Consider the following 72089-nt stretch of genomic DNA (forward strand, 5'->3'; position numbering starts at 1 on the left):
CTCACTTGGCCCATCTTAAAAATATCAAAATCTACCCTATCAAAACACCCACCGCTTGATCTTCTTGCTCCCTTGGCTTCCTTAGCTCCTTGTGCTTCTCTTAGATGGAGGAAGATGAGAAATGGATGGTTGAGATGAGAGATCTAAGGATGGAAAGGTGGGCCACACATGTAGCTTGGGAGGAATGGGAGAGGCTCATACGTATGGCATTTTTGTTGCTTTGAAAAGTTGAAAATGAGAGAGAGACTTGTAAGGGAGAGAGAGAGAGGGAGTGATGGGTGATGGAGTGATGGATGGGAGAGAGGGATGGGGGTGTAAGAGACTTTATGATTTTTTTGGCAAAAGGTGTAAGAAAAGCATGGGTTGTGTAAGAGCTTTTTGACTTTGGGGGTTGCTTGAGAAATGGTGAAAGTTGATGTGTACTTGACATGATGGGATTGATGGGATTGATTGATTGATGTGACACCTTGTAGAGATTCCATCGGAATTCGCATGCGCGGCGTTTCCTCGCACCGAACGCTGGCCCACATCTCCCAACCAGAGCATCGCATCAGCGCGCGAGTCGCGGCATCGGAACCGCGGCGACGATGCGGTCGCTAAGGTACGAGTCCTGGGTTGAGTCGACTCGGGTTGATGGCACGAGAATCCAAGTCGCGCGCAATTACCGGTTAAAGGTCGAAGGTTGTCGGAATTTGACCGGGAAGATCGCGGAAGCCTATGGAACGGTACGGTCTAGGATACGGGGCTTACAGATGCGGTCAGAACATCATTAGTGTCCACATCCTTGCTTAACTCCACTGCATTGGACTCTTTTGTCGCTTCATCTTCCTTCTATCCATTTTGGGCTTTAAAATTCTAACAATCCTTCATATGCCACTGTCTTCTAAAATTCCAACACTTTATCTTCCCATTGTCCTTAGACTTGGACCATAAACGCAACGAATTACTATTCTCGCGCTTTGAATTTATTCCCCTAGCTGCCAATGCATACGTATAAGAACCTGAACTGCTAACCTCCTTTCTCAACACTTTCGACTGAAGAGCTGAAATGGAAGTCTCTACATCAATAGTCTCTCTACCATGGCATATAGTGTCTACGAAGTTATTGTAAGATTTTGGAAAAGAGTTCAACATAAATAAGGATTAATCTTCCTCATACATCTTCCCTTCAACGCTCGTCAATTTGCAAATAATCTGATTAAAAGTATCGATGCGTTGATTAATATTCGACTCCTTCGCCATTTTCAGATTATATAATTGCTTCTTCAGGTATAGACGATTCAATAATAATTGCATCACGTACAATTTATCTAACTTCTTCTAAAGTCATGTGGTAGTTTTTTTTATATAGGATATTATAAAGGACATCATCCGCCAAATATAGTTGGACTGAGGTTTCACTCTTTCATCCAACTCTTCTTACTCTTCATCGCACATAAACATTAGACGCTTCTCAACACCAATGAGTACATGTTGCAGCCTTTACCAAACTAGGAGGCCTCTCATTTTCACATTTCATAGTTTGAAGTTGCTTTTTCCCTGGTAAACTTATCTTCTTCATACTTCATGTTTAATCCCTTAATTGTCATAATGTAAATCCAAAATCGAATCCCAATGTTAGCTCTGATACCACTTGTTTGGAATCTGCGGAAACAAACCTCAAATTCAGATCACACGAGATTAAGTAAACATAAATAAAGTAGTCACAAGCACACACAATTTTTACATAGAAAACCCCTATGGAAAAAAACCACGGCACAGAGCAATAGTGAATTATTATATAAATAAAAAGTATAGTAGATAAAATCACTTACGATACTCGAAAAACTCTCGTTTTCACCTCCCCAAATCTTAGAATCGATTAGCCTACGATTGGAATTCCCCCTAAGCTCCCCAAATCTTGATTAATCGAACCCCTGTTCCATGCACAAATTTAAGACATCTCATGACATATCTTCCTCTACCCCATTTTCATGATTTGATTTTGATTTGGCTACTTCTGCAATGTGCATATAACCTAGTTGAATCTGTGATATCCTTGAGAATGCATACCAAAGTAATGTCACCTTAAATGACTTTATCATGTATAGTGTAGATCGTCTATGTTAAGTGCTTAGAAAATTCTTCTGCCATCACTTCTCATCAGTACATGTCATTGCCAGTGACAATGACTCACAAAACATGCCAATTTTTTTTTCTTTCAAATAGATTATGTACCACACAACACAACTTTTAAGGTGTGGAACTTCTCTAGGCCCCACCATAATTTGTGCTAGATCCACACCGTTCATCAATTTTTTTCAGATAATTCTAGAGCACCAATCAAAAAATAAGGCACATCCAAAGTTCAAGTGGACCACACTGCAAAAATTAGTGGGGATTGAACGAATTATCATTGAAACCTTCCTAGGGCCAACTGTGAGATTTATTTGCCATCTAACATGTTCCTAAGGCCACATAAACCTTAATGAAAGGAAAACATGAATATCATCTTGATTATAGCCTTCCGTGGCCCTAAGAAGTTTTTAACAATGGGTGTCAATTTCTAATCTTTCATATGGTGTGGGCCACTTGAGCTTTGAGTCTGCCTAGTTTTATGGATCATATTATAGAATGATATGAGAAAATTGATGGATAGTGTAGATCTAAGAAATACATCATCGTGGGGTCATGTAAAATTTATACCTTAAAAATTTTCATTGTTGGCTGTGTGGGTGCAACGTATTCTGAAAAGAGAAGAAAATCGAAAGGTGTTGACATGTGAAATTTATGTGGGCCCCATCATGATTTATATGTCAGATCCATACTATCCATCCACTTCTCCATACCAATGTAGTGCATAAGATAAAAAATATGCAATCAAAGGCATAAGTGGGCCATACTATAGCAAATAGTGGGAGTTAGACGACTACCGTTGAAAAAAATTTGAGGCCACAGAAGGCTTTGTTCATGTTGATATTTGTGTTTTCCCTTCACCGAGGTCTATGTGACCTTATTAAAAGCTTAAATACAAACAGACCTCATAGTGGACCTTACAAAGGTTTCAACAGTAATCATTCAATTCTTGCTCCTTTATGTGGTACGGTTCACTTGAGCTTTGGATGTGTCTCATTTTTTAGCTCATGCTTTAGAATGATCTAGAAAAATTAATGGACAATGTAGACCTAACACATAAATCATGGTGAGGCCAAGAGATTTTTCACAAGTTAAAATTGTGCATGTAGTATACAATTTATCATGAGAGAGAAAATCAATGTGTTATGTGAGCCAGTGTGATTGGCGATGATATGGACTAATGAGAAATGATGTGCCAAAATTTTCCTATACCTTTAACATTGACGATATGCACTTTAACACAGTGTAGAGTTACCGAATCCTTTCTCATGCATCGATGGTAGACTCACAAAAGTTTCAACAAGAAGTCATGGGTTCGAGTACCTATTATGGTGAAATCTCACTGTGACACAAGTGCATGAGTGTGTGAGTTGGGTGTAAGCCTTATGTAAAAAAAAGGGCATAAGAGTCACCTTTGGGACTAACATATTCACACAATAATTAAACTAGAATTGATCCATTGCTCATGAGTAATTGATCTTGCAACATGCGTGGCTCAATTCACATGTTGTGAATAACCATGTGTTTATTTTTTATGTGATCATCATGCAAAATCTATTCGATCAATTGAGAATCCACCTCCTCTATAATGTATAAGTTTACATGATCTTAACTAAATATGAAGATGATTATGCCAATTTGTATGAGATCGCATTGCAATCATCTCATAAATAAATGCGGACATACATCTTATATGTACATGCATCTTGATATGCATCACTCCGTTGTGCATATCTGTACACTGATATATATCGTGTGAGCAAACCAAGCATTTAATTAACAAATGTTGACCGCGTTTCATTATGATGATCAATTCGAATTTCTATGTGCATACATCATTATGAAATGATAAAATCCAATATATAAACTCAAGTATTGAAAATTTTCAATATAATCTAATAAATAAATATGTACAATGTCAATAATGATCTAACGGAATGCCCAAAGTTTAATAATTATGCAAGTACATGTGAATTGATGATGGGTCCTCTTTAGCTAAAACATACGAATCAGACAAAAATGGTACTTATAAACCACTTGTCGCCTTGTTGTTTGTAATCATGTAATTGTATGGTTGTTAAATCAATATTGTTTATTTAGCAAGCCTTATCCTGACTCAAGATAGTGAATAATACTTAGCTCCCATACATTACCACATATAAGGTGGAGATAAGAATAGATCCTATCATGTCTTGATGAATCTTAAGCTTGGCTAAATGTACAGTTTTCCATTTCATGACATTGATAATATGTAAGGATATGCAATGTTATCTATGCCATTAAAATGATGTACTATGTTTAACACAAACGGGTGCCTTAAAGATCCCCCTAGGATATATCGTGATTATTTTATCAGTGGCCCACGAATATATATTTAACAAAATAAATATTCTATAAGAGGTTTGTTAATTTCTAAATATGTTTGTACTACACATTTAGATTTTAGAACACTTGCATATATGAAACATATATGTGACTTTTAAACTTTTTTATAAGTTTAAAAAATTCTTACTTCATATAGCTTTATCGTACAAGTGGGCCACAATGTATAAAGTAAATTGATGGATATAATTTTTTATCTCATTTATTTTTTATTTTTTATTGTATACTAGTCACCCGAGGTGTGAAATGACATTATTTTTAGGTTAGAAAGTTTAAATTGTATATTTCACTTAAAGGAATAATTCAGATTTCACACACATATCGCATTTTAGTACATGTAACCATGTGTGAATATGAAATACTCCTACAAGCATGTGAAATTAGAAAACATATGTAAGTGCATTATGAAATAGTCGATGAGTATCGATGCTTTAATCATGACACTTTTAGTGACTGTATGATATGTGGAAAGTAAAGAAAAAGAAATGAAAGTTGTTTGTTTTTCTATGCAATGTTTTCTTCTATTTAATTTGTAAAAAGACAAATAATTGTAGATTTTAGATAATAATAATTAGCCACTTCCATCATTTAAATTTGATAGCACAAAATTCAAAGTAACCATTATTTAATGAATTGAGTTTTTCTAATATTATATTCTTAAAAATAAAATTTCATTTCTCCATGAAAACCGTTAAAGATAAGCGATTATTGTAATTTCCATTATATTACTTTCTTGTCATACTTGTTAAATAATTGGGGCCATTATATCAGTGCCCAAGATGCGAACAATGAATCTCGTTTTTACATCCATTAAGTGGACTACTATGCCGAAATGCTCCGTAGAAAAATACTTTATAATTACAAAAAGTTTCATGCATCCCTCGTGGTTTGGCGAGTAGGCTAACCATTCATAGGTTTTCTTTATATTCTCAATGAATGTTTATGTCATATTTGATTTTCTAAAGTAAATGTAAATGCATTACAAATAGGTAATAATTGTTTCATTTGGTAATTACCACATTGTTGAGGGTTGATTTGACTCCTATATTTTCGATGCTAAAATCAAGGATGCTACCAAATATATGTGCGACCACCGTGATGTATATAAATTGTTCACACCGTCCATCCGTTATGCCAATTGAACTTAGGGCATGAGCCAAAAAATGAGTTAGATTCAAAGTTCAAATGGACTACACCACAGTAAAAAGGGAATCGAACACCCACCGTTAAAAACTTATTGGGGCCACCGTTTACTTTGGTGTGAGCCACTTGAATGTTGAATCTGCCTCATTTTTCGGCTCATGCCTTAAAATATTCTGATAAAATGGATGAATGATGCGGATATATCATATAATGATGGTGGGGGCCCATTAATTTAAGCCAATTCTTTTGGATTGTTTTTCAAAGTAGAAATTCATGCATTTTTTCAAACATGTGAAATTATAATAATTGGTTATCCACAGGGCATTTATATTGAATTTATAAAATCAAATGGGCCCTTTAGCTATTGGTATACTTGATATGAACATAGGTCCTAGCCACTTGTAACAAAGCATAATACATGCACAAGATTAAGAGCATTCATTAGGTATTATCTAATATATACATGTTGCTCCTGAATTCTACACTACTTCAATTCTCAATTTGCTACATATAAAGGTTATATATATACCCTTGTAAATTTCATTAAACCACTATTTCTTTTGAAACCACTTGGTCCTTGTAAGCATTTGTCTTTTTTTTTTTCTTTCTCAAATCATTCATTTACTTTTATGGTCTCGGCTCTTTCACTTATTAAGTTACAATGAGTATGAAAAATCATTATGCCGGAGTTAGTCTAGCATTCCTCATTTACTACATGCTCACTTAATCCTCTAAGCCCCATATAAAATGCTCAAACTCGCGGGTGTAACATGTTGTTTATGTAAAATTTATTTGGACCATCAAATTCCATCCTCAATTCTAACACCTAATTATATAAAAAGTTCCTAGATATATAATTAAGGTGGGCCACACTGCGGGGAAAATGGAGATTGGATGCCAATCATAGGTTTGAATTTAGGGTCGGCATGGTGTTCATCCTTACTGTAAAACTTGTAAATTAGGTCTGACACACCTGATGAAGGAAAAAAAAAATAAAATTGACCTAAATGAAAAAGTTGACCCAAATGCTTAGGTGGCCGTACAGTGTGAGGTTAGATATGTTTGGGGCAATTTTACATTGTTCTCGTTAATGTGGTTTATCAAATTTTTAAAATTTTCTTTTTTTCTACCAGGCTGATATTTTGTATCTACGGTTAGAATAATGTCTATCACATGATAGACGGAGTGGATTTACATATAAAATACGGAGGGTCCCATATGTCTGTGTAAAACAGGTGCTGTAGACCGGGAGAGCATAGACCGGGAGAGCAGCCCACGGCATGGCAACAAATGGGTCGCGGATTGGTACGTACTATACCATCAAGAACGAGCTAGAGAGGGACGGTCATGTCAGGGGCTCTATGGGTCGACTATGATTTATATGTTTTTATTCAAACTGTCCATGTATTTTGAGGGATCATTTTAGGTAACAATTCTAAAAAGTAGGTAGATCAAAGGCTCAATTAGACCACACGACATGGAGCAATGGATACTTAAATCCCACCGTTGAAAGCTTTTAGAGGCCACGTAAGTTTTAGATCAAGCTGATATTTATGTTTTCCCTTCATACATTCCTATGTGACCTTATGAACAGGATGGATGGAAAATAAATATCACGGTGGGCCGTAGGGTGTTTTCAATGGTAAGAGTTCAATAACCACCGCTTCACGTGTTGCGATTCAATGATCCTTTGATCTACCTAAATTTTGGGACCACGAACTAAAATTATATTTCAAAATAGATGGACGGCTTGGATAAAATATATCGATAACGGTGGCGTCACATAGCCCCTGACCGCCTGTCTCTAGCTACGTGACTACGTCCTGATTGGGTGGTACCCAGTCCGCGCCCAAAAAATGGGGATCGCTTACTATGCGCCACTGTGCGCGATACGCACCCCAACTCCTCCATCTTCAACCATCCACACACCGTCGAGTTGCTGAATACACTGCGCACCCCGCGCAGTACAGACGCCCAAGTGAAAGGTAAAGAAGGCTACTCCCGCAGTGAGAAAAAGCTTCGATACTCTGAGAGAGGATGCTTCTTCCTACGCCTAAACTCACAAAGTGCAGATTTTTCATACAAGAAACTAAATTTAAACCGTAAAGAAAATATGGACCCCACTTTTGATGGTCCAATAAATCAAAACTAAGGGGGAAATAATGCTCCAACGGGTTGTTGCTACATATCAAATAAACGGATAAGATTGAAACAGTAAACGGCTAAAATGTAAAAGAAAAGTACATTAAACAGAATTAAGAATCACTAAGAAAATCTTAGTTGAATATATTAATCCATTTACATCGGTTTTAACAACGGTTTAGATTTAGCTAAGTATATGCCACGTAAACAAATTTCAGCTCATGCGTATGAACCATCACAGTCCCCCGGAGTATCAAATCAAATTGCTCCCCCAATCCGATTCCACTACAATACTCCTCCCAACAGAACTCGAACAGAAGAAAACAGCTCTCTCTCTCTCTCTCTCACATTGGAAGAAGAAAAGGCTATTCTCTCTTTGCTTCTTTCTCTCCGACTCGCTGTTTCAGAAGAGAGAAATCAGAAAAAGCTTCAAATCCCAAACCCTAGAAGAAGAAGAAAAAGCTTTTCTTCCCAACCCTAATGTCCCAAATCTGAGCTGCTTTTGATCTTCCGCTCTCATTCGGATGTGAGAGCGCCAGATCCGTGATGGCCGATCTACCCTTCGACGGTGGCGAGGGTCCGGCGACCGCGGCGGAGCTTGGCTGCAGCAGCGGCGGCAATGTCCGTAGCGATGCAGTGGTGTCGATGCTGACGCCACAGCAGCTGACGGTTTCAGGATCGTTTAAGGGAGATGGGAAGGGTTCGAGGCGGCGGGCGTCCATTCGGCCGAGCTTGGACGCTGATGATTTCATAAATCTGCTGCACGGGTCGGATCCGGTGAAGGTGGAGCTGAATCGGCTCGAGAATGAAGTCAGGGGTGGGGAAATGTGAATCTTCTGGTGGTGTATTTCTCGGTGGTTTTTTAGATGGGGATGTGATGCGTTTGTTTTTGGTGGTGTGCAGATAAGGATCGGGAATTGGGAGAAGCGCAGGCGGAGATTAAAGCATTGAAGTTGTCGGAGCGGCTGAGAGAAAAGGCTGTTGAAGAGGTGTTATATTTCTTCTTCTTCTTCTTCTTCTTCTTCTTCCTTTTTTTTTTTTTTTTGCGGCTGCACTTAGATTTTTCGTTTTTGTCAGAGTCATTGTCTTTTTGGAATCATCGTAATTGGGATTTTTGTTGCATTGATTGATTTGGGTTGCATTTGGATGGTCTTGGAAAAAATGGATTTGATGCTCTATGCCAAAATCACAATGATTTGGGCAGAAATGCAACTCCTTTGTCTTCAAAATTTAAAATGTGGGCTGCTAAAACATTCTTTTTCAAATTCTAATACGAGAAGGGTTGGATCAACAGAAATTGGGCTATGAGCAGACATTAAAGGATTCCAAAGATGCCCTTATATGACGATAATCAAGTTACATTTGATGAAGCGTTGGGATATTATTGTTATGAATTGGCAAATGGTTTTTGTCTTTTCCTTGTAATTGGTCCTTTTTTAGTAGTTCACTTAGAGCAGCTTAAGGGTGTATATCTTTTTCACTTGCTGGATTATCTGCTTTTTTGGGTAGTTATCTCTGTTGAAGCAGTCAAGCAATTACTTTTTGCTTATTGCAGTTTTCATGTGATTCGGCATCTCTTCCATCTAGTTTCACTGGTAGGATTTTGTTAATCTTGTATTGTTACCTCTTTTTTCAGTTTTTAAAAATGTTTTAATGCATCCAGTTTTTCTGTTTTGTGATTTTGGAATGCAATGGCCATTCAATCTCAATTAAAGAAGTTGAAACTTGAAAGTTTGACTTTTCTCATTTTCTAGTTGATCGGTATCTTTTGAAACTGGATTTGATTTATTGGGCTAATTTGATATTTTAGAATCATATATGCAGTAGTTCATTTTTCTGTGTTGTTTCTTGTAGCTCACTGAAGAATTGTCGAAGGTTGAAGAGAAACTCAAGTTGACTGAATCTCTTCTGGAAAACAAAGTATTGGACTAAACTCCCCCCCTTGCAAAATTTCTCTCTGTTTTCTTTCCCCTCTTTGCCATGAGCCTTCTTGATTTGGAAAAATCCTTGTGCAGAACCTTGAAATAAAGAAAATAAATGATGAGAAGAAAGCATCAATGGCTGCCCAATTCGCGGCAGAAGCAACTCTTCGAAGGGTTCATGCGGCTCAAAAGGACGATGACATGCCACCCATTGAAGCCATTCTTGCACCACTGGAGGCAGAGTTAAAGCTTGCTCGGCAGGAGGTAATTTGTTCTTTATCTAACATGTACTCTATACAATCACGAGTGCTTGACATTCATCACACCATGAAAAGAAAGAAACAATAAAGTTCTCCTCATCGTTAACACCAGTGGTAAGTTGTTCTGGTCTTTTGCAGATTGCAAAGCTGCAGGATGACAACAAGGCATTAGATCGCCTTACCAAATCAAAAGAAGCAGCTTTACTGGAAGCAGAAAGGACTGTTCAGATTGCCTTGGCAAAGGCCTCATTAGTAGATGATCTACAAAACAAGAACCAAGAGTTAATGAAACAGATCGAGATCTGCCAGGTATTCTGAGATCATTCAACATCATGAAAGTGTGGAATTGAGTTTTTCTATTATATAAGAGGTGATTAATATCGATTTTTATATGTTATTGCTTATATACACTAGGAAGAAAACAAGATTTTGGACAAAATGCATCGCCAAAAGGTTGCAGAGGTTGAAAAGCTCAGCCAAACTGTGAGAGAGCTAGAAGAAGCTGTTCTTGCAGGTGGTGCAGCTGCAAACGCTGTGAGGGATTACCAACGGAAAGTCCAGGAGATGAATGTAAGTTACCTGTTCTCTATAAATGTTCTGGCCATAGAGTATCTATAAACTTTTCATTTTGTGTTGAGTATTCTGAATTCAACTTAACGCAAGAAGTTTATTTTCTATTCCTTAGGAGGAGAGGAAGACCCTTGACAGAGAACTGGCTCGTGCAAAGGTTACGGCAAATAGGGTTGCTGTAGTGGTAGCAAATGAATGGAAAGATGCTAATGATAAAGTAATGCCTGTAAGACAATGGCTTGAAGATCGCAGATTCTTGCAGGTATCAGTTGATGGGTGTTTTTTTTTTTTTCTCTCTGGTCTCTTTTCAGTATTTCCATCTTTTGTCAAACTGTGTGTATGGCTCTATTTAGTTTTCCTTTTCCCATAGGTGGTAATTATTACCCATCTCCCTTTTTACAGGGAGAAATGCAGCAGCTTCGAGATAAACTTGCTGTTGCAGAGCGTACTGCAAAATATGAAGCACAGTTGAAAGTAAGCAACTTATTTTTACAGTGATGTATCCTCACTGGAGCTTGTCAGTCCATTATAAGCCAGTTTATAGAAAAACTAGAATTGGTGTTTTTCTGTTCAATTGTGCAGGAAAAATATCAATTGCGGCTCAAAGTGCTAGAAGAGGGGTTGAAAGCATCTGTGAACGGTAATAATCGCACTACTCCTGAGGGGAGAAGTGTGAGCAATGGCTCTTCACGTCGTCAATCCCTGGGTGGTGCTGAGAATGTCTCTAAATTGACTTCAAATGGCTTTTTATCTAAGAGAACACCATCCTCTCAATTGAGATCTTCACTGACTAGTGGATCGAGTACAATATTGAAACATGCAAAAGGGGCATCAAAGTCATTCGATGGTGGCACTAGGTCATTAGACAGGGGTAAAATCCTCTCAAACGGGACAGGACCAAACCATTCGCTCAACAAATCTTCTGAGGGAACAAGAGACAGAGAGACACATAATACTTGGAAGGAAAACCCCGATGAAAAGCCTAACGAATTCTCTAGTGTTGATACAGAGGATACTGTCTCTGGATTATTGTATGACATGCTGCAAAAAGAGGTCATCACTTTGAGGAAAGCTGGGCATGAAAAAGATCAAAGCCTTAAAGACAAGGATGATGCAATTGAGGTCCATATAATCTCTCGGCTAACTTGTAGTGTGTGCCTTGCTTTTAATTTATAAATCATAACTGTTTGTTGCAATCTATTTTGGTCAGATGTTAGCAAAGAAGGTAGACACTTTGACAAAAGCGATGGAGGTGGAGGCCAAGAAAATGAGGAGAGAAGTAGCTGCCATGGAGAAGGAGGTAGCTGCCATGCGTATCGACAAAGAGCATGAAAATAGGGTTAAGCGGTTTGGAAGTTCCAAGGGTCCTATGAATAGTTCCCAACTGCTTCCTGGGAGGTATGTGGTGCCTGATAGATATTTTTGTTTGTATTTCTGGTGATTAGGCTGTATGCTAGCACTTATCATGTCTTTATTTATGGGCTAGGATATGCATACAACTATGCTTTTGTTTGTTAATTAGTGGATCGGTTCTAACTTTAATGATTTTATTGTTTCTTGGCCCTCTCAAGTTTATTTGATCGATACTTCTAGTATCTCTATGAATGTTATAGCCTCCTCGGTCTTTTTTTTTTGGTTTCCGGTGTTGTTTTGTCTTATTAGAGGCCCATGCCGTCCCTAGTAATAGACAAGGACTTTAGGTCCACCTGAGGCTTAATCTGATGCCTTTAGGCTCACCCAGTGTTTTCGGTAGCACTCGTAGTATAGCTAAAATGCTGTGTAGTGTAACCTACAAGGCATGTAGTGTAAGCTACAGAGCATGTAGGGTGTAGCGCAAGTGGTGTATGCTACCTGAAATCTCTCTCTCTCTCTCTTGTTTTTCTTCTATGCTAGTTCAACAACTATTTTAAAATGGTGGTGCTTATCCCCATCACATGTGGCACCACATTAGATCAATTTGGACCATCCAAATTGTGGTCCATATCATGTATAAAGCACTTGGATCAATCCGGACCATCCAAATTGTGGCCCATATTGTGAATTTGTGATGTTTCAAGGCAAAGAGACAGATTTCGCATGGAAACATGTGGTTAACAATCCAGATTCACAGTAAAAAACTCACAGGAATTATGCATTTTGTAAAATTTATCATATTTTTCTATTATTTCAATTAAACAATATTAAATATCGTGTAGCTTACGCTACACGCTATAGAGGCCAAACACTACACTGTGCTATGTGCTATTTAAAACACTGGGTTCACCTTTGAAGCCTAGTTGAATGAGTTGGAGACAAGGTCCTATCAGCAAGAGAGACATACACCTTTAATCCCATGACATTTTTTTCAAGCTGATGTGCAGCTGAAGTGCACTGGTAATTACAATTGTTACATTCAGTTTATCGAATTTGTTGCAATTATTTGGTTCTCATTCTACAAAAAGAAAGTTGCATGATAGTTTCAAACGAAGATATGGGGCCCACCTTTAATGAAATATAGTTGAAATTTATTGATTTGTTATGTGTATATATTATCGTTACTTCTTTGTTTATTTCTGTTTCTATAGGTTTTTGTTGTTTAATCAAGAGACTTTCTCCTATGCCTCTCGTGGAGTGCTGTGGCTTGCCTTGGTATTCACTGCGTCGTACTAAACTAATCACATTTGCGTCGTACTAAACTAATCACATTCTTTTCCTGAATGTTTGAAAGCTGAAAACCACTATAGTTGTTCATCATACCATTCTTCAACCTAGAGAGTTCCTTGGTACCAAATTCATCTTAAGACATTTTTAAATAGCTTTGCTCATTGAAAACATAATTAAAAATGGGGATACAGCTCTCATATTTCCAGGGAAGATGTCGTTGAAGGTTGGCGAGCTGGATTGAAGAAGAAAGAGATGTGCAGTTCTTTCCCCATTCCATGGCTTCTTATTCCTAGGGAAGGGAATGATAAAGCTGATACTCGTGCTGGAGAGGAGGCTTCTAGACCCCTTGCAGTTTGTGAATGGCCTCCTCTTTGTTGTATCATTGTTTTTTTTTTTTTCCTCTCTCAAAAGAAATTGACATCAGAGATAAAAAGGACATACCACAAGATTGGAAAGGTGTTGGTTTAGACAGTCCAACTAATCTGTATTTGAAAATAGTGAAATAGGTTAAAAACATTTAAGAATGTACGGCATGAGGGTACACATGACAAAGGTAGAAGAAAGACTAACATTTTAACGAAAGAAAAAGAGTTTCGGATTTTGAATTTATATCACAACATCATATAAATTCTCAAAAAAAGAAAAAAGAAAAAAAGAAGAAAATAGAAGAAGAAAAAAAGAAGAAGAAGAAAAAGAAAAAAGCCCACATCATACTGTTTTGTGATAGAATTTTGAGACTGGCTTGATTAACACATTCAATCCCCTTTTCAGATTATAATCAAAGGTTAATTGCTTCGAGCAATGATGAAGTTTAACTTCTGCAATGATATGTATTGGTTGAACAAGTGTCCAGCAGGGAGCTTATCGTATTATCCCTTTCTGGGACAATTCTTCGGGATTAATGTCATTTTCTTTTTTACCCATGTTTGTTTAGTGAAAGGGTATGTAAGTTTTACTTGGACAGGGGCACCTGAGAAAAGATGATAAGCTGACACCATATACATCAGTGTTTTAAATAGTGTGTGATGTTCACCTTGTGTAAGTAGGTGGTGAGATGTTGGAAAAATTAGGTCCTTAGGTGGGCCATGACATTAAAAATAATGGACAGTCATCCTCCACTGTTGTATGGCGGCCTGCATGGTGGTTAGATTAACCTGACTGCATAGCTTAGATACCAGGCCACAAAATAGAAAAGAATGGACAGCCTCCATAGAAAAAAGGGTCTATCCAACCATTGCATTGGCCACACCACAGAAAACAATGCACAAGCACTCAAGAAACACCAGTTTAGTGTGGTAGCCCACATGATGGACTGGGCAGGTTGGACACCATGCCACACATGTATCATAGTAGGTCCCATACAGCAAAAGAGTTTTAGAACAAGCTTATTCTACAATGTAGCATAGGAATCTGCCTAAAAAAAGGACAAAAAATAACCTAAATCTACATCCAAAATGAAATAAAAAATCATTACCAGAGATTAAGGGGAAGAACTTACCTCTTTTGAGCTTTAAATTAATTTAAAAAAACTTGAGATCCACGGCCATGTGGACATGAAAAAGGGGGGAAATTGATCTTCTGCATTGTTTGGGCTCCAATGCTCTTGAAAATTTAGCCAATTGATCTTCTTGTAGGGCTCCGATTGATTGGCTAAATTATCTTCGATGGTAGTGTGGGCTGAGAGAATAAAAAGGAAGAAATTCGGGGTCGTGGTGAAGTGTGGTTGAAGGGCTTGAAGTGTTGGGGCTTTTCTTTCGGTAGCCTTATGTTTTAAAACAGCTAGCGTCTTGTATTAGTTTTACACCATTTAAAATGGCTATAACTCTTCAGCCTTGCACTTGGCATGTTTGTACATATAGTTACAATTGCATGGTATGTGTGATTATAGGGATGTGCTCCATCCACTGTAGGACCCACAGTTTAGATGGTCTATATAGTTGTACTTCAGTGCCACGTGTGAGAAGGATCAATCACCACCATTTTATTAGTCATGCTAAACTAATAAGAAACCTTGGAGCCAAAACTTTAAGGATTGAAGGCTTTTAATCCGAACTCCATTGTAGTGTGTGCTACCAATGCAATACGCTACAAGGTGCTTAGCATACGCTATACCCCAAATAGCATATGCTACATTTGAGGTATTCCATAACGGTAATGGTGGTTGTAATGGCCACCACTGTTATTGTTATGTTACGGGCCTTAACAACCGTTGTGGATTTTTTTTTTTTTTTAAAAAAAAAAAAACATATTTTAGCCCTTTAACAGACTGTTATGTGGCCGTTACAAGCTGTTACGGGTCAAATATTTTTTTTTTCCCGTAATGGCCCTGAAATGTGTAATGGTTACCACCATTTACGTAACCATTTTTGGAATACCTTAGTTATAGTGGCGTTATGCTATTTGGGTGCACTATGTAGTGTTATGGCTATGCTATGCTACATAGTGCATTGCACGCTTTGCACTATGCTACAAGCGCTATTTAAAACACTGATATGCATATAGAATGATATTGAAGTTCATAAATGCATGAGGTGCAGGAGGATGTGTATGCATAGTGATGAATACATTGGACCTATTTAACTAGTGTGTGTACTCGTGAGGCAATTTTTGCAAAGCTGGCACCAAATAGTTGGAACCAGGCTTTGATGATTATGATGATGACTAGTTGCACCTCTTATCTTGCTTGTTGTCCCTCGTCCCTCATGCTTGCCTTTGTCATAGTCCATGTACTCTTGTCATCCTCATCTCCTGTGTTATGGGAGGTCTCCGTCTTTGTCCTCTTATAGTGGATTATGCCTTCCCATACGAAACTTGTAGGTGTTAACGAAACCACAATACTGCACATGATGATGATATAGTGATGTAGGCTGATCTGGGCCCACGATCCATGGGCTAGGCCCATGCCCATTAAGCCCAAGCCCATAGCTGGCCTATCAATACGGAGGCCCAAGCCTCCTATTTAGGTAGCTAGCTAGCGAAATCAATCAGCTGTGAATAATCCATTAGTCAAATTCCTTTTATTTATTTTTTATATTTGTAATAAGTCATTGGTTGTCAATGACATTATGAGTTTTCTTTAGATGTATGTTTCAAAGCTTATATAAGGGCCCATGATGAGTAGTATTAAGGCACCTTTGAATTGAATGAAAATTTCTAGATTGTTTCTTTCTACTTTGTGTGGTTCTTTTACTTAGCTTGGAAGTGCCTATGCTTGAGCGGATCGTCCTCATTAATCGGCTCTGCCATGCAGTCAGGATAACCAAGTGGGACATTACAAACCCTCATTGGTACAACATCACTCCATGTGGATTCAACGTAACGTGGTGCCAATAAGTTTCATCATTTACCCAGACAATCCAATAGGTTTGTGGGTGCTTTTCCACCTTGAGCTTCACATGTTCTACCATTCTTTGGCAGACAATGTTCATGCTGTAGCTTTTGTCAATGGCGATGACCTTTCCTTTACAAAGGACCCGCGTGTGCAAGACATTTGTGCACATCCAATCCAAAGGCGACGGGAGTTACGAAAAGAAAAAAATGGCAATAAAAGGGCTTGGGTAGAAGAAGCCAATGGAGAGGGGTTGGTTAAGGTGGAAATGAAGGCAATAGCTAAAATGAGACAGAGGCCAACCTTGGTTGGTTACGAAAGTATCTGGTGAAGAAGTGGAAATAGAGGAGGTTAAGGAATGACTTCAATTCAGATGGGGGATTTATGGAAAATTTCAATGAGTATGTCTTCATTTGAAATGTGGATAAACCTGGCATCCAAAGAGAAGGTTGAAAGGATGTGTGAGGGAAGTGATTGCTTCTTTGATGGCCCAGTCAGGAGATTGGTTTTTTGGGATGAAGGGAAATGAGAGGGAGAGTATCAAGTTGGGTAAGGCTCCTTGGTATCCATTTAGATGTTTGGATGGAGGAGTCTTTTAGGTCTCTGGGCTCCTACCTTGGAGCTGTTGAGGAAATAGATGAGAAGATGTTTCGAAGGGAGGAGTTGTAGTCATGGTGTTAAAAACTGGTTACATCGCAGGTGTGATGGCTGTTACGTAATAGTAAGCAGTGCCCCGTTATGTGATATGGGGCCGTAACACCTGATTTGAAAACGGGCTTGTAACGGTTTTTAAGGGCTGATACGGGGCTGTAACAAACTGATACGGGTCTGATACATTTTTTTCATAAAGAAAAATTTCAACCGTATTGTAATGACCACCTTTATTGAATTCTTGGACAGGGGAGTCCTTAGGTTTTTGGGATCCTATCTTGGAGATGTTGAGGAAGAAGACGCTTCAAAGGAATGAGTTGCAGTCATGGTATTAAAAAAATGGTTACATTATGGGCATAGCGGCCATTACTTAATAGTAACAATGGTGCCCGTTATGCGATATAAGGTTGTAATGCCTAATTGGAAAAAAAAGGGCACGCAAATGGCTTGTAACAACTTTTATGTGCCGGTACAGAGCCATAACAAAATGATATGGGCCTGGTAGGTTTTTTTTTCCCCCCTTTAAAAAGAATTTCAACCGTTATAGGAGCCATAACAACCCATATCGTAACAGCCATAAGGCTAGCCGTTATGGCCACCGACTGTTATCTTTATTGAATACCTTCGTTGCAGTATGCAAAATTGTAAATTGGAAAAAGGAGGGAGGTTTATTTGTTGTGATGTGTCGATTTTTGGGTGTTGGAACTATCCACCATGTGAAGTTAGAGTGAAGTAAGATGACTCAGGAGGAGTTTTTTATTATTATTTTTTATTTTTTTGGGGGGGTAGGAAACTTATATATGTGTACTTGTTTTTTGTGATCTCTTGAGTTCTAGGTGTGTAATGATGTATTTTTTAAGATCCCTGAAGGTTCATTGAAACATTCGACTAATTTCTCAATTAGAGCTGTACACGAGTCGAGCTGAGCCGAGTATTGCCCAGCTCGTGCTCGGCTCGGACTGCTCGAGTCCCAGCTCGACCTTCGAGCTCGGTTGCCCAGCTCGTGCTCGGCTCGTACGAGTTCGAGCAGAGTTTTCGAGTCGAGTCCGAGTTCGAGCAGATTTCGAGCTGAGTTCGAGTAGAGTTGTCAAGTCGAGTCTGAGTTCGTGCAGATTTCGAGTTGATTCGAGCAGAGTTTTCGAGTCGAGTCCAAGTTCAAGTTTTTGAGCCTGTTTCGAGTTTGAGTTTTCGAGCCGAGTATCGAGATACGAGTTCGAGCTTTGAGCCGAGTTCGAGTTATAAATTGAGATTCATTTGAATTTGAATTCGATTATCAATTGGAATTCGAAGTTGAACAAAGCAATAAAATATATAAAAATAAAATGCATAATTTACGATTAAAAAACTTCGATAATTGCATATTTACATTGTTCAAAATGACAATTTACAACTAATAACCTCAATGAGAGGAGTGCCTTCCTGTATTGTCATCTGATCCATCCGAACTATTATCTATTTTTTCATATACATATTGGTTCACTTTCTCTGAGTCAGAAGGTGAAGAGATATTTCCTTCGTGCTCTTTTACACTTTGAACTAGAATTTTCAAACTTTCTTTATGTGAAGAATTGTATGTTGTACCCAATGCCTTAAATTCATCGAAATGGGTGAGGAATTTGAATTTGTTATTCTTCTTCTTCTTGTTTGTCGTACTCGATCCTGCTTCAACATCGTGTTGTCTTTGACTCGAAACTTCTTCTATACTTTGTTTTAAGGCGAGTTGGAATTGTTCTTCCTTTAAAGCTTTTAATCTGGCTTCCTCTGCATCTCTTGTGAATGTCATTTGTGTACTAGATCCAGAACCCGAAGGTTTGGATGGAGTGGAAGGTTTTCTATTCGAATCTAAAAGGGCCTGAAAAAAAATTTGGACATCTTTAGGGGCATTGGGGCATGGTTTTGCATCACCACCTCGACATGATAAGTGTAAGCGAAAACGATTAGTCTTGTTTACAAACTTTGTGCCACACAAACCACACTTAATCTTTGTTCTTCCAAACTTTGGTGGTGATTCAACTAGGGAAGCGTACCCAAATGTTTGTCGATGGGTCAGATGACGACATATCTACACTCAATTTTTAATAAAAGAAATCAGAATATTGATAAATAATTTGAACATGATATAGGAACAAAATAAAAACAATATAAATGTATCAAAAATAAAAACAAATGAACAGTAGCGAGTACATAAATATCAAAGTCTTACAAACCATATTCTAACACTTTCATGTTTCAAGTTAAATAATATTACAGATCATTCAACATTCAACCAAAAAGAATTGAAAAACCGAAAATAATTACCGATCTGCAAGTAGAGACTCGTCACGAATCTCAATCTCTTATTCTTCATCATTATTCATATCTCCTCCCCATATCGGGCGCAACCAATCTTCCGTACAAATCAACGCTTCAACTGTATTTGGCGAAAGTGAGCTTCGATACTTGCTCACAACCCTGCTCCTTGTGCTGAATGCGGATTCTGATGTCACTGTTGAAATTGGTATTGATAATGTCCCGTGCCATCACAGATAATGTAGGGCATCTTGATTCACTAACCCTCATCTTCCACAATTCCAACACATCAAATTCGGATCGCACTATGATTGACTCATTGGGGTATATTTCTAGCTCTGATTCCTTAGTCTCAACTCCTATTCGTTTTTGTGCCAAGTATGATATGTATTCATTTAGCACATCTTCATTACCAACCCCAGGTATAGAAACATCCGCATCTCTAGTTTCTTCAACACCCGCTGCAGGTGAAGTAGTAACATATGAATTGTACAAATCTTCAAGGGCTTGACGAACCTTGGACGTCTCTGTTGCCGCTCTTTCAGCAGGATAAATTTTCATGAAAATAAACTTAACCAGCCTCATATTACAACGAGGATCAAGAACAACTGCTAAGGACATCAACAGATGACATTTGTCCTAGTATGTATCGAACTTCGTCTTCATACCGTCATCTGGCGTATGAAATTTGGACCCGCACTGGCATTTTTCTGGAGAGCATCCTTAATCTTTCAAAGAAAAGGAAGAAACAGATTCGCGGTTGGATACTGATTCCCGGAAAAAATCTTCGTACAATCGTAGAAAACTTTGAGAAAGGTGTGAACTTGTTTTGCTTGGGCTCAATCATCTGTGCTCGGCAACCAAGAATACGTTCTGTCACACGCCGCATATTCAGGAAATGTAAACCGTAATTCCATTGCCATATTTAACATTTCATAGGTCAAGTTCCAACGTGTACACACATCCAACTTCAACGTTTTTTTAGATGACACATTCAAACGTTGGATGATGTCATTCCATACACTCAGTCTCGATGGTGACCCTCTTTTATATTTCACACTTTCTCTTATGTTCTTTATAGTGTTGTCAATTTCTTCAACCCTTCTTGTACAATCAAATTTAGAATATGGGCACAACATCTCAGACTTGAAATATTTTTCCTTCAAAAAAATAAATTTCCTGTAGCCCTGAATTGATTACATAAGCATGAAATGACACTGTCATTTGCTGAAGCATTGGCTAAACTTATTGCTAAAATTTTCCTCTTAATGCCCCAACCTTCTAGACAACTGTAGATGCAATCTGAAATAAGTAAACTAGTATGTGGAGGAGGAGGGTTGCGGAAGTTCAAAATTCTCTTGCAGAGTTTCCAATCCTTATCTACATAGTGATCAGTTAATGAAATATATTCTTTTCTTTGATTAGACACCGTCCATAAATCAGACGTCAAACCTATTCTGGACACTGAAGGCAAAACTTTTTTGAGTTTCATCTTCTCCTTTGCGTATATCTTCATGCACTCTCTTTGCACTGACGCGAGAGACATTCTTGGCTCGAGGATTAAGGAATTGACAGAAAGACCTCAACCCTTTACTTTCTATCATTCTGAAAGGTTTTTCTTCCAGAATCACTAATCTAGCATACTGCTCATTCAGCTTCTCTTTGTCAAACTTATGAGTGGACACTACGCCTTGTAAGTCATCCCCTTCTGACTTCGTAAATGACATCAATTGTTGGCCGGGAGGAGGGAGTTTTGGTCTCTCAGGACACGTATTCAAATGTCTGCTTAGATGTGTCATAGATCCTCCTGGAATCTTGTTGTATAACCCTTTGCAATGATTACACTTTATCTTCTTTACACCGTTAACTGTCACTTCTTCGAAGTCATCCCACACTGCTGATATCTTCTTCTTCCTTTTGCCTGCAGTTGACGTGTCTCCCTCTACGATTAGAGGAGATGTGGTTGATGCACCCATTCCGGGGGTATTTGGGCTTTCGTCTTGACTAGTCATCTATAAAATAAAGTTCTTGATATGTTATACGGCTATACCTAGACTGCTAGACGGGTATACTTACTTAACTGTCTAAATCAGTCACCCATTCAAGGTTGGATAGATTGTAATGCCTTAATTTTTCATTCTAAATGCTACGCCGAAATTCCGGCAGCATCTCCCCTTATCTCTCCAGAATATATTAATCCTGTATTTGATTCCCATGTCAATCATCAACACAAAGTGTGGACATTTGACGACGGAAATAAATGCAGGAAATATATCCAGAGAGAAAAAGGAGAGACGAAACCAGAACAGGCATATGCATTTAAATTAGAATAAATGAAGACATTACAATCTATTTAACCCTGAACTGTCCAAAAAGGAACAATTTGAGAATTTCTATGTATCCAAGAACATACTGAATCTATGTCTGACAACATAGAAATCCTCAAATGGGCAACTGATTATCCTATACTACAACTAGAACAATAAAAATAATTAATATCTATGCAAACAAAAGAGCAGGCTGAAAGAATAACTGTTAAAAACATTTATAAAAATAAAAGATATCCACGCTAAATTAAGACTAGGTAACAAAAATAAAAAACATTGCGTCTCTCTTTTAGACTCAACGGGCTGATCTGGTAGTTCCACACTAAGACCCTTGGTCCGACGCGAAAGCGGGCTCCAAAGGAGCTACTGCTCAGAGAGCACGGCTAGAGATGTTACCTCTTCTATCAAACGGGTCGTTGAGAGCTTGGAATTGAATAAGAAGGTCAATAGTAAATTATCTAATCAAATAGTCCCTTGTTAAAGAAAGTAGATGCATTTTGTCTACCATTTAACTTGAGGAAAATAAAAAACGGTGGGGGGGCTATAGTCCCTTGTTAAAGAAAGTAGATGCATTTTCTTCTCTTATTATGTTAGTCTAAACAAAGGAATATATCAAAATCCAAGGGAAATTGTTTGCTTCTACCAATTTATCCCTAATCAAATAGGCCTATAAAACCATTTCCCAAAGGAACCAATGTCAATTTTCCCTCTTATAAAAAGCAACTCTCACTATTTAACTAATGACCTTCTCACATTTCTATATTAAAGTATTCTACAATTTCTTGCAAATATAATAACCTATTGGATTCTACAGTTTTGCATTTCTTTAAAATTTCTTGCAAATACCATAGGGTTTTCCTCATCCGCATTTTGGATTCTTCCATCCAGCCACAAGTAGATCCTTTCTTATAATTTCCTAACAAGGAACATCTAGACATAAGTTGGACGTCCTGTTTGTACAAGTGGGGCCCATGGTGGTCAAAACATTTGAATAAGAAAATCTCAACACTTCAATATGCCTCCAGCAGTTGAAAAAGAAAATACATCAACAACCCACACTCAACTAAAAATGCTCAAACACTTCATTTCTAGGATCTTTCTGGGAAATTTGGTGCAAGGCCCATCCACATTGATCCCACTCTATCAACAGCTTGGATAACTGAATCATGGACCCCACCAGTACAAACTGATTTTTATCATAACTATAAGTAAACGTCATACATCTAAAGAAACAATAAGAACAGGAAGCTCCCACATTTCATAGGATAGTGATCTCATGCCTGGGTGACCAAAGTAATGTGTACATGTGGAAAATGTGGAGGAGATCTGAATCGTTCATTCAGCTGTTGTGCTAGTGAGTGGGGCATAGACCAAACTTCACATTGATTGGATGATATAAAACAACTAATTTGAACAAATATGGACAGAAAAAGGGGCAACAGCCAACAGGATTGCAGTCAATCATACTCAATGAGAAAAACTTCATTGATCAGAAAACTATTATATGGTGGAATGACAACCATTGATTACAGAGGATTTCTAGTTTGTTAAATAAGCCATTAATCTATTGATTAAATTATCTAATCAAAGTGATTTTTAGAACAACTAGGAATCAAAGGTACTTACCGAGCGGGGCAGGGACGAGTGGTAGGGACGACTGGCACCGGACAGGGCAATGCGAGAGAGAGAGAGAGAGAGAGAGAGAGAGAGAGAGAGAGAGAGAGAGAGAGAACCGAACGGTTGCTTGTTGCTGTGGCCACCAGAAAGGTCGCCGGACAGGTGAGGGAAGAAGAGAGACAGCCGGACAGGGTGATCGACCCGCTGGGACGGCCGATGGGAGAGGAGAACGAGCGCTGGGATGACCGGAGATAGGGGAACACCGAACGAGCGCTGGGATGGGCCGGATGGCCGATGGGATGGTTGAGAGAGGGTGAGGGTTTTTTTTTTTTTTTGAACGGGCGCTGGGAGAGATGGGCAATGGGGTTAGGGCTTAGGGTTTTGAAATTAGAATGCCGAGTCGAGTCGATTTCGAGTAACTATTCGAGTCGAGCCGAGTCGAGCAGGGTCAAGCTCGTGCTCGGCTCAAACTCATTTCGAGCAACAAAAATCAGCTCATGCTCGGCTCGAACTCATTTCAAGCCGAGTTGAGTCGAGCTTTTTCGAGTCGAGTTGAGCGAGTTACCGAGCTAACTCTGCTCGTGTACAACTCTATTCTCAATGTTTCCCATGTGATATTTCCATGCAATACCCGATATGTTTCCATGTCCCAAGGACGTGATCAAGGTATTTAAAATCGGTTACGTAACGGTAATGGTCATGACCGTTACGCGTTATAGGGTCAAAATGACTGTAATGGCTGTTACATGCCATAAAGGCCTTGTAACGGTTTCGTAACAACCTCGTAATGGTCCTGTAACAGTTTTTTCAAAAAATAAAAAAAGGGCCATAATGGTCGATATGGGGGCTGTAATGGCTGTTACGGCTTGTATCATAACGGTAATGGTGGTGGCCGTTACGGTCACCGTTACCATTTTGGAACACCTTGGGCGTTGATGCTGATATTGAAAACACTAATCATAGGAAATGGGTTGTATATAATTCAAACTGGCCTATTAATGTTGATACAGAGAAAACAAAGAAAACCAAGCTAATAAAGGAAATCCAAAAACTATCCAAATATCCATGTACACACAACCAGTTAGGCTTAATGCTTGTACATTCTCCTTTCTTTATTTATATTGTTTGTATAGAACCCTAGGAAATTCAGTTGGTTAGACCTGTGAATTGAAGTAAGGTATTCTGTAATGGTAACGGTGGCCATAATGGCCAACACCGTTACCTTTATGAGATAGGTCATAACGGTTATTACAACCCTTGTAACGGGCGTTAAGGTCTCATTTTTTCTTTGAAAAAAAAACCAATAAACATATATCTACTCTGTAATGTTGAAAAAAAAAAAAAACTGAAAAACCCATAAACATATTTCTACTTTGTAATGTTGACAAAAAATTGAAAAACCTATATCTACCCTGTGACGGACCATTATGGGGCAGTTACATGCCCTTTACGGGAGGCATTACGGGCAATTGACAGTGGTTACAGGTCATTTTTTCCATAACGGTTATTACGACCCTCTTTTTTATGAAACGGTGACAATTTTATTGAGAAAAAAAGAGGCCAAAGCCAACAGAATACAAAAAACTAAAAAGGAGAGAGAGAAACACAAGCACAAGCAACCGATTACAACTCTGCCTAAATACTAGAGAATTGGTCAGCCCCAATGAACTCTGCATCGGCCGCCCAATCTATAACTGACTCCTTTACCACTCTGTAGACCTCTCCGGGGGACTTTTTCCGATTCCGAAAACAACGATCGTTTCTTTCAAGCCAAAACACCCATAATCCAGCAAGAAGATATGCCATACTTTGCTTACCATCTCCTCTTTGCCTCCTTCATGCCAGGATTCGAACAATGCTTCAATAGAACGTGACGTTACCTAGTAAAAACCAAGTTTCCTAACAAACTCCTCCCAAATCTTTGACGCAAACTCACAATGGATAATTTAACAATTTACTGATTCTTCGGCTTTATAGCACAACGGACAAACGTTAGGGAGGATCATCCCTCTTTTACATAAGTTGTCCACAACAACCTTTACGTAAGGTGGCCCCGTAACAGTCTTTACGGCACACCTTGGCCCCAAGTCTAATCAACTACTATTTGGCCATTTGATTGGATCTAGGGGCTTGAAAGTCCAATTGGACCCTTGATTTGTTACATATCATCCATCTGGACTGTCAGTTTACCCCTTGGGTCGTTTGATCATCAATGAGACCCTCGGATGGGTCTAATCTTCCGTTGACCAGCAACTGAGTCCACTTTTGGATCCTTTTTGAGAATTGGATGGTTCTGATTAGAGCACATCAAATTTTAGAAACAAGTTCCCTTAGAATGGAGAAAATCATACTATTGTGATTTATAGGCACTGAGCATTAGTTAGGAATCATGTGCTCTATGGGTTGAAGCTATAGTCTATGTGGAAGATGTTGCAATAATTATGCCTAGAAGTCTAGTTCCCAAGGATTTCTTCTACGAGGAAACTTAAAAGTTCTCCATTCCATTTGCACAAGCTTATTAATGGCTCACTCTTTGTCAATTTGGTCAATGTGGTGTATCTGTGTGAGATTTGAAGGAAACTTAGAAGTTGTACATTGCATTTCTAAACCATATGTTGTCAATAAAAAGTAGTGCAACTATAACCAAAATGAGATCATATCATTCAAATATCATACAATGCAAGTAATAAAACATAAGCAACACATCCACAAAGTAAAGAGAATAAAGAAGCATACTCTTGCATCGCTTTACAAGGCAGCTCGAAGTAGTAGTCAACTCCGTCCCCACTACATACATACATGATACATCCATGCATCCATCCATCCATCCATGAATACATACATGAGCCATCCATCCATCCATTCCTACATACATACATGATACGTCCATAAATGCATACATTCATCCACACATGCATACATTATTATGAAACAACATAATTATCTTTTAAAAAATAAACAGAAATTTTAATTTATTTTACTTAATTTTTAAATCATTCAATTATATCCCTTGTATTTGTGATAACCAGGGTTTTAAATAGCGGTAGCACGTTGTGTAGCGCTCAACCCTCTGTAGCGTGTAGCGTAAATAGTGTATCTTGTTGTGTAATCTACACAATACTTCTATTATTATTATTATTATTATTATTTTGAAGACACAAGGTGTCCCTACCTCTTTTTTGAAGTGAGATTAATCCCTGTGGATACACAATACTTCTATTTTTTAATTTAAAAATAAGAAGAAATGATAAATAGTAAGAAAAAATGAAAAAAATAAAATATAAATGCTTAAAAGATTATTCATTTTTGCAAGGATAAGCATGTTCAAACAAGTCATTAATTATCATTCATCAAAAGCCAATCCACATACAAACCAAATCAAATAATTATCACATCAACACCTTTCTAAGCAAAGCACTTTAATTAAGAGTGTCTAATTGAAACCACAAGTCACAAGCATGAAAAGAAATAAAAATCCCACAGGTTAAAAAGTATGAAATACAATACAAGTGTCACATTCATCTACATTAGATACAAGGAAAACATAAAAAAATTAAATAAATAAAATGATAAAAAAATACATTGTCGCATACACTACGTTCATTGACTCTACATAGCTGGCTTACGCTATGACCCCTGTAGCAGATTTACGCTATTTAGTACGCTACGTAGCACTAGGGCTATGCTACCCTATGCGTGCTATTTGAAACACTGGTGATAACATTGGTGATATCGCTGGTACATGTAAATATTTGTACTAGCGGGTCAGCGATATATTGGCAATATTGATAATCTTGGCTATATTTTGGTGATACGAGCAATATTATTTCCTATAGTAGTAATTTTTTAAAACTCTAGAATCTATATCGGCCACCTGATAAATATTGATAATATTGGAATTATTTGGAACACTAGTATAGATTAATAATGATGAATCCCAAAGTGTAGTGCCGTGTTGATGGTGACCATTTGGATCGCTAGGAAGATTGCTGATCAATCAACATCTTGGTCTTACTTGGATCATTGGAGTGGTTGAGTGGAGATGGTAGAGTTAGTGCGTTGGTAGTCATTGTCTGCTTGTTCGTACATGTATGCCGGTTCAGAGATCCAAACTGTTTATTTGAAGGAAAACAATGGATGGGTATGTCTAAACGAACTCCCAAATGAGATGATTCTAAGCCTTGGATTATTATCCAATAAATGAATGATATAGGAGAAAACACCATAGCTACCCATATTAATACCCATAGAATGGATTTAATTGTCAAATCTAGAAGTTTTTTGGACATTGTGCATCCATGGTTCAGTCCATTATATCAATGTCTTGGATAACTAAAACGTGGTCTCCACTTTTACAAATAGATGCATAAGGAACTGTCCATGTTCTGAAGCATCAAGACCTTGTAATTCCTCCTATTTTTTTGTAATTCTTTACATGCACAGTCCATGTTATCCCCTATTCCTCCCATTGTAATTATCTTGATGGGGGTGGTTGTCATCTAATGTTGGCGAGCAGACCAATTGTCTTTTTGTAGATAATAATGGAAATAGGTAATGTCACAAAACAGAGGCTTAACCTCATGGACCTGACCATTTTCGGCTCGACATGTATATAGCAGGCAAGTGATACACAATAGGAGTGTGTAGAAAGTTCTAGAGCAGGTTGGACCTTTTTAGCCTCATATGGAGGCCTTTGGAAGAGTCTAGAGTCCTCTATGGAGTGTTGGTAATTAGATTTGTGTAGAGTAACCTAGAAGGTCTAGAGGGGTCTTGAACCATTGGATGAATGTCTAGTGGCACAATCCATGCCATTGATGTATCATATCTTGAAGTCTATATTTGGATTTTGGAATGGGATTTTCTCGTCTATACATTGAGAATGGAACTTGATAGCGTGTGGATAAATTGATGGTGGGATGTATCTCTTTCAAGGTATTACGTAATGGTAATGGTGGCTGTAACAACCACCACCGTTACCTTTGCGATACGGGCCATAATGGTCGTTATGGTCTCTCTCTCTCTCTCTCTCTCTCTTAAAAAAAAATGGAAAAACCCCGAAAAACCTATATCTGCCCCATAACGAACCATTACGGCCATTACGGGGGGTGTAATGGGCTGTTATGGGGGCCATAATGTTGGTGATGGTTCATTTTTTCCATTTAAAGTGTAACGGTTGCCACTGTTACCTTTACGACCCCGTAATGACCATTACGGCACACCATGATCTCTTTGGTACACTTTCCAATTCCTTTTAATGGGGTCTTATTCAGGATGTTTTGAAAGCTCAAAGGGGATCATTGCAAGCATGGGGAGGAATTAAGGTGGGCTGTAGGCAACATTACATCGAGTAGAGGTTCTTTGGCTTGGAAGCTCATATTGTTGTATGTCAAAACTAATGAAGGTGTGGGTAAGGTATTTATGGATGGAATTGGTTATAAAGAGCGCGTTAAAGATGTTGTTTGATTTTGGGAGGATTTTTTTTTAGGGGGAATCTCCCTTGCCGCTAAGGTTCCCCGAGCTCTTTTGGGTCTCTCTCAATGACACGGTCACCAAGGATTGTTATGAAATTATATGCAAGTTGGTTTGGAATATTCATGTAAGAGGGAATCTTCTTGACGAGGAGATTTAGATGCTATCAGATTTGTTGGGCACTCTAAAGGACATTTATCTCCCTCGAAATAAGTGGATGAAAGAATTTGAGCTCCGTACACCCCTGGTATCTTCTCAACTAAAGATTTTTTAAGGCCTTAGCCTTCGACCTTCCTCATAAGCTCACGTGTTCAAAAGTGTGGGGCTTCCTAGAGTGGAGGTATTTGTTGGATAATGGTTGCCAACAAAATCCTTACAAATAAATAATTTGTAAGGGGTTAGGTTCTCTCGAACATATGTTTTATGTATTGGAATGATAAAGAATCGATGGAGCTCCCATGTTCAGAAGTGTGGGGCTCCATAGAGTGGAGGTGTTTGTTGGATAATGGTTGCCAACAAAATCCTTACAAATAAATAATTTGTAAGAGGGAGTTAGGTTCTCTTGAACATATGTTATATGTACTGGAATGATAAGAATCGATGGACCCTTCATTCTTGCATTGCAAAGCCATTTTGGGGTTTGTTGGACTTTTGGGTGCTTTGATTAGAGAGGTAGGATCTTATGATGCATGGTTCCTGTCTATTATGTGGGGCATTTGGCGTGAGCATTCAAAAGAATTTCTTATGGTGTTTCCTACTCTTTGGAGCATGTTAAGGAAATATTTAAGGGGTTGTTGAGTAGCAACAAAAGTTCAGTCCCTGTCTAGTTAGTTTGGGATAAGCCTTTTGTACATGGTTTTTCTACTACTTTTTCTATATGGAAAACTTACAAAAAAAAGGGATAAATTTTCTAAGTTTCTTTTTTTATCATCAATGAGCCTTTATTGTTCCTAAAAAAAATCTTGAGACGTACTTGTCCTTGTTATGGTACACACTGTACCATTCTCTTATGATACACATGTGCCACGTGCCAAACGTTCTACCTTCCATCTTCAATTGACACAAGCGTGATACATGCAAGCTTTGAGTGCCCTTTATGTGTGCATTCACCACATGTGTCAAGTTGTGCATGCGATGCATGTGCTATATGTGCTACCATACATTGTCAAGCCCAAATGTGCTACATGTGCCATTGTATATCTGCAAGCACTCCACACGTGCCTCATATGCTATTGTACATTTTCAAGTATTATGTATGCCGCATATGCCAAGTTTTCAATGTGCACATGCACTGCATGTGTCGAAAAACAATTACTTATTCCAAGTGTTTGAAAACCAACATGAGATTTAGTTAGAGCCTATTTGGTAGTAGCAAAAGCTTAATCTTGGACAACCTATCTAAGTTAGCCTTGTCTTGATCTTATCTGTATAGGTCATGCTGTCTGGTACTTAGTACTTAGTCGCATGATCCTTCTAACCAAGCATCTCCTTGGCTTCAAATTACACTTTAAAGTCGCACTTGATGTCCTAAATATTTAGACTTGATAACATTTTGAAACAAACACTTTCCGCCCTCTCGTACCCAAATCTAGCATTAGTTTGCTTCATGCTTTGTACAATTATAGTCTTGGATTAATTATTCACATGTTGTTTGACAAGATCCTGGAATAGGGATTAGTTGTCACATGCAACACGTGCATGTTGAAAACTGGGCATATTTGGCACTTGAAAATGTCTGATGGCATATGTGGCACAAGCAGAATGCTTGATGATGGACAATGACACATGGGGTACATGTAGGATGCTTGATGATGTATAGTGGCACACTTGGCACATACATCGCATGTACAACTTGACACATGTGGTAAATGTGGCACATGAAGGGGATGAGAGTTGAATGTGGCACATTTGTGGTGCTTGAAGATAGATGTTGGTACATGGGCACATGCGTAACAAGAGAATAGTCCAGTGTGTACCATAACGAGGATAAACAAGTCTCAAGACTTTTTAGGAACAACAAATGTCTTCTAACATCGCAAACTTAAACAACTTGTCCTTATGTTTTTTTAGTTTTTGTGTAAAAAAAGTAGTAGACAAACCATGGATATGAAGCATATCTCAGATTAACTAGTCAGAGACTAAACCTTTGTTGCTACCAAATAACCCCTTAGTCCATAATAGGCATGGTGTGCCGTAAAGGCCATTACGTAAAGGTAACGGTTGCAACTGTTACATGTTACAGGGTCGTAAAGACCGTAATAGAAAAAATGACCTATAAAGGCTGTAACAAACCTTGTAACGACTTGTCACGCATCCTGTAAAGGCCGTAACGGCCCTGTAATGGACCGTTATGGGGCCGATACAGGTTTTTTCGGATTATTATTTTTTCAATAAAGAAAAGAGGCTGTAACAATCCATTATGGTCCTCGTAACGGTCGTTACACCCCATATCGTAAAGGTAACGGTGGTGGCCATTATGGTCACCATTACCATTACAAAATACCTTGATGATAGGATGATCCAGACAAACAAGACTAGGATGAGCTTGACCTAGGCAGACTATCCATGGCTAAACTCTTGCTACTACCAAATTGGCCCTAAATCCAATTTGGCAGCTTGGTCTTGTTCCTAAGATGTTTCATGGCATATAGAAGTTAGGGTTACCAAGGAAATGGTTGGATATTATAAAAGACTTCAGTAAACCACCGAAGGAAAAGCTAGTTTGAAGCCTTTGCCTATGGGTTGGTTGAAGTTGCATGCTGATGGATACTCCATCAATATTTGTGGTTGGTACAGAATTGGGTGAGTGGTCTAGGACGATCATGGTGTGGTCAAGATGGTGTCCTCTGGACGAGCTAGAGTTAGTGATTCAAATAGAGCTGAGTTGAAAGCCACTCTCATGAACATTTAACTCATTTGAAACTTCAATGGCCGCTTGTTGATGGAAGAAGACTAAAAGAGTGCCATTTCTTGGGTATCTTCATCACACAGGTTTCCTTGGAAGAGAAGTTTTATTGTCAATGAGATTAGTGCTAGAGTGAACTAGGGTCCAACCAGTTTTGAGGTTATTTCGCGAGCTGCCAACTCATTTGTTAACTCTCTAGCCAAAGAACGAGGGTCCAAGCTTATTACTGGGCCTGATAAAATGACCTCATCTGGACACCTATGCTGAGTCTCTGTACCCTTAGCCTCCTGACATTGGGATGTGAGGTGCCTCCTCCATTTGACATACCGCCACCATGCACATTGGGAGACTCCTGATGCGCGTCCAAAGGAGACCGAACTGAGTCCGTTGTTGCAAAATGCCACTCCTATAGATGACAACTGTCCACTTTGGACAGTTGAAGAAGCACTCGCCTAATAAAGTTGACCAGACCCCATGAATGGAATTGAATCCATTTGAAGTCCTGACTCCTTGTTAACCGTCCCATGTCCCATTTGACTCCCCCTTTGCTCATGCAAGGTCATTTGTCCATGCCAGCCATCAGGATGCCTCATATTGTAGCTTGGTTGCTAGGTTTCCCCATAGAGACAACAGTCAACACAGTCTGCCATTAATGGTGCTTCTCTGCTGTTCCCGAGTCCCCAACTCAAATCGAAACCCTTGTCTGCGTGAGAAATGCCCTTTGAGGATATAACAGCAGCACCGAGTCCCCAGAGATTCAATCCATTGGCTCTGATCAAAGATGGATTCCCCAGGTGAGTGATGATTGGAAACGAGAAATCCCCCAACTTGTAAGTTTGCTACCCTTCCAACCGCCGCTTCCAGCCCCAAAAGTATGCAGATGTTGGTGAACAGAAAAAGACATCTGACCCAAGTTTGCTTGTCAAGCAATATAACCCTTCTAAATCTTGCTTGTAGCTAGACCATCACAGGCTCTCACCAAGCATGCACCGGTATGCTGTAGAGTTGGATCTAGGAACCCTTGTTCAAGATCACGTTTGAGGGGCACCAAAACTCAACACTCTTGAAACACATGGCATGGCGCCGTTTGAGGGGCACCAAAACTCAACACTCTTGAAACACATGGCATGGCGCAGAGTGGAATCCGAGAAGAAAGTGACGATCACATCTCTCCCCAAAGAGTCTGGCCACCAAAATTTTGGATTCTCCTAACAGGGAAACCCTAACAGCATCGGTCACCTGAAGAATTGAAATCCCCCCATGAAAGGCCTTACCTACCAAGCCCAAATGCCAAACCACCTCTTTTGGGAATCTCACAGCTTTGTCCTTCCTAGCATAAACAGATTCTACCCTGTAGTCTAGACCCTATAGGTCAATCTTTGGATGGCACCCCAGAACCCCCACCAATGTGGGCCTGGTGGGTATGGACACTCCTATTTATCCCATCTGCTGGGGGAGCAAGAAAATTTTACCCCTTGATGTCCTTTGGCCTCCTGCATTGCGACCACTCTCCCTCTAGGCTTCCTGCCATCCATTACCTAAAATGCTTTCTGTGAGTGGTTGGGATGCTAGAAATGAATGAACGTTAAGCCCTGCCATGCTTAGAGTTCTGTAGCTTTGGGATAAACACCTCAGTAACATTCCCGAATTTAAAAAAGAAAAACCTCTTTCAGATCCTTTGCAATCGAAGGGGATATTGGCTTTATCAAGGCTGAAAGGTCCTTTTGCCGATTTTTTGCCTTTCACCGTTGACCAGTTGCGCGTGTCCTCCTTTGCTTGATCCGTCCCCCATTAAATGTGGTGGCAAGCTGCCCAACCCCCCCACCCCCCTAAAAATAAAGGCAATAAACTGACTTTTCTTTTGAATTCAAATAAACCAAAGAACCTACTCTTCCAACACAAATACCACTTCGGCCCCCAAAATACATGATTTGATTCTCCTAGTCCATACTCCCAATCCTCTGGCTAAAATTTCATGTGCATTGGAGCCTAAACAAAGGAGGAATCAAGATTCCCCCATTCCATGTCCATACGGTTGTGCAGCTTGAGATTTGCATTTTTTGGTTGATTTGAAAATAAATAGAGGTACGTTTCTAACTCTCAATCTCAATTACTTAGTTCTATTTTATTTGGTTGGTTTGATGATTAATTTAGGCTACATATACTCCTTTTCATTTTTTCCTCTTTGGGAAGCCGATTCTGTGCAACACCGTAGAATGAGTTTGTTGTACAACCATTCGTTTTGTGGGGCCTGCTGTGATGTTTGTATGACCTGTCCTGTCCATTTTCTTAGAAACTTGTTGATGCAATTGATTTGGCTTAAATTTAGGTTGGTTGACTTTTGGTAACTTGTTTTGAACATGCATTTGCTTGAAAAATGAAAGTTTTTTAAGACTTTCCTTGCTCCTAGGCCCTATTTATATATCTGTTCTGCACCCCTAAGGGCAAAAGATCTTTGATCCATTAAAGCCTTCATATGATTGCCAGAAGGTGAAAATCATATCAGCCACTAGCTTGATTTTCTAAGATAGATTGATGTTTAGTTTCCCATCAATTCACAATGTAATAACAACTATCAGTCCCTTAGGGCATGTTTGGGAATTCCAAGGAAATCTATGTCCTCTATTGCCACCACTAAAACCATCACTACACCACCTTTGATTTGGGCCATCCATCATCTGAGGCCCCACCTTTGATGTGTATCGACCCATCCTAAAAAAAGTCACTTTGACCAGATGATCCTAACCCTAGGATAAGCTTAGGAAAATGAATGGTCCATATTTATTAGAAATAGATAATTTCAATCAGTGATCTGGACTGTTCATCCCATGTAGTTATCTCTAGTGTTTTAAATATCGACGATATCGGCCGATATTTCCCACAATATATCTTGTATCCCACCTGTGTGATACGAAATGTATAGGTAGTGCCGATATATCCCACCTATTCGATCCGGTGAACATTTTTCAATTTTCGATCCATTTTTTGTTGTAAATGTTAAAGTGATAAACATTGATACACCATACTCTGACAGCTTAAGCTTTTGGAGTAAATGGTTGTTTGACATGGTATCAGAGAGGAAGGTCCTATGTTCGACTCTCGAGAGCAGCAAATATATTATTCTCCCACGGGGGGTCAAGAATATCAGGTCCGGCCCAGGGACCGGAAATTAAGCCCGGCCTATTTATGGTGTGAGTGTCCCTCCACCCTTGTCAGTATGTTCCCGTGCGGAATTCCCACCCCGCGCGTGCAGAGGGGGGGGGGGGGGGGTGTTAAAGTGATAAAGTCCCTTGATATACATTGATACACCACACTCTGACAGCTTAAGCTTTTGGAGTAAATGGTTGTTTGACAGTAAATCACGTTAAATCAATGTCAAATGGTTACTAATTTATGGTTCTTCATGTTTTCCATGAAAAACCATGGATTTGAAGCTTCAATTCGGAGATTTGGGGGAGATGGGTAAGTTGTGGAAATTGGGAAAAATAAAAATTTCTCAATTTCTCGCAAATTAGTTGCAATCTTTGTATCCAAACACAAAAGCAAACATGTAACCAGATCTAGTGATTCTTCTTTTGCTTTTGAATGCATTGCTTGTGTTTCCATACATGTCTTCTTACGTTTATTAATTATATGAATAGACTTTAAATATACATCGGTTCAGTTGGATAGTGCCGGTAAGGACCACATGCAAAGGAAAACCCTATTATGTGCACTTTTTTTTTTTTAAAATTATTATTATTGTTTTGATTTCTAAGTGTGTATTGATGTCTTTTTCAACAATCCTTGAAGTTTCCTTGAAAAATTCGACCAATTTCCCATTGTTCCCATTTTTTCCAACAACAACGATACATTATGCGATACAACCAATACATCCCATGCGATAACCGATATGTATCCGTATCCCAAGGGGGGATACATTACGCAATAATGATATTTAAAACATTGGTTATCTCTGATGATAGATCCCTCCCAGAAAATCACTTCCTAACCATCCCATCAATGGAAAGGAAAATGGATGAGGTTCGATAATTTATATGGATTGTTCATCATTGCATGTGCCTTATTAAAAGTTATTTTGATCATATGATGATAACCATCTGATCAATGGCTAGCAAAATTGATAGTTCATATTTATCATAATAGAAAATGTCCAATCAGTGATCTAGACGATCTATTATGTGGGGCCCTTCTTCGATTATAATAGAAAATGTCCAATCAATGATCTTAACCATGTATCATAGGGGCCCATCTTTGATTATCAATCCCTCGTAAAAATCACTTTGATTAGGTGATTTCGCCCATGTATCCTAACCATCTGATCAATGGCTAGGATAAAGGGGCCATATTGATTATAATGGAGATATAGTCTGGTCACTTATTTGGACCATCCATGATGTGTTGCCCATTTTCTATTGTCAACTTTGAGATGAGAAGAGAAAAAAAGATGGAAAAGGAGGAGACTTTTGCGAGTTTGTCTTGTGATTTGGAAATATAATTTCGGATGGTTCTGACAAGGAAAAATTTTCAATGGAAAACTGATTTTTCCCACCAATTTTGGAAATACGTTTTCCACATTCGAAAACAGTGGAAATTTAGTTTTCTGCGGAAAATTGTTTTCCACATAACACTTTCCTGCTTCCCAAACAGGCCTGTAACTAAATTCTTTTGGAGAATTGTGAATGGCACTAGAAAACAAATTTGGTTTGTTCATTTGGCAAACTCCACCGCATACAACTGGTCCCCTTGTCAAGGTTGCATTGTGTCTGTTAGGCCTGATCGCGTTTGGATACACCTTTGGTAAGTCAGTTATTTTGCTGACAGCAGCAAATCAGCTACTTATGTGACAAAAGTTAGTTTGGTAAACTGCAATTTAAAAGTTGTTGAAGGCTGGAAGATGACTAAAGCAAAAAGAAAAGAAAGAAAAGAAAGCCTTTTTGGCATTTGCATTTTGACTCTCATCTCTCTTTTTCCTCTCCTCCCTTTGCTGGCACCGCCGGCAGAAAAAAGAAAAACTGAGAGAGAGGGAAGTATTTGTCTCTCACCAATCCAAAGTAGAGAATGATTTGATGATAATAATAGAGGAGAATATTGAGAGAGAAGAAGGAGAGCTTGGGAGAGATGTTGTGTTAGGCTTGCTTGCCCTAACACATAATATTTTAATATAATAAAGCATATAGTGCACTGCAGGAGAAGAGGGAAGTGTGCACATGCACTTACACTAAAAGGGGCCACTAATCACATACACAATACACTAGCATTCTCTGTATCCAACACCCCTAAGAGATGTTTTCCAGTGCTGTATGTGAACTTCCATGCACAACACTTTCTTTCTCGCCAAAATGCCACTTGTCTAGAAATCTGAGGAGGGCGTCATAAATAGCACCTATAGAGAAAATCAGACTAGTACACTCCTTAGGTGGTCTAAATCCTTAAATTGCATCTTACCCATTGGTTGCCATTGAGGTCAACAATGTCGTCTTCATGGTGATTCAAAAATTCTAGTTTTTGCCCCAAATGATCTTTCTGTTGTGGCCTTATTTTGCAAATCTGGTTGGCCAGTCTAGATGAACAAGTCCTCATTAGACATGCTGCTGTGCTGCTCTCTCTCTCTCTCTCTCTCTCTCTCTCATCCTGATGATAATGATATTCTCTCTCTCATCCTGATGATAATGATATTGTTCTCTTACCATCAATAAAAGCTAGCTGAATTGCTGTTTGTGCAGAAGTGTATCACGAAGCGGGTCGATGCGGAGCCTCCAATGACATGAAACTCCGTTGCAAGCCAGTAAGGACTATCCACAGAGGCTTCATTTCTTTCGTTTTCTTCATTAATTTTATGATGATAACTGGTGGGCTGACAACCTCGCGATCATGGAGTTTGGGAAAACAAGATCTGGAGGGAGATACGGTCCACATCTGACTTGACTGGTTGTATTGAAGTTAGCAAGAAAAGGACAACAACGTTGGCTAACCTTTGGGCAGTTTTTTTTTTTTTTGGAAATTGTGCTTGCTTGGTTGTATAGGATGGTTAGGATTCGCTATTCTAATTTGTAATTTGCAGTAGTGTGATGGTTGTTGAATTCTCAAGGTTGTGAATATTTTTGTAATCAGATCAGTGGTGGTTTCATGCCTCTCTCTCTCTCTCTCTCTCTCTCTCTCTGTACTTTGGTGAATTTGGTGTTGCCAAAGATGGGGAATGATCATCTGCAACTGGCTGCACTGTACAGCTCCCCTTATTCAAAATCTTGCATTACCATTCCCTCCCATGATACGTGATTTGGCAATTTTCAACAACTTTTCATGTGGATGTTATGACGGAAATCGTTCAAGATGAGAAAAGGTCCGTGGAGCAGTTAAGAGTGGGTTTTTAAAATTTTTGATTCTCTTAACAGTAAGATCGATGATCTATGGCCCACCCGTGGTGGTCCATCGGAAGTATAGTGTGTCACTGCACATGGCAACGTCTGCAGTATATTCTCTTCATTGGTGACCTATGGATGGAGTCCATTCAGAGCAGCGTGTTGGGGTTTGCACTGTTTTGTTGGTCCAGATTGTTGATCTAATGGGCTGGGAGTTAGTACAGTATGCTTTGGTTTTGAGAGATCTGAACCATTGATATGTTAGTCTATAACTTGGATGACCCACCCCATTCATAGAACATCCCTGGGATTTGAAGATCCAAGCTCTATAGTATTGGGCATTTTCCCCTTTCTTAAACCCGTAGGCCTAACGGTTTTAAATTTCTCTAATGTGCTGAAAATATTTAACAGGCATAAAATCCACCCTCTACATCAGGAGGACCACTCATTTAACCTTGATCCCAAAATTGGGGTTGATTTCCTTTAATCCTGATGAGGCACATCAAATGAATGGAATCGGATGGTATATAAATACCAGTGGTAGGCCCTGCACAAAACTAACAGTGGATGTTCCATCCCAATATGAGGCAGCGAACCTGATGAACGGGGTGGATCTCATGAAAATCCCACTCACATGGAAGATTTTTGGGGTATGAGCCATGGAGTGGGGGCTACATAAACGAACGGTTTAGGAATGCCGTAGAAATTTACATGCTCTAAGAACGAGGGAAGAAGACATACTATGAGAGAAAGATAAGGTTTAGAGGAGGGAGGCCTACCATAAGCCCATTGTCATAAAACAATTGAAAGATTGAAGGGAAAATTATGACAATGAACCTATCTATGGTAAGAAGGAATCAAGGTTCTGGTCTCCTTTGCAAACCTTGCCTTTTTAGCACAGGGGGCACGGTTTTTTTTTTAGGACAAAAATCCTTTTGGGCCGGTATGGTGGCTGCATGTCTCGGAAGGTCTTTTTCAAAATGGGAGTATGGGCCCTACTAAAATAAGGATTGGGCCCATCCCTTGGCCGATTTGATCCGTTCATAATCGGACAATCATGAGTTACACAATGGTATTTTTTTCGGCATTATTATGAAGTTCTCTATTACCTACAATAGCATTAATGTTATTCATTAATTCTAAATTGTTTCTTCTGGTGTGGTCCATTCATGATGATTTTTGCCCTCAAACTTGGGCTGATGAAATAAAATTAAAACCCATTTCATTTGGATGGGTTGGATTTGCTTCGTGACAAGCCAATGGGCTCCATATAAGATGTCTGATGGGTTCTTATGGTGGGACCTGCTATAGGAAGGCCATTTGGCCTTTTTCTTTTTCTTTCCTTTGTTTTTCTTATAGGAAAGGACCATACAAGTAGCAAAGGTTTCACGATGGTCAATAGTTGTACAGAGTTCCACCACACTCTCTGGGGGACCATGACAATATCCGACAAAGTTTAGTATAGTCTCCAAGTTGAAAAATGAGGTTTTAATTTTTTTATTTTTATTTTTTTAATTTTATTTTTTAAATAAAAAAAATTATAAAAGATTCCGGTTACACTCTTTGGCGTAGAAGCTCTGATACCCAAAGGTAAGTTTATGTTAAGATAATAGTGGTTTTTTTGTGTGATGTTTTTGTTTTTGTTGGTAGATATCAATGGTAAGAGTTTGTGAAAATGAGGAGGGTGTGGTGGTTTCATGTATAGTTGTTTTTTTACTTCTTTTTTTGTTGGGCATAAATAATTAGAGTTTATAAAAAAGATGAATTTTGTAATGGATGAATGTTGTAATAGATAAATTTTTAAAGGGAAAGATGTTGTAATGGATGAATGTTGTAGTGGAAGAATGTTGAAATGGAAGAATGTTGTAATGGATGAATGTTGAGATGGAAGAATGCTGTAATGGATGAATGTTGTATTATGGATAGCCGATATTTAATATGGATTGTCGATCCCATGAAAACGGTCATAATTCCATCGTTACATATTCGATTCGGGTGATCTTGTGCTCAATGGAAAAATAATTTGATGAACTTTCAAATGGATTTGAAATCATCTTATTTGGACACCATTTGATATCCAAAAAGTGGAATCTCCAATACATTTTATGGATCTCTGATATTGTTTATGAATCTCCGTTGCATTTTCGATAGGATTCCCATTGATCTTAGTCCAAGGATCTCCATCGTTCATTTTCGATAAGATCATTGTTGAGCTTAGTCTAATGATCTCTGTTGTGTGTTTTCGATAGGGTCACCTTTACGGGAGGAAGTAAAGGTACAAGAAAGCAATTCGTATGCCCTAGTCACATTGATGGGAAAGGAGATGGACTCAAAACCAACCACACGGAGATTAATTTTTTAGAAAGATGAAGAAAAATGATTAGTATAGGAATTTTACATTTATTTTTTCATGATTTTATACTTCTATTTACTTGTAAGTGTCAGTTGGGCAATGAATTGTATGTATGAGTATTATGTATTTTTTTAAAATTGTGTTAATATGATAGTTTTTACCTTTTGATGAGTGTTGAATGAATTTGGATGAAAGTCCTACATCAGGAGTGCAATTGGGGACTTCGATCACACCTATGATCCTAGTGCACCAAGTGCAATTCCAGTGCTTCAAGTGAGATGATTCCAAATACATTTGAAAGTTTATCAAATTATTTTTCCAAAGAGCCTAATATCACCCCAATCAGACCTGCAACAAGGGAATTATGATTGTTTTCGCTCTCATTTCAAGGTATGATCTATGCCATGTTGAACTTTGGGCACACTTTTGGGTTATCAAATGGTGTCCAAATATTATGATTCAAAATTTATTTTAAAGTCATCAAATTATCTTTCCAACAAGTATATTATCACCCCAATCGGACATGTAACAAAGTGAGTTATGACGGTTTTCGTGAGATTACTCTCGTTCTCATTTCTAGGTACGATCCACGCCATGATGAAATTTGGGCTCACTTTTAGGCTATCAAATGTTGTCCAAATGAGGTGATTCCAAATCCATTAAAAAGTTCATCAAATTATTTTTCTAACGAGCACAAGATCACTCCAATCAGACATGTAATGAGGGAGTTATGACCGTTTTCTTGGGATTGACGATCCATAGTGAATAACAGTGATCTACGGTGAATATCGGGGACCCACAATGAGTATCAATGACCCACAGTAAGTATCGACGACCCACAATGAGTATCGGCGATCCACAATGAATATTGACGACCAATAGTGAATATCAACGATCCAAAGTGAGTATCGGTGATCCACAATACAACATTATTCCATCTGAACATTCATCCATTACAACTGTCTTCCATTTCAACATTTTTATGCTACAACATTCATCCATTGCAATAGTCATCCATTACAACATTAATTCATTTCAACATTCATTACATCCATCCATTACAATATTTTCCATTTCAAAATTCATCCATTACAACATTCATCCATTTTAAGATTCATACCTTTTACAAACTCCCACAATTCATAAAAAAAAATATAGATGAAACCACCACGCCCTCATTTTAACAAACTCCTGTCATTGATACCTAGTAACAAAAACAAAAACAACACACAAAAGCCATTATTATTGTAACTAAATCTATATTTGGTCGCCGTACCTTCTACGTTGATGAGTGTGACTGGAAATCTTTTAAAAAACACTCAGAAGTTCACCAGAATGAAGGGAATGACACCAAATACATGCTGGAAGCTCGCTAGAGTGGGTTCCACAGAGGTAGTAGCAACAGTCTTAATGGCCTTCTTAGGGGGGTCCCCTCTCTCTAAAAAAACTTTCGAAAAAAATGAAATGCCTTAGAAATTTCTGTCTAGCCCCAATATTGGTTTTCAGACTATTTTTGTGGGGCCCACCATGACTTCCTGGTGAAAACTACTTGGCCCATTAGTTCGAGGAAATAATTTCAGGGCATGGCCCCAAGAATGAGGGAAGAAGATATCAGGGATGGAGAAGATATCAGGGATGGACCACAACAGGAAAAACAACTGTAAGAGAGAAGCTATCATTATCTCTATTTGGGGGCCACGAGAGGTCTCAGATGAAGATGAAATCAATACCCTCCAATGTCCCATGATACTTCGAAATAAATGAACATAACAGATTGGCCAAGGATTGTGCTCATTCATGCTTTAGTGACACAATCCCCTCTTCGAAAAGCCCTTCGCAACTTACCAGACAAGCTACCACCGTACGATGGAGCAGCTGGTAGAAGAGTATTTTTATTATGAAAAAAATTCAAAAAGTGCCCTCGGGGAAAAAAAGGTTTAGAGAAGGGTGGTTGAAACCATGATTCTGTCATACCATAAGGCCATTGTCATAAAAAAAAACTCGAAAAATTGCATAATAGCACCATAAGATATGATGTACTTTTAAATTATGCAATAAGATGAGTTGGGGCTATAGTCGTTGAATCTGAGGTCATGTTCAGTGATCCTTTATAAGATGGGTATGGACGCTGGAGGGCGGATTTCCTAAGGGTATGAAGATATACTCTCTTCTTTTCATTGGTTGCCTCGCTCGAGGGTTTTCATTAAAGGAGATAAATAGTATAATATTTGACCAGAGTCGCTAATAACCAATTATTACAATTCTATAGTTGGTTAGATCTCGTAGAAATGCTTAAGATTGAGAACTCAAAAATCCTAAACCCTAAGATGACTCGTGAGCTTACGTTCCATAGATTCTAAGTAATGGACCACAGTTATAGAGAGAAAAAGTGTTAGGCACCCACTCTGCTCATACGGATGTACAATCTTTACTTCACAAGATCTGACTAATTTTTGAAGAATAAGGATAGTTTTCACGTGTAGAAAATGTAATGCGATATAATAGATGTGATTATTGGTCGATCCGAGTTTCTGATAGGCAGGATCCGACTATATTGGCAAGCCACGGAGCATACTTTCAAAATAATCAAGTGCAGGAAGCAAAGTATATATGTATTGGATATTTGATGCCGTATTGATGCTTATGATAAAATGACAGCCAACCGGCTAAGGTTTCTGGTGGACCTGTTGCAATTATATTGGCAGATCTCAAAGCTTATGCCCACCAGTTAGATACGAGAAAATGATGTAATGCAATGTATATGCTAAAATAACGGCAAACTGGTTAAGGTTTTTGACGGGCAAGATCCGATTATATCGGCAAGCCTTAGAGCATACGCCCTCTAGTTTGATGTGAGAAAATAATGAAAAAGCACTACGGTGCTGATGTATATGTGGAGTAAGGGGGTTGAGAAGGGAATAAATGTTGCACGATGATAATGCACTGATCCGATGAAACTGATAGAAACTTGAATGGTTGGATGAATGGTAGTGTCGCAAGGTTATATTGAGTGACCTAGATTTGAACTTAGGTGGCTCAAGAGGTTTAGACTTTGGCTAGGCTAGACCAGGAATGGGCTCTCTCTTTCTTTCTCACTTTCACTTTCATTGGTAGAGGAATGGACCTTAAAGGGTGTTGCCTTTGAAATGAGAAATATGATTTTTGACGTTTCTGGGATGCGTGGGTGTGTTTTAAATGAGAAGGGAAGTAGACTATTTATAGTCTCTTGACCCGATTTTTCGGTATTTCCTGGTGATCCTAGGGGCAAAAATTATTTGAAAGGCTGTGATTGGAGATTACCGCATGACATCATCTTATAAGTTGGCTGATGTGGTAAAAGGAAAATTTTGGATAAGGAGATGGACATTTGAGTAAATACATCTCAACCACACACTTAAGGCTAAAAAAAGGAGAGCTCCACATGTTTAAGAGACGTTGCCCCAAAGAGGGGAAGTGCCACTTAGACTCCCTGATTTGGCAGGCAACATCCTCCAAGCGAGTGGAGACTCTACTGTGAATGTTGCTGCTTTGAGGTTTCGACCATTTCTCCGATTGGGCTTATTTTGGGTTTGGGTTCGGGCTTAGTTTTGGGCTTCACTAGGTGAGTTAACTGGGTTGCTGGATTGGGTAGGCTGACCGGGCGAGTTGACTCATCGAGTCGACTTAAGGATTTAGGGTTTTGGGTTCCTAAGGTTTAAGATTAGGCTAACTGGGTTGACTAGGTTGAATGAGCTGAGTTTAGGGTTTAGGGTTAGGCTAACTTGGTTGAATGGGCTTAGTCTAGGGTTTAGGACTGAGGTTCCTAGGGTTTAGGCTTCTAGGGTTAGGGTTTATGATTGGGGTTTGGTTGTTCATCCATTCCTTCAAAATCAATTAGCTTATTAGCTTGGGGTGGGGTGTCTATTGTGGGCCCCATTGAAGATGGAATCTGCCTACTAATGGAATTGTCTGAATAGAGCACTTAAGCACTTTAATTATTATTTTTCCCTAAACGTGGACCATCTCCTTGATCATTGCATCATGGGCCATTATTTCGAAGATCTAATATCAAAACTTGCAAATATTTGAGACAACCCCATTCATGATTGTGTTTCATTGGATCAACGGTTTGTATTATTGAATATGACCCTAGATCCAATGGTTGTAATCGAAATCTATCCTATACCTATACCGGATGTATTATAACAAACCTCTTTAAACGATGCCAACATGTCACCTGATGCACTCACATTGTTCAAGCATTATCTATTGTTTTCAAAGAAAAAAGAGGTGAGATTTCCAAAGAAGGGAAATGCTCCGGTGTTCTTAATGCCTATTAAATTATTGTTCTCCTAGTTGTATTGGGACCTACAAATAGTCCAATTGATTGATCTAAATTGTCCACTAGTCTAACACAATTCATGGTCTACATATCACACCGACCTGACAATTGTAACCATATGATAACAAGCTTTAAATTCGGATTGTCAAGATCATTTACATGAAAATAGGTCCAATCAACAATTTGATCCATCTATCAGTTGGGATCATCATAGATTGCTTATGATTATGTAGAATCACGTTTGCTAGGCAACCCTAACCATCCCATCCATGGCTTGGAAAAAGAATGACAACAAAAAAATGGACCAAATCAAAGATGGATTTTATTACATGGTGATATACACTTGATCTAATTGCGTCAAATCCAACGGTTAGTAAGCCGATACATGGTAATACGCCGTATGAAAGAACAAGATGAAATCCCTACAACCATACAATTGACAGAAGGAAAACGTAAAGAATCGGGGATATCATTTCTAGAGGACACGTGTCAAAAATCAAAAGACTAGAAATTATATAATTATGACACCAATACATGGTAAAGTAAGAAAGGTCGTGAACTCCATAATGGCCTAAAGAGAAAAAAAGAGTGATCATTAATTGCACCAATACAATCATAAATAAAATATGGTTATAAATTAGTGTATTAATTGCATGAAATATGACATACCTTACTATAAAGGTAGAAACTATAGTCATATGCTTGAAAGTATGTACTTCATGTTGGAATTGATACTATCTGAGAGGTGTCTTTAGTTCAGATTGCTTTATAAAATCTAGTTATAATGACACAATTAGATCTAGCACCTTATTAAAATACTGACACACAATTTTTGTAAAACGAATGAATCGATGTCTAATACCTCTATTTGAGGCATTATTTTTTACATCATAGAGGAAAATAAATATTTTTTTCTTCAAGAGTAACTCTTTTTGTATCGTCTAATATATTTTCTCCCTCATTATAGTACAAAGATAAAAGGTGTTTCTACTCATTCTTAATTGGGTCATACAATTATTATCAATTGCCTTAATTATGTGTAGTTCACTCTAAATGCCATAGCCTTAGTGGAAGTCTTAGAATGTAGTGGCAACAATACTTGACAACTATCATGACGTAAGAAGTAGTTACAAGCGTTGTTGCAGCTATAACAACCCCGTCTTTGTCCAATTAACAACCTCCATTGTCTACACTTTAATAGGGTAATATACATTTAGTTGAATATATGCAAATGTGAGAACATGAGTAATCAACTTTTGTTACGTTAAATAAGCAAATTACATTATGGACTACAAAACGCACACGATCATAGTTATAACACATATCTATTACTGAATACTTATGTATTTGTGGACGCCATCCCGTGTGTGGCATATGCACTAAGATGTGTCTCGCTCTTATTAGCTTGGTTTTATATAGATATGGTGTGGACTTAGAACAATATGTTTGAATGACTTGGAATCGCTCAGATAGACCCATATAATCTCCTTAGGTTAGGGAATTAGAGACACTCCAACTTAAGATAACTCTTGAATAAAGTTTGTGATAGAGGATTTTAGGTAAGGACCTCAGTGACAGTAAGAGAAGGTGTTAGGCAACCTAACTATAGAATTTAAGATTTTTGAGGATTTTCGAGGTTCTAAAAGCCCTTATACTGACAAATTAGCTGGTTGCCAACAATGTAAAAAATTAACCAGTGAGCCACTACTCACACAAATAACCACTAAGGAGATTGCAACGTCCCAGCTTAGGGTAGGCTTGAGTGGATAGTAGCAATAAGAGGATGAAAGAAAAGAATGAAAAATGCTATATGCTAATGATTCAAAATATATAAAAATGTTATAAACTAGTAGGCTACTAATTTAAATTACCACTAAGAATTATAATGTCTTAATATATGTGATTTTGAGAAAATAGTGGTGGTAAGAAAGTAAAGAAAAGAAGGACAAATACAAGATGTTAATGATTAAGTGAGACTTGACTTATAATACACCAGGATATTAAAGTTCAACAAAGTATAGATCATACAATCAAAGTTACCCAAACTATAAGTAAGGGGGTGTGTGAAAGGGAGGATATATAAAATGTAAAGACAAAATAAAAATAAATGGATGGTCGGATTACTGCTTGTGCACATGGAGATATGGGAGAAGGAAAGCTTGGGTACTCTTCCTAAGAGGAGATGATCGTATATTTTGGAATTTGGCTATACTCTATCAATCTTGAACCGTAGAGATGACATGGATGCTAGTATAAATTGGGTTGGAGGGCTTGGATGAGGTACACTCACTCTTACAAGAGTCTTTCCTTATTGTTGAGTGTCTCTTGTTAGTTATTATATGAAATGAGAGGCCCATATTTATAGAGGTTGGCTTGATGTTTTAGTAATTATTAGTAATTTAGAGGGTAATATTTTGTGTGAAATGATTTGATCAATTGGAGGAAATGTGCTACCATGAATATTCTTTGATAAGTGGTAAAATAAGTAATTTCACCTTTTTAGGGAGGTAAAATAACTGTTATACACTTGGGTGACAATATTATTCTGCCGGGCCACTGGTTTTTCTCTACCAACATCTGAAAAAATGTTGGGAGAGATCTTGGGATCTGCCTAGATTTTTAAAGATGTTATTGCCGCCTTTCCATAGTTTTTGCACTTTTGAACTCAACAACCTTGAGGACCCCTTGTCATATTTGGACATGTTAACATGTGCCTAACTGTCAATATTATTGTTGCCTATACTTGTTGCAATTTTGTAATGTCCTATTGTCCTCTTAGTATAAAAAGGCATAGGGTGATAACATTATTACCACCCAGGTAGGGTGTACTTTTTAAATTTTCATATGAAGCTTAGTGGCCCTGTGGGGCTTATTTCTTTATTCTGGATTTAGATTTTGAGTTGATTCAGTAAGCATTTTAAGGGTTCCAAACTCTCAAGTCATCTATTCTGATTTAAGATAGGTCGGCGGTTTGCTGAGCAGGATGTCCATAGTATTAAAACTCACAATCAAAATAGCTACTATATTTATTTATACATATGGGGGGGCTTAATATCACATGTTGATCATAATAAATCTAATAGTAATGGAACTTGTATTATAGTTATTAAAACCAGTTACAACACCTTACATTTCGTATATGAATTTCTTCTATTAATCTACATTGTTTAAAAATTATTTATGAAAGTGGTAATTTCAAAGTCCTGTGATATCTAATCAATGCAAACCATTCAATATACTTTATTTTTCACTATGGAGATCGCACATAGAGGTTAATCCATTACTCAACAATGTTGATCAAAGGCTATTCATATCATGGTTTGTAGGTCGATAGAAGTCTTCCTGGTCTACTACGATCAGACCTATATCCTCAAACCTATTCATTAGATAATTCAAACACATACGAATTTATACAGTCCATATTGCCCAATACAATTGACCCTCAGACGAGATGAAGTTATCGTGTAGTTCATGTATATGTATGCCATGGCAGTATATGTGTCATCCATCACATTAGACAATGTATCTATTAGAGGGACATATTGACTACCTTGTATAAATACGACGATGCATTTATACATAATAGGCAGAACTATATATCTATATTTGCCACTATATTGTTCCCTATCTACATAAAGGAGGCCCCTCCATGACCAGATGAGCAACATTACATAAAAAAATAAAAATAAAAATAAGAGAATGAATTTTTAGTTTTGTCATTATATTGACCAATGATAAAATTTCTATTCCTCGTGAGCCATTGATTAATGCATTTTTTTGGGTATACTTTAGTTGGTTAGGATAACATAAAAGCAATATGATGCATGGAAGGGATCCAACATTTCAGACATAAGTTGCATATATAAAGTAGTAATACATGCATTGGGACACACGATACAGGACTTGTAATGAGGGAAATTCAAACTCGAGATGTGTTACAAGATATCGTATTCGATAATGACATTAGTATTCTCAAATTTATATTGGTATGTCACAATCATTAGAAGATTAGATGATACTCAGAAGATAACTTTAATATGCACATAGTAAATAGAGAAGATAATCAGAAGATCAGATAGAAAATAAAAGTGAAAAGTATCATGTTCATATTATAGGGGCTTATCAAAATATCAAGGTACAAATAACACTAAAATCTATAGGGGCCATTAATGTAGAATGAGAAAATCAGTCCGAATGCAAAGCCATCAAAAGGTAATATGGATAAAATAAGAATGAACGCAAACATCAATATCTAATACATATGCCTTTTCCACATTATTATGTATATGGATATAGGTTTTACAAAAAAAAGAAGCATAAAATGCTATCAATACATACTCCATATCCGATAGAGTATACCTCTAATTTTCATCTTTAATCATGCAGACATAAAATATATCATCTGATTAAAAAATCTATGTCGATTAGAGCATAGTTCGTGTCACAAAATCATCTCCATCTTCATGTAATGAAAAATTCATTGTATAAACATATATACTATTTTGCATATCGCTTCTAATATAATCAACCTCCATGATGCCTCAAGAATGACAAGTTTTCTCCTTTAATCTATCAAAATCAATAAGGAAAATTCTTAAAGTGTTGTTGATTGAGGAGTTAGATGATAATGAATTAAAGGTTGGGGCTTATACCTGGGTATTATGAATAATGAAAATTAACCAACATAACATGATGTCAGTTCTTAAAATGAGTTATGATGATCATTGTCTCCCTATTTAGATGGTCTCTGGTTTGACATTTATGAAGGGTAATGAGATCGATCTTTATGAAGAATAAGGTTGTGCTTCCCCATCATTGTGAGAAGCTTCAAGGCGCCCATGTTCTTAAAGATTGTAAGAACCTACAACACTGTATCAAAAAAAAATATGAGAGAGACGAAGCGAATGAGTTTAGAAGATGGAGGACAAGAGAGAAGGTGTGATGATAGAGGGAGAGAAAAGGTGGCCCATCTCTTGCCATGGAACCCTTCTTGTAAACCATACCTCATGTAGGTATGTGTGGAGATATATACCGGTGGAGCACCGTAAAGTCGAGCTATCATTCTGCAACACCATATTAAAATCATAACTTTAACCTATAATTACCTTAGAAAGGAAAAGACTCACACTGACATTATGTCAATGTAAGTTGGTTGGAGTTAACTAATATATTTTCAATTTTAACAAACACTGACCATTTGTCATCATGGCTCATTTATCAGTAATTACTAACATAACTGGTTGAGAATGTGAGAAATTAGAAATTTAGGGTTTTTGCCATTCTCCCCTCTTATTTATCACAAAATGATAAAAAATAGTTTGGTAGTCTGAAGGATGACACACTACCATGGTGTACATGCACACCACTTACTCTAATACTCCCTCTCAAGTTGGAACATAAAAGTCACGCTTGCCTAGATTAAATACAATATCAAACAAACCTATTCCAACAACCACTTTAGTGAAGACATCTGCGAGTTGATCTTTAGAAGAAAGGTGATGAGTACTAATAATGCTAGACGATAGTTTTTTCCCGCATAAAGTGACAATCAACTTATATATGTTTGGGATGCTTATGGAGTATCGGATTTGAGGAGATGTGAATCACTGCTTGATTGTTACTAAAAAAGAGAATATGCCTAATCAAAACATCCAACCTAGAAAAAAATGACTATAACCAAAGGATCTCACTGGTGGTGTGTCCCATGGACCGATACTTAGTTTCTGTAGAAGAACAAGCAACAACTAATTGTTTTTTACTTTTTCAAGTGTTGATGGTAATTTAGTTTCTCAAAAAAGTAAAAAACAATTAGTTGTTGCTCGCTTTTCTGCAAAAACTGAGTATCGGTCCATGGGACAAACCACCAGTGAGATCCTTTAGTTATAGTCATTTTTTACTTTTTCGAGCAATATCAAGGCAGGTGACAAATAGATAAATAAGCTTTCCAACTAATTTTTTAATATGAAACATGATCATCAAGATGACCAAACTCTTATGAAAATAACTAGTGATTCATGTCAATATGTGTTTCTGTAGGACGTGATCTAAGCATGCTAGTGGTTTTCAAGAGATCTTGTGCATGTTTTCTTTGAGAAATAAAGATACTATCAATGGAATGAACAACTTCAATACCAAGAAAATAACGTTGTGACCCAAGGTCTTTAATTTCAACTAGAAAACTAAAAAAGTCTTAAAAGAGGAGACCACATCCGAATTATTGCTGGTCACTACAATGTCATCCACGTAAATAATGATGATAGTCATAGAAGAACCATGCTTCTTTTAAAAAAAAAAAAATTTATAAGAGGCACATCTTTGAAATTCAATTTTAACCATGACAATATTGAAGTACTCAAACCAAGCACAAGGTGATTGCTTGAGACTGTATAGAGCATTTTTTAGTTTGCACACCTTACCTTCGGATCTAAGGGGCTGAAATTCTGTAGGTAAGTGCATGTATATTTCCTCATGTCGGTCTCTATGTAAGAAAGTGTTCTTGATGTTAGGCTGATAAAGAAGTTAGTTTCGATGCATGAAAATAAATAGTATAAAGCGAGGTGAGCTTTGCCACTAGAGATTGTATCGTATTATCAACCCAATTTCTAAGTGAATCCTTTAACAACAAGTTGACCTTTATGTCGAGCAATGGTGCCATCTAAATGGTGTTAGTACATTTATTTGTGCACATGTTTATCAATCATGTGTGTTTATGTATCAATATGTCGGTTGAGCCCTTGGAAGCTAAAGATCAAAGACACATTAAGACATAGAGCATAAGGATGTGAAGAACATGTATATTGAGGTATCTTAGTGACCCTAACCTCGACTTAAAACAATATTAACCTCTAGATGATCCCAACCTTAAAAGGTAAACCTTCATTTAATCATCACATAGCCTTATAAGCTCATTTATAATATGCTTAGATTGGTTATAGAGGTCCCGAGTTGCTAGAAAATAAACTACATAAACCAGCCAACTCTTCAATGAGTTTGTCGATCGATCGAGCGATTGAGCATTTCCTCAATCGATATTGATCGAACTCGATTGATCGTACATCTCCAAAAATATCTAGTGAGTTTACTGAACTATTTCGGTGGAGCTCGATCGATCGATGACCCTTGGTTGACCGATTGAGGCTAGCCATTAGAGATCCGTTGGATTCTTTTCTTTATAAATATTGTATTTGAATCTTTATACAAAGCATGAATTTTGGCATTTTAGAGACCCTAGTGTAGCCCAAGATCTACTAAACCTCTTAGGCTCTATTCCAAAAGGATTCATGCTCTCTTCTTAGTGATTTTTCATATTAATGAACATTTCAAGCTCCTTTATAATAAGAACATGATCTTAAGCCTTTTCAAGAGTTTAGACATCAATTCCATAGACAAATCCTAATATGTATCAACCTCTAGAGTATCCATTTAGGTGAATTCATACTAGGAACCTACTCACATTATTAGGTGTAAAAGATTCTACCCAACTCTCATTACATTGGTAGCTTTATTGGAGCATCAAGTGCAAGGTAAGCGATTCAAGAAAGTGGAAGAATACTGACTTCAAAGAACGGGAGAGCACAAGGGGAGTTGATTGAAGCATATGAGAGTATATCGATCAAGATTTCTATATAAGGTGCTATAAATGAGCTCAATCCGATAAGTAATTTGTTAAGTGTGATTCCATATACTCTTTCCTTGTGTAGGATTGGGTGTAAGAGTTTCTGACCCAAACTTAAATAGGTTCTTATCTAGGACCTAGGCTCTTGTATATGGTCGAATTCATCAGATATGGGTGCGTACATATTAGTCTTCGTGTGGCCTCCTGCGGGAGTAAATGTAGGTCTTTTGATTAGGGCTATGGTTGTTGGTTAGCTGTTTAAAAAATCAACTAAGTCTCTAAGGGAGCCTTCGATAGGAGTGCATGCTTACGTCTTTGTGTAGGGCTATAAAGGTTAGGGGTGAACCTATTGAAAAGCTCCAATAGTGATAATGGTACATTTAAGGAAAGTGCATTCACTGAGAGTGGAGTATGGAAACCGAACCACTATACATGCTTGTGTTTGTGATTGTCATTGAGCACAATTATATTCATAATTATGTATTTAATTAATTAAATCATATGAACGCTTGAATTAAATTATATACTAACCATTTAATTTGCAAAGCATACACAAGTACACTATCTATATAGACTAGTTGCTTAATTGGCATATCTCTTATAGTCTATGTGATTGGACTCACTTTGGCTTGAAAGCCTTAGTGTTAATTTGTCTTGATTAGTTTTTAATTGGTAATTGTATTAATTAGGTAAATAATTTTTAATTGGTCCTAGTCACCCCCTATAGGACTTAGCCATAATTCTATAGCTCCGCCAAGCTTTTGCACGCGTCGTGGTAGATTATTCCACGTAATTTAAAATAGTATCAGAGCCAGTTGCTCTTCAAGGAATTTCGTTGGTGGCTACCTCAAAATACCAGCTGGATGAGCATCCCTAGAGTGATGAACATTCATGCATTCATACATTTAAACAAAGTTGTATTATAATTGTTATTATGTTGAGTGTGTACTTCCTAAAACTATACTTGATTAATATGTTGTTGTGTAATCTTAGATAGATTTCTTACTGAGTTGGCCATTCATGATTTGAATTTTCAAAAAAAAAAAAGCAGTTGATGATGGTAATTGGTAGCGAGGAGCTTAAGACATTTGGGTAGGAGCTTTGCGATAAGTTAGATGATCAGAGCGGCGCGACACTAGTTTGGTTAAGCTATAGAAGCTCGAGCTAATAGATTTTTAGTCTCTCTTTGACTTTTGCATGTCTCATACATTAGAATTATTTATGGTTTGTGATAGTCCCTATGGGCGCCTTTTTGGATTTACACACTTTTTATATGGTTGTTTGCTAGCTACTTTATGATTTAATTACCTTTACTTATCTATGGATATCCGTTATAATAATATGTGCTACTTTGATGTTTGTGTATCGATAAATGTTAATCTGAACTACGTGTATACGTGGGAAGTACCCCAATGTGCAGAATCCTCAGGCGGCACTCAAATTTTCGCCGCGAGAGAATTGTACTTAAGCAGTGAAAATTGGGGCACTACCAGAATTGGGGTCAGTGCACCAATAGACATTTGGTTAACACCCTCGAATTCAGGATCTGATTCTCCATACTCATGTGTTGGGTTTTAAGGCGTTACATATGGCTTCTGAAACCCTACCTAAACCTCTCCAACGCTTAGTTGTGGATGCCTCTCCTTGATCATGATTATTAATAGCCCTTCCTTATTATTCTAAATAAGGGAGGTTAGCTCCGTATTTATAGACATGATTGGATTCCCGCCGGTTGTTGACATAGTAGATAAGCACATTTTCAAGATAGTCGGTATTATTAGGGGCATTGCACAAAACCTTAGGATCTAGCCTCCCAAAACACCAGAATTATGGGATAATAAAGCAATGAAAACGATCAAAACATAAACCACACACTACAAGAGATTTTACGTAGAAAACCCTCAAAGAGTTAAAAACCACGGGACCTCGTTCAGATCAACAATCCACTATCAAGTAAAACATTACAACCGATCACAAGCACACACTGCTTCGATCAAACCTTCTTCACTCACGCAGGAGTGGATAAACAATAAGAGAATAAAAAGAAAACGGAGAGATCTCACCGATCATGAGGACGTAGATGTGCTGAGATGTCGACTCCTTTTCACATGCTTCCTCTCTTTTTTTTTCTCTCTCACCTTTGATAGCCTTAAACCCTTTGGCAAACCCTTGCAAAGCTTTAAGGAACTCTCTTGTATTACCTAGAAAAGTCCTAGGCACCCCTATTTATAGTTTAGGCAACTCCCTTTCGCACCCCTTACGAAAGGCCCTCAGATTTTCGCAGTCCGCACAAGATCTGGACTCAAATCTGTGTAGCCTCGATTAGTCGAGACTGTTCACTCGACCGGTCGGGATAAGCCCTCGACTGGTCAAGCAATGTTCACTGAGCTCACTGGACTTTGAGTCGAGTGACCCTCGACTGGTCGAGCACTGTTCACTCGACTAGTTGAGAAGGCCACTTGACTAATCGAACAACACGGTGAAACACTCCGATTTTCAACCGGCTGTACTATCTGTCCTCTGAACTTGGGAGGAAACCCCATAAAATCTCTCCCTTTCCGACTCAGGAGGAATTCGCATTCTTCAAGTCAGCCCGATTTCTACAAACCTCAAACTTGCCCTTGAGCAAAGCCTTGGTCATCATGTCTGACCCATTATCGTTTGTGTGGACCTTCTCAAGCTGTAACAACTTTTGTTCCAAAGGATCCCTAATCCAGTGATATCGAATCTCTATGTGCTTTGACTTGGAGTGCAGACTTGAATTCTTGCTCAAGTGTATAGCACTTTGACTATCGCAATAGACCACGTGCTGCTCCTACTTCAGGCTAAGTTCCTGTAGGAACCTCTTCATCCAAAGCATCTCTTTACATGCCTCTGTGATCGCAATGTACTCGGCTTCTGTTGTCGACAATACTACGACCTTCTGTAGCTTACTCTGCCAAGAGACCACTCCTCCTCCAAACGTGAACATGAACCCCGATGTAGACTTCTGGAGTTTATGTCACCTGTCATATCTGTATCTGTGTAGCCTTCTAATACAGGTTTACTGTCATCATAGCATAGGCTCAACCTGGATGAACCTCTTAGATACCACGGTATCCACTTCACCGCTGCCCAATGCTCTTTGCCAGGATTGACAAGATACCGGTTGACAACACCAACCGCATATGCTATGTTTGGACGTGTACACACCATAGCATACATCAAACTTCTTACTGCTGGTACGTAGGGTATCTTTTGCATCTCATCCACCTATGCCTTCGTCTTGGGACATTGCCTGTCACTCAATCTGAAGTGACCATCCAGTGGAGTACTGACTGGCTTCGCTGCATTCATATTAAACTACTCTAGAACTTTCTCAATATACCACTCTTGTGATAGCCAAAGCTTCCTGCTGCTTCTGTCACGGGTTATCTCCATTCCTAGGATCTGTTTAGCTGGGCCCAAGTCTTTCATCGCAAACGAATTACCCAACTCTTATTTCAGCCTGTCGATCTTCTTGATGTCTTTTCCCATGATGAGCATGTCATCAACGTATAACAGCAGAACTAAGAAATCACCATCTGAGAACTTACGCGTGAACACACAGTGGTCCGACTCCGTTCTGTCATACCCATGCTGTAACATGAATGAGTCGAATTTCTTATAACATTGCCTTGGAGCTTATTTTAGACAATACAAGCTCTTCCTCAGCCTACACACCATATGCTCTTTGCCTTTGACTTCGAACCCCTCTGGTTGGTGCATGTAGATCTCTTCTTCCAGGTCACCATGGAGAAAGACAGTTTTAACATCTAACTGCTCTATCTTCAGATCCATGCTAGCCGCCAACCCAAGCAACACCCGTATGGATGTCATCTTCACCACTGGTGAGAATATCTCCTCAAAGTCTATACCTTTCCTCTGACCGAACCCTTTCACTACAAGTCTGGCCTTAAATCTTATCTGTGAATTCTTCTACTCAATCTTCTTTCTGAACACCCACTTGTTGCTCAGAGCTTTCTTGCCCTTAGGCAGTTTTACTATATCATAGGTGTGATTATTATGCAAGGATTTCATCTCCTCTTGTATAGCTTTCAACCACTCCCCCTTATGCTCGTCGGTTAGGGCCTTAGAATATTCTACTAGCTCTCCCCCATCAGTGACTATAATGTATTCATGTGGTGAGTACCTCTTGGACAGTTGTCTGTCCCTAGATGACCTCCTCACGTGTGGCTCAACAAGTGGATCAAGTGGGGGCTGCTCCCCCAGTCCATCTTCTGTAGGAACTCCCTCGTCCTCTGCACCTTGCTATACTCCCCCATTGTCAGGCACCACAGGAGGAATAACCGGATCCATATCCTCTAGCTTACCTAAACTAGGTTGGTTCTTCTCTAGCTTACTAATGTCTTCTATACACTGATATTCAAAGAAAACCACATCTCTCCTCCTGATGAGCTTCTTCTCGGTCGGATCCCACAATCTGTTGCTGAACTTTTCATCACCATACCCTAAGAACACACACTGCCTGATCTTCATATCGAGCTTCGACCTCTCGTCCTTTGGTACGTGCACGGATGCCCTGCATCTAAACACCCTGAGATGACTGTACGATGGATCCTATCTAGTTCATACCTTCTAGGGTACTTCTCTATTTAACGGGGCTGATGGAGACCTGTTTATTAAATATACTGCCGTGTGCATTGCTTCTCCCCAGAACGTCTTGGGCAACTTTGCATGGGATAACATGTATTTGATTCTCTCAACAATGGTGCGATTCATTCGCTTAGCTACACCATTATGCTGGGGGGTCATGGGAACTGTCTGTTCATGCTGTATACCCAAGGACTTACAATATTCATGGAAGTCACCGATGTATTCACCACCATTGTCAGTGCGGATGGACTTCAATGATCTACCTGTCTCTCTCTCGACCATAACATGAAATAATTTAAACACACCAAAGACCTCGTTCTTAGATTTCAAAGTATAAACCCAAACCCTCCTAGATGCATCATCTATAAAAGTAACAAAATGCAATGCTCCACCCATGGTTTTTGTTCTCATAAGACCACAAACATCAGAATAAACTAAATCTAATGCATGCACTTTATTAACATGAGAAGCAGATTTAATAAATGAAATTCTATGTTGTTTCTCTGATAAACAATCAAGACAGGATTTGAGAGGTATACCTGTCATGTCTGGAAGGAGCCGCTTCCTCGCTAATACCTAAAGCCCTTTCTCACTCATGTGGCCTAAACACCCATGCCACATGTCAATAGCTGAATCTTTCACTATGTTCAACCCACCCTTGCACACATTGATACTTGCCTTGTAAAGGGTGCAACACTTCTTTCCTCTGGCTGCGATCAATGAACCCTTAATGAGCTTCCAATGCCCACTAACAAATCGACTTTCATAGCTATCATCATCCAACATTTCCATCGACATCAAGTTAAGGCGAAAGTTTGGAATGTGTCTCACATCCCTGAGAACTAATGCGCAGCCACATCGGTCTTCACACAAATATCACCGACCTCTACGATCTTCGATATGCCAGAATTTCTCATCTTCACGGTCCTATAGTCACCTGACTTATAGCTTGTGAAGAAATCTCTGTGTGTAGTCACATGAAATGAGGCTCCCGAGTCTATCACCCAGTCGATATCCTAACTCGTAGCCGTGAGACATACATCATGATCTGTTGAAACAATAAGTACAATGTCGCCATCTAAAGCGACTGCAGTGGAGCTTGATTCATATTCCTTCTCCTTTCCTTTTCCTTTCTTCTCGTTCTTATTCTTACAACATTTATGCTTATAGTAGCCATTCTTGCCACAATTCCAGCATTCAACATCTTTTCTGGTATTCGACTTGCCTCTTGATTTATCTCGGACTTTTTCACCCTTTCTGTTCTTTCCTCTCCCCCGTTCTTGTGTCACAAGGGCCTCTTGCTGAGTAGACCCCTGAGACTTCCTCATTGTATCCTCATTGAAGAGACAGCTAGTTACCTGTTCCGTGGATACCTTTCCGTCTAGCATGGAGTTACTTGGAGACACCACCAATGTCTCCTAACTATCAGGCAATGAGCTAAGCAATAACAGAGCCTGTAATTTATTATCTAGGACCATCTTCATAGCAGAGAGCTGGTTCACTATATTGTTGACATCATTCATGTGCTTAGCCACAGAACTACCATCTTTGAACTTGATATTCACAAGTCATCATATCAGGAAAATCTTATTGCCAGCTATCTTCCTCTCATACAGCCCTTGCAGTTTCAGCCATAGGCTAGCGGCTGAGGTCTTCATAGACACATGGTGGAACACGGAATCATCCAACCATTGTCTAATAAACCCCACCGCCTTCCGGTCCAGCTTCTTTCAATCATTATCAGACATATCCTTGGATTTTGTTGATATGCCTTGTAACGCCCTGAAAATCGGGGGTTGTGCATACACTCGACTCCAGAGTTCCCGGGATCACTTATAATCAGTTTTTCATTAATATGTGCTTAAATTAAGTTTAAATGCGTAGCCTGAAATTTTCTAGAACATGAAGCACAAAGACATGAGTCTACTGAAATAAAAGAGATCAAGTATATATACAAGTCCAAAAGAATATATAATGGGTCGCACAAGCGTTACCCAACAAAAATCATCAAAAGAATAGTATGTCCAAAAGAATAAAGCTAAGTCCACTACTTAGCATCCAACGTCCCATCTACTGAGCCGATGAAGACCCGCTCATCAACTGAAAGTAGGAGAACTTGTCCTCCTCCTCGAGACTCGCATCGTCAGGCTCCTCATACTCAGCATCACCTGCATCTACAGGCAAGTCTGGTTGGTGTTTTAAAACACCATCCCAGAGTGGGAGTGAGTGATCAACTCAGTGGGTGCTATTAGTCTTAAGTTGTAACAAGCATCAGTTATATTATGAATTTAATGAAAAGCAATCATTCATAAACACCTAACTAATCTTATTAATGCGCATGCATAACAGATGATATGATGCATGCCCTCGCCACAACACTTCCTCGAGCGACTCCATTTAACGATTGCGTATGACCAACACTCCCTCAGAGCGACCTCGACTGTCGAGTCGCCACCCGAACTAGTGTGATGCAATGTGATCGTGTTAGCTGAGTTCCTAGTTAAGTACATTCATCCAGTAGGTTGGGGAATCCGATACACCCCACATTTCAATGCCTTCAACTGATTGCGATGCCAAGGCCCCTCAACGTGCTAGGCGAGGGCACCACTGTTATGCCCCAAACTTAGAAATCGGGCTCACAAAATTCTCGATCGCCGAATTCGGCGCCGACAGCCTTTGTAGAATCCCATTCTCAGCTCTCGGCACCCATTTACCAGGTTCTGATCCTGGGATCCTACAAGGAGAATTTCTAATATCAATTTAATTCGTAATGAGCATAACCAAAAGCATAACCCACGAACAATAACCACAAGAACACCATCACAAAATCCACTATGATCAAAACTTTTGAGTACAATGCGTATGAAAGGGAAATATAATATAGTGAAAGTAACAAAACTCCAGAAGCTCGGCTGCACGCTTCAACTGTGGCGAGACTATGGCTGCGACTGCGTCCTGGCGTCACCTGCATGCATCGATCGTGCATAAGCTTATAAAAAGCTTAGAGGGTGGTGTAAGTGTGTGCGCAATATAAATGTGCTCAGAATGTAATGTCAGAGTAATGCAGAATCATGGTGATGAGTACATGAATGCAATCAGCCGTACCAAGGCTATGCAGTGCAAGATATGAATGTTATCGGCCATAATACGGCCATACAATATGAGATACAACTCAAGCATGCCAATCCTCATCATGTATCAGTACAGTTCTCATTCTGGATAATAACCGGGGTTTAGTACACTCCAAGTGGCACTGCCACTCTCCTAGCCGCACAGTCCAAGTGAGCATAAGAAACCTCACTATCCGCCTGACCAATAGTCTGCCAATACCTATCAGGCATGATGATAGCGGACCCATTCATGAGCTAGTCAAACTCAGCCTAGTATTGTCCCCTACCCTCGGGCGAGTAAGGCTACACCCATTTCCAACCGACCACGACACAATGGGAGACGCGGCCTCCTGGTATTCGGCCCTCGTGCGCTCATATATCCACTCGGTCTCGACGTTGGAGTCATCCTTTGGTACCATCGGGTTTAGAGATTTTCACCCAGGGACATCTATGACACTTCGATGCTTAGTAACAATATTTTTGGTATCCAATCCAGTCACTCACGATGTGTCTGTGGAGGCTATGGCCCTGATGTCACTAGGACATACAGTAATCACAATTACACTAATGCAAGTGCATGAATCATACTATCAGATATGCAACAATCCTGCGCATACCGAGCGCTCATGTGGGGCAGCTCCGCCTGCCAGGGAGCCCATAAACGATCTACCCGAAGGCATATACTATGATCAGTCACTTCTCATATCAGGCATACATATGATGCGTATGATCATGAATCATGGATCTATACTATACATGTTACGTGGTGATGGGCTCTGATCAAAACGAAGATGGGCCTAGATGGCCTATATGCTACAGGTATGGACCTATTAATGGGCCCTAGGGAGAGAGTGACAATGCGGACATTTAACCAGCATCATCCTTACAATGTGGACATCAAACCATCATTGCTCCCAAGGTATAGCCCGCTATAAAATCAACACATATACCATAGTGGAATCACACTATAATGGGTCTTATGTACGTCTTATTAGGCCTTGACCCATGGGCCTCCAGTACATCAAATGGGCCTCATACATGGGTCTCATATATATATATATATATATATATATATATATATATATATATATATATATATATATATATCAAGGTGGGCCTCAACGACGAGCCACAAATGCATCAAGATGGGCCTAGTTACATGGGCCTTGCATACATCACAATGGGCCTTATAATATGGGCCTTATACAAATCAAAGTGGGCCTTGTATGTCTCAAGGTGGGCCTCGACGGACGACCCACAAACACACCAAGATGAGCCTTATCACATGGCCTTAAAATATCCTCCAAAATGGTTGGACGGTTAAGATGAAACATATGCATCATGGTAGGTCCCATAGGGACGGAAGGCATAGATAAATCACATACTTCATGGTGGAGGTCCACACTGATGAAAGGTGTGGACACAATTCATACACAAGTGGGTCCCAAGTAGGACCCACCATAATGTTTATTTCCCACCTAACCTGGGGCCCACCAAAATGTTTATTTTCCACCCAACCTAGGGCCCAACATAATGTTTATTTTCCAACCAACCTAGGGCCCAACATAATGTTTATTTTCTAACCAACCTAGGGCCCAACATAATGTTTATTTTCCAACCAACCTAGGGCCCAACATAATGTTTAGTTTGCAATCCAACTGTTCATAAGGTCACGTGGACTAGGGTAGGGCCCACTGTAATATTTATTTATCATCGAATCTATTCATAAGGTCACTTGGACCAGGGTAGGGCCCACTGTATTGTTTATTTGCATCCAATCTGTTCATAAGGTCACGTGGACCTGGGGGCCCACTGTGATATTTATCTGCCATCCAACAGTTCATAAGGTCACGTGGACCTAGGTGGGACTGGGGCCCACCGTAACGTTTATTTGCCATACAACCTGTTGATAGGGTCACATGGTCAGGGAGCCCACCATGATATTTTTTTTCATTCATTATATATATATATATATATATATATATATATATATATATATATATATATATATATATATATATATATATATATTTATCACGTGGATAGGGAGTCCACCTTGATGTGGTTCACAAATCCAACCCACCCATTATGTGTGTCCCACTTGGCTGAGGGTTCAGACCAAGTTTCAACCGCATCCAAATTTCAGGTAGGCCCCACTAAGTGTTTTTATATGTTTAGGCATGTCTTCACATGATTTTAAATGGTGTGGCCCACCTGAGTTCCCTATACAGCTGATTTTTGGGGCGGCCTCCTAGTCCGAGGGGACCCATCAAATGCATGGTGTTAATGTTCGAAACGCATCACGGTGGGGCCTACAGCTGGAGCCGTGAAGGCCAGCCCGTCGTCCATTCGCCAGCCACAGGCAGCGCCTGTTGCGTCTTGACAGCAGCAGCGCTGCTGCTACTATTTTTGTTTTTTTATTTTTTTAAAAATTCAAAATTCTACAGTTTTTCTCCTGTAGGGACCTCATCAGATAAATCCACTCCAGCCATTGGATTCCACGGTCCAAGACTGACCAAATGAGTCCAATATACGACTTGTTTTTGGCGAGTAAAAAGATCCAGGTGGTTTTCAACGGTAAACACCACTGTTTCTTATGGTATGGCCCGCCAAAAAAGGGATCAACTTCATTTTTTGGCTCAACGCATAAAATGAGCTGGGGAACAAAATGGACAGCTTGGATTATATAAAAACATCAAGGTGGGGCCTACATGAGTGGCCCACTCCAAAGGTACTTTTTATATTATTATTATTATTATTATTTTTAGCTTGAAGTACACACCCACGTCAGTGCATGCACTCCATGTTAGCCACTGTCTAGTGTCCAAGATGCTGGACGGCGTGGATACACACATTGTGGTGGGTCCCACGTGGACATGGCCCACACATCAAGGTGGGTCCCACATGAATGTGGCCCACCGGTTGGATCAACATGATATTTGTGTCTTCCTTCATCTTGGCCCTCTAATAGACCCACTACAAGGTGGGCCTCACGATCGGGCGACCAAGATTGCCTTGCACATGGTGGTCACAAGACATCACACCAAAGAAGGAGAAAGAGAGAGAGAGAGAGAGAGAGAGAGAGAGAGAGAGAAAAAGAGAGAAATGAGTGGTGTAGATGGAGGGACCCCGCCACTATGGGTCCCTTATATGATTGCAACACATACATCAAATTGGGTCCCACTAAAATCATGAAATCAACAGTAGAAACTCAAGGATCACCCACCCCTAGGCCTCCTCCTTGTTCCCTTAGCCTTCTATGCTCCTTGGCTTTACTTTTAATGGTGGTTGATGGGATTTTGATAGTGTGGATAAGAGATGAGAGGGTGGGCCATACTTGGCTTTGGGGAGAGTTGGGGAGGCTTGGACGTTTGGGGTTCTTAGTTGCTTAGAAGTGAAGAGATGGAATGAGAGAGGGAAAATAATAAAAGAGATGGGATGATGTAAGGAAGGGGATGAGAGGTATGGGTGAGTTTGATTTTTTTGAAAAAGGGGATGGGTTTGTTTGAAAATTGTAAAAGAGGGATGGTGAGGTGGAGAGAGAGTGGACTTTTGAAAAAAGTAGGGATGGGTTATTGTACTTGGGGTATGGTTGTACTTGACATTGATTGATTGATTGATTGATGAGACATATCGTAGAGATTCCCTCGATATTCATAACGCGCGGCGTTTTCTTCGGAAAGAACGCTGGCCCACATCTCTTGGTCTGGGCATCGGTTCGGTGCGCGAGTCACGGCATTGGAACCGCGGCGACGGCACGGTCGCTATGATACAAGTTTTGGGTCGAGTCATCTTTGCTATGCAGGACTCAGCTTAGGATTGTGCGCAATCATCGGATACAGTGCGAAGGTTGCTAGAATTCGACCGGAAGGACCGCAGAAGCCAACGGAACGGTACGGACTTAGACACGGGTCTTACAACCCAATCCTTGATCTCGTTGGGTTCCCCATCCCCGACTTCAAGCACATGGGGAGTGCTAAGAAAGGGATTGCTCGTGGTCACTACGGGGAGGCACTTCACCCAGGCCGACAGCTCAGCCACGGTTTCCCATTCCACCATGTCCGGCTCATGAGTCGGTGGATCGGCTTCAGGTGGTTATCGATGGGCTACAACGATTGTAGGGTGTGCCAGGTTTCATCAGTATGAGCAAACAGGGTTAACAAACAAGGTTGGTCAGCCAGTAAACTAGACCGCATGAGTTCAGGCAAGTACGTGGCGGAACGACATCGGGTGAGAGCGACCCATGTAGTCTAACTACTGTCACCCACATGCACTTGCCCAAATCTATGGGTTTAGCCTCAAGACGGTCCTACCAACGGGGCCGCCTTAGCTCTCCTTGTATTCCTGACCAACCCAAGGGTTTGGGTGGTGATTCATAACATGCCAGCTAACAGGGTTATCAACTAGCATAAACAACATCATGTTCTCATACTCCTCAACATACAATTCAGAATCTCCTAGCAAGAGAGGCTAACAATATCATGAATAAAGGTGCATATGTGTTGTGTGGGTTGGTGAGGAAGTTAAGCACTTCCTACATCTCATAGAGCCAATTTGCACAAGGATTAATAAGGCATACATGCTATAAGGCAACATCATATAAAGAAAACCAAACAAGACATAAAGATGAGATCATCAATTTGTACCAAATCATGTGAGAGGAAAGAACAACATCATATGAGGAAATCAATATGACATACAATTCCATACAATTCCAAACAACCATACAATTCCTAGATTTTTTCCTAGATTCTCCAAATGCATCATTCAAACAAACAAAATCATTAGACTCATACTATAATTAGTGCTAGGCCACCTAAGGTTAATAGTTCGTACCTATGGATCGTTGAAGACTTGAAAAATGACCTAGGAACGCCGAACTCGGTGTCGATCGGCCGGAATCCTAAGACAATGTACTTGCATGTTAGAATCCCATGTGAATCCACCCTCAACATGAGGGATTTCTAAGAGATGAGGGTTTTACCTACTCAATCGGTGGAGAGGGGCTCTTCCGGTTGTGGGTGAAGGATTTGTTGAGGAAGAGGTGAGGAGTTGCAAGAATCGGTCTCCTTTGGGCCCCACTAGAGCTATGGCCTACCTTCCCTCTTCTTCACTCTCCCTTCCTCTCTTCTTCCTTTCTTCTTTCTCCCTTTTCTCTCTTCTCTCTTTCCTTTTTCTAGGGCAAAATCGTATGGGGAGAGGGGTGCCCAAAAGAAGCCCCTTTTATAATGCCAGATTTGGTGCAAATGGCCCCAAGTGTTGGGTTTTTACTATACTAGCCCTATAGGAGAATTTTTTAGCCTCTAGGGCCCACTATGGGGTGTACAAGTCGATATACACCGTAGGATAGTTAGCCCTAATGATGATCTACGTATGGATACGATCGGCCTGCCATTTGGATGTGCCAATCAACGAATATGATTGGAAGTCTGTTTAACGGTCACCGATGGTCAATCGGGGCCGCGGTTATATGGATATGAGCAAAAAAATATCCTTACTCCATGTGTGAAGTTTGGTTGCAAACCGACGGTCCGAAACTCTCAACTGTGCATAAGAGTGGATGACCCAATTCACTTAAGTTTTAGCTTCTTCCTTTAGGGTATTTGCACTTCTCTTGCACTCATCCTTTAGCTCAAGTTGAGCAGTTCTGGACCATTCACAAGTCCGACTCTCACAATGGATGTCAAGCCCAGTAAGACAGACATTGCTCTATAATTTTGTAACTAGTGGCCCACCAACGAGCGGTCTAGAGCTTGTTCAGGAAATCGGGACATTTTTGGAATGAATTGGGTATCGAGATTTCTCGTGGGCGATAATTAGAGTTTGGATTAACTATGTTCATAGTGTGGCCTATTTATAACCAGTGAAAGTAGAGATTTAGTCATGATTACTCTAAAACGTCGGTTTTACGTTAAAAGAGTAACAGGGTTGATTTGGTCTATTAGTCAAGATCCGGGCCTTATCTAATTCAGCCCCGGTTAGATCTTTAATTTAGTCATGATTGTCTTGATTAGTTAGAGATGGGTCGGTTAGATTTGGGTCCTATGTGAGTAAATCATGGGGCTACGCCTGATGTTCAAGTGATCGGGTGGATTCGGTGGCTTCCTACGGTTGATTAATTTAACTTGTGCGGTTCTTTACTGGTTTCACCCCTGTATATACTAACAGTGAGTGCTAATGGCCATTAAGTGGTATTATAAGTTAATTACATGAAAAAATATTTTCAAGAATTTTTGGAAATCCAAAACAGTGAAAATCCAGGATGTTACATGCCTAAACTTGGATAATACAGGTCCTTGCAATAAAGTAAGTCCTCCATCTTAGCCTTCCATATGGTCCAGTTAGAACCATTAACGCTGATCATCCTTGATGAGCCACTTTCCATAATTCAGAACTGATCATACTCCGTTCAATGAACTTAGCTCTCTGATACCACTTTGTTGGGGGCCTTGCACAAAACCTTAGGATCTAGCCTCACAAAACACCAGAATTATAGGATAATAAAGTAATAAAAACATTCAAAGCATAAACCACACGACACAAGATATTTTACATGGAAAACCCTCAAAGAGGTAAAAACTATAGGACCTCGTCTAGATCAACAATCCACTATCAAGTAGAATGTTACAACCGATCATAAGCACACACCGCTTGGATCAAACCTTCTTCACTCATACAGGAGTCGATAAACAATAAGAGAATAAAAAGAAAACGCAGAGCTCCCACCGATCACGAGGACGTATAAGCGCTGAGACGTCGACTCCCTTCCATAAGCTTTCTCTCTCTCTCTCTCTCTCACCTTTGATAGCCCTAAATCCTTCAGCAAACCCTTGCAAAGCTTTAGGGAACCCTCTTGCATTGCCTAGAAAAGCCCTAGGCACTCCTATTCATAGTTTAGGTAACTTCCTTTCGTACCCCTTGTGAAAGGGCCTCAAATTTTCACAGTCCGCGCAAGATTCGGACTCAAATTTGCGTAGCCTCGACTAGTTAAGTCCTCGACTGGTCGAGATTATTCACTCGACCGGTCGAAACAGGCCCTCGACTGGTCGAACATTGTTCACTGAGCTCGCCAGACTTTGAGTCAAGTGACCCTCAACTGGTCGAGCACTGTTCACTCGACTAGTCGAGCAGTCCACTCGATTGGTCGAACAGCGCGGTTAAATACTCCGATTTTCAACCGGCTGCACTATCTCTCCTTTGAACTAAGGAGGAAACCCCATCAGGTATGATACAAGCCTACACAACCCACAAGGAGACTGTAACACCCTAAAAATTGGAAGTCGTGCATGCACTCAACTCCCAAGTTCCGGGGTGTCACTTATAACCAAAATTTACTATTTATGTTTAATCTAGTTTAATGAGCAGTATGAAATTGCTTGGAACATGAATCACAATCATAACTAGTCTACTGAAATGAAAGCGGGTAATAAATACAAGTCTACAAAATATATACACGAGTTGCACAAGGCATTGCCCGGCAAAATACAAAAAATAGCAAGCCCAAAAGAATAGTGCGCTAAGTCCCCTACTTAGCAATCCAAAATCCGCCCACTAAATCTACGGCAAACCACCCATCAGCTGGAAGTAGGAGAACTCATCCTTCTCATCAATGCTCGCGCCGCATGGCTCATTAAGCTCAGCATCACTTGCAACTATTGAAGAGTCTGGTTAGTGTTTTAAAACACCGTCCCAGAGTGGGAGTGAGTAATCAACTTAGTGGGTGTTATTAGTCTTAGGTTACAACAAGAATCAATTCTATGATGAATTTAATGAAAGACAAAACATTCATAAATCCATAGCTAATCTTGTTCATGCATATGCATGAATTATGACGTGATGCATGACCTCGCAATAACACTCCCTCGAGTGACTCTAACGATCGTACATGACCAACGCTCCCTCATTGCGACCTCAACTGCCGAGTCACCAACCTAACTAATACGATGCGATCATGATCGTGTTAGCCGAGTCTTTAATTAATTTCGTTCATCCAGTAGATTGAGAAAACTGGTACACCCCACCGTATCAATGCCCTCAACTAGTTACGAGGCCAAGACCCCTCAATGTGCGAGGCCAGGACCCCGCAATCCTTGATCCCATCGAGTTTCCCATCCCCGATTTCAAGCACATGGGGAGTGCTGGGAAGTGACATCGCTTACAGTCACTACGGGGAGGCTCGTCACCCCAGCATAGGCCGACAGCTCGGTCACAATGTCTCATTTCACCATGCCCGGCTCTCGAGACAGTTGATTGATTTCAAATGGTTATTAATGGGCTTCAGTGGGCGAGGGGTGTTTCAGATTCCTTACAGGCATAAGTAGGCATGGTTAACAAACATGGTTTGTCAGTAAGTGGACTAGATCATGCAAGTTCAGGCGAGTACGTGACGGACAACATCGGGTACAAGTAACCCATGTAGTCCAACTACTGTCGCTCATTCGCATCTGCCCAAATCCGCTGGTCTAGCTATAGGATGGTCCTACTAACGAGACCACCTTCTCCCACCTCAGTTCCCTGACCAACCTAGGAGTTTGATGGTATTCAATAACACTTCAACAATTCAGGGTTCATCTTCTAACACAAGTGAAGTCATGCAGACAATACATCGAGCATAAAAATTTAATTTTTTTTTTAAATGTAACTATTCTCATTAGTACGAAATTAATGTGTATGTGTGTTGTGCTGGGTTACTGTAACGCCCTAAAAATTGGGGGTTGTGCATACACTCGGCTCCCAAGTTCTCGAGTGTCACTTATAACTAATTTTCATTGATATGCGTTTAATCAGGTTTAAATGCGCAGCCTGAAATTTCTTAAAACATGAAGCACAACCACACAAGTCTACTGAAATGAAAGAGATCTAGTATATATACAGGTCCAAAAATATAAATGGGTCGCACGAGGTATTGCCCAACAAAGACCATAAAAAGAATGATATGTCCAAAAAGAATAGAGCTGAGCCAACTGCTTAGCGATCCAAATCCTGCCTATCAAGCCAATAAAGAAACGCCCATCAGTTGGAAGTAAGACAGCTCATCCTCCTCCCCGAGGTTTCCGCCGCCAGGCTCCTCATACTCAACATCACCTGCATCTAAGGGAGAGTTTGGTTGGTGTTTTAAAAAACCATCCCAGAGTGGGAGTGGGTGATTAACTTAGTGGGTGCTATTAATCTTAAGTTGTAACAAGCATCAATTATATTATAAATTTAATGAAAAGCAATCATTCATAAACACCTAACTATTCTTATTAATGCACAAGTATGACAGATGGTATAATGCATGCCCTCGCCACAACACTCTCTCGAGCGACTCCATCTAACGATCGCGTATGACCAACACTCCCTCAGAGCGACCTTGACTGCCGAGTCACCACCCTAACTAATGCGATGCAATACGATCATGTTAGCCGAGTTTTTAATAAAGTTCATTCATCCAGCAGGTTGGAGAATCTGATACACCCCACGTATTAATGCCCTTAACTAGTTGCGAGGCCAAGACCCTGAAACGTGTGAGGCCAAGACTCCGCGATCCTTAATCCCGTCGGGTTCTCTATCCCTGACTTCAAGCACATGGGGAGTGCTGAAATGTGGGATCGCTCGCAGTCACTATGGGGAGGCGCATCACCCCAGCGTAGGCCGACAGCTTGAACACAATGTCTCATTCCACCATGCCCAGCTTTCGAGTTAGTGGATCGATTTTAAATGGTTGGCAATGGGCTCCAATGGTTGAAGGATGTTCCAGGTTCCATGCATATGTGAACAAACATGGTTAATGAACAAGGTTAGTCAGTAAGTAGGCTAGACCGCACGAGTTTAAGCGAGTACGGGACAAACGACATTGGGTACAAGTGACCCATATAGCCTAACTACTGTCGCCCATAAGTAATCGCCCAAATCCATGGGTTTAACCTCAGGACAGTCCTACCAACGGGACCACCTTCACTCTCCTCATATTCCTGACTAACCCAAGGATTTGATGATAATCTATAATATTCTAACTAGAAGGGTTATCATCTAGCATAAAATAATATCATGTTTCATATTTTTTCAACATGCAATTTAGATTTTCCTATCAAGCAAAGCTACCAATATCATGAAACAAGAGTGCATGTGTTTTGTGTGGGTTAGTGAGGAAGCTAAGCACTTCCTATACCTAATAGAACCAAATTACACAAGAGTTAATGGATCATACATGCTATAAGGCAACATCATATGAGAATTAAACACGACAAGTACATGCAATCATCCATTTAAACCAAATCATACGAAAGGCAACAACATTCCATAACCATTTCATGTGAATCGATAGGATCAAGGGTAGGGTCTTCCCTAGGTTTGTCTAGATTCTCCAAATGCATCATCCAAGCAAGCAAAATCATTAAACTCATACTAAAATTGGTGCTAGGCCACCTAAGAACAATAGTCCGCACCTATGGATCGTTGGAGACTTGGAAAACGACCTAGGAATGAGGGCTTTGAGGTCGATCGGCCGGAATCCCTAAAGCAAGCACTTGCATGTTAGAGATCCAAGCCAAACCCTTCTCAACACATGGGTTTCAAGAAAAAGGGATGAAGGATTTACCTAAATGATCAACGAGATGAATGTGCGGTCGTGGAGGAGGGTTTCTTCTTGGAGAAGAGGTAGGGAGTTGTAAGGTTTAGTTTCCTTGGGCCCCACCTCGATCTAAAGATCACCTAGCTCTCCTTCACACTCTCTTTCTCTCTCTTTACTCCTTGGTGTTTATATCAAAGGAGAGAGTTATGAGAGAGCTAGGGTTTTATTTCCTAGACTTGGGCCCTTTGGCCTTAAGTTTCCTTAAATGCCCACAATGACTCTTTAGGACTCCATATTGGCTCAGGGGCGGCTCTAACATCCCCTTGGCCACCAAATTTGGTGTGTAGGTGTCTCATGGCCCGATGAGGGGTCATGCAAAGTTTGGGAGCAAACAGATGACCGAATATGGGGTTTGATCATACAGTTCCGATCTTTAAATGGCCCTGTGGGGTCCATTCCGGTTGTTGGGGTAGTTTTGGTGGCCTTCTAGCCATGAAACTTATACGATGGGTGCTCCGTGGCCCGATGAAGGGCCATGCAAAATTTAGGAACAATCGGATATGGGGTTTGGTCGTACGGGTCTGATTTGCGGTCAACAGTCACCGTTCCACGATCGGGTCCCAGATTCTATGGACGGGCGTAGAACAATACATTAGACCTTCACCGTAAATGTAGAAGAGATCCGATGGCTGGAAAGCCTGGAATCTCAATTTCACTTACGAGTGCCAGATTTCAACTCTAGCCTTGGTGGGTTGCATTTGGCAAGTGCCATTGAGATGACATAGATAATTTATTTCTGGGTGTCCACTGGGTCTGTGGTCTACGATGGACCACAAGCCCAGTGAAATCTATGGTTCCCTAAATTTTTAGCTTTTTCTGACCTTCCTTGGTCGCTGTATGGCTCGCACAGGCTGCTGCTAAATGTTGACGGCTATCTGGCTTGACGGCCCACTCTTAGTCCGATCATGACCAGACTAGTCTACTCAAAGGGGTTAATCCTAGGTTAATTTACTTGTGGTACCCCACCACAAGTAGTTTAAGCGAATGGTCCTGCCGTAAATCCTACGTGGGTGCCTCAGGACATTGTTCTGGTTGGACGGGACGTTACAATCTACCCGCCTTATAAATAAATTTTATCCTTGAAATTTGTACCTGTTCGTATTGCTGAAGAAGGCTGGGGTAATGTTTGCAGATTTTTGCTTCTATCTCCCAAGTGGCATCTTCTTCATTGTGATGGGTCCATAGTTCTTTGACCAATAGGTTGACCTTGTTGCGTAGGACCTGCTCCTTCCTATCCAGGATTTGAGTGGGTTGGAGAATGTATGTGGCATTTTTCTTGAGCTCCACATGCTCCCACTTGATGATGTGTGAAGGATCG

General features: G+C 39.5%; 1 protein-coding gene across 1 annotated transcript; it reads left to right on the top strand.

Annotated features, from left to right (window-relative positions):
- The first annotated feature begins 8094 nt into the window (after positions 1-8094).
- LOC131228012 (microtubule-associated protein 70-1-like) lies at positions 8095-37897 on the top strand. The gene is made up of 11 exons (XM_058223825.1): positions 8095-8599; positions 8686-8771; positions 9637-9702; positions 9798-9968; positions 10103-10273; positions 10379-10534; positions 10650-10796; positions 10937-11008; positions 11117-11656; positions 11745-11932; positions 37490-37897. Exons 1-11 carry the CDS (start codon positions 8329-8331, stop codon positions 37527-37529), a joined length of 1908 nt encoding a protein of 635 aa, XP_058079808.1. The 5' UTR covers positions 8095-8328; the 3' UTR covers positions 37530-37897.
- Positions 37898-72089: the final 34192 nt, after the last annotated feature.

The sequence above is a fragment of the Magnolia sinica genome, chromosome 15 (assembly GCF_029962835.1).
Source record: "Magnolia sinica isolate HGM2019 chromosome 15, MsV1, whole genome shotgun sequence".
Taxonomy (NCBI): Eukaryota; Viridiplantae; Streptophyta; class Magnoliopsida; order Magnoliales; family Magnoliaceae; genus Magnolia; species Magnolia sinica.

What these genes read in the sequence shown, in the direction of transcription:
- LOC131228012 (XM_058223825.1), top strand. Translation starts at nt 8,329, where the DNA reads ATGGCCGATCTACCCTTCGACGGTGGCGAGGGTCCGGCGACCGCGGCG. An exon ending in AACAGATCGAGATCTGCCAG is followed by an intron (nt 10,274 to 10,378) that starts GTATTCTGAGAT and finishes TATATACACTAG; the next exon opens with GAAGAAAACAAGATTTTGGA. An exon ending in AATATGAAGCACAGTTGAAA is followed by an intron (nt 11,009 to 11,116) that starts GTAAGCAACTTA and finishes TCAATTGTGCAG; the next exon opens with GAAAAATATCAATTGCGGCT.